This window comes from Dipodomys spectabilis, unplaced genomic scaffold (assembly GCF_019054845.1).
Source record: "Dipodomys spectabilis isolate Male_0828 unplaced genomic scaffold, ASM1905484v1 ptg000002l, whole genome shotgun sequence".
NCBI classification, from domain to species: domain Eukaryota; kingdom Metazoa; phylum Chordata; class Mammalia; order Rodentia; family Heteromyidae; genus Dipodomys; species Dipodomys spectabilis.
Genome location: NW_024870679.1, coordinates 43,354,582 through 43,425,381, shown reverse-complemented (window position 1 = coordinate 43,425,381; position 70,800 = coordinate 43,354,582). Strand labels below are relative to the sequence as shown.

Genomic DNA, 70,800 nt, shown 5'->3' with positions numbered 1-70,800 from the left:
CTAGTGGTGAGGATCTTCACTGCATCATTAAGAGATGGTGCCAGTTGATCCCATCCAGGAAGTTCTTCCTGGAAAGTGACGGAAGAGGGCAAGTTTGGAGAACTTAGATGTCCTTCCATTTCCATTTTTCTGTCTCAAGGCAAAATAATTTCAAGTCTGCTTGTGTGAATGAAGCTACAGAGATGAGCATCCTGAAAACAGCCTCAGCAAAGTTGGAAGGGAGAAGCGTACAGCCAAATTAACACATGCTGACTACACATGGGTGTACAGTTGAAGATGTAGATGTAGTCAAGCCCATTAATACTTATTAGGGAGCAGTGATGTGGTTCAACTATGCTATCCTCATGCCTTCCCCTTCTAGGCCTCATAAAAACTCTAACCAGAGGATAATTATAACTTTCATTTCTTGTAATTATAGCATTTGAATGTTAAGTTCAGTCACATTCAGAGTACTACAAGGTGAAGATTGTTCTACATGCCATTCAAGCATAATAACTGACCACACATTTGAACTACAGAGTTGTAGTTTAATTAATTGTTTCTTTCTGGGGACATCAATCAATGGTTCAGAAAAGAAAAGATTGATGGATTCACTCATTCATTCATTCAAGTACATACTGAGCATTGGGACCTTGGGATCTGGGACTTGGTGATTAAAAGAGAATGTATCTTGTCTTCATCATCGCAGAGTGCTGAGTATATAATTCAGCAAATTTCTACAATACTCATTACTGGGATAAGTGTTATAAGAATTTGAGTTCTGAATGAACTTGATCCTTAGTCCTGAAAGATGAATAAAATCTAAACAAAAACAAGTGACAGTGAGCACTGGTGGCTCACACTTGTTTTGATAATTTTTTTTGGTCGGTTGTGGGGGCTGGACTATGGGCCTGGGTGCTGTCCCTGAGCTCTTCAGCTCAAGGCTAGTACTCTACCACTTGAGCCACAGCACCACTTCCGCCTTTTTCTGCTTATGTGGTGCTGAGGAATCGAACCCAGGGCCTCATGCATGCAAGGCAAGCACTCTACCACTGAGCCACCTTCCCAGCCCTGGTGGCTCACACTTGTAATCCTAGTTACCCAGAAGGCTGAGATCAGAGGATCAAAGTTCAAAGCCATGTTGTGCAGGAAAGTCCTTGAAACTCTTATCTCCAGTGAACCACCAAAAAGGCTAGAAGTGGAGCTGTGGCTCAAGTGGTAGCGCATCAGCCTTGAGTAAAAAGCTGATGGAGGGCTGTGAATGTGGCTTAGTGGTAGAGTGCTTGCCTAGCAGGCATGAAGCCCTGGGCTCCATTTCTCAGTACCACATAAGCAGAAAAATCTGGAAGTGGCGCTGTGGCTCACGTGGAAGAATGCTAGACTTGAGCAAAAGAAGGGACAGTGCCCAGGTCCTGAGTTTGAGCCCCAGGACTAGCAAAAAAAAAGCTGAGGGATAGTGCTCAAACCTTGAATTGAACCTCAGTACTAGCCCCATGACTGACAAGAAGAAGGCAGGCAGGCAGGCAGGCAGGCAGGCAAGCAAGCAAGCAAGCAAGTAAGAAAGCAAGCAAGCAAGAAAGAAAGGAGGTGGCTAGGGAGTGGAGGATCATCTCAGTTTAGCAGGTTGTATTTTCTATTAAGGAAATGGAAATACAATGATTTTACCTTTTTAATTCTTCCCAAGAGGTAAACTTTAGGAATCTTATTTTTCTTCCTATGTTGCATAGGCTGGCCTTGAACTCCCAAACCCTAATGATCCTCTTGACTCAGCTTCTTGAGTAACTGGGATTACAGGCACAAGTTCAACCAATAAGGAGTTTTAAAAGGGGGATGGAAACATCAGATTCACTTTTTGCCATAATTTTTGGTTGCCTGGAAAACAAAAAGGTAAATAATTGTAATGACCAGTGAGGAAGCTTTTGTAGTAACTAGTTTAGATAAGAAATGCTACCCAAGTTAGCTTGAATTATAGCAGTGGCAGCCTTTTCATTTCTAAAATCTGCAAAAAAAATTAGATACTTCTATTAAAAAATTAGCCAGCCCATGAGGCTGGGAAAGAGGCTCAGTGGTAGAGTGCTTGCCTTGTATGCATGAGGTTCTGAGTTCGATTCCTCAGCACTACATAAGCAGAAAAAGCTGGAAGTGGCGCTGTGGCTCAAATGGTGAGCCCTAACCTTGAGCTGAAGAGCTGAGGGACAGTGTCAGGCCCAGAGTTCAGGCCCCATGACCGGCCAAAAAAAAAAAATTAGCCAGGCCAGTAGCTTACACCAGAATCCTAGCTACTCAAGAGGCTGAGATCTGAGAATCAAGATTTAAAGCCAGCCAGCCATGGCAGACAAATCCTCAAGACTCTTATTGCCTGTTAGCCAGCAAAAGAAAACCCAGAACTACACGATAGTTAAGGATATGGAAACAACCCAGATGTCCCACCACAGATGAATGGATCCAAAAATTGTGGTATCTATACACAATGGAATATTATGCAGCCATTAGAAATGACAAAATAATGGCATTTGCAGGGAAATGGATGGAGCTAGAAGGAATCATGTTGAGCGAGGTAAGCCAAGAGCAAAGAGATAAACGGTACATGGTCTCCCTGATAAGTGGATGCTAAATCCAAAATGTTAGGTGATACGACAAAACTAACAGGACTTAAGAAACAAAGAACTCCCACTCATCTGGTCGAACCACTACTAAATATCCCCATGCTGCTGATCACATGTACGGTGTATAACATGTGAACACCGTTATATGTTATAGACTCTGATAGACAATTTGCTCCAGGAAAGTTAGAATGAACTTGTGACTTTAAATGAGCATGATTATTCCACAATACTGTGAAATTCGGGAAATTATGTAATCACTTAATCACAATAAAAAAAAAAAAAAAAAGAACCTCGGGGAAGGTAGGGAGGGAAGGGATGGTAGGGGGAAAACAATGGAGGGGGTAACAATGTTCAAGAGGAAGTGTACTCATTACCTCACTCATGTAACTGTAACCCTCTGTATAGTATCTTTACAATAAAAAAAAAAAAAAGAAAACCCAGAACTAGAGGAGTGGTTCTAGTAGTAAAGAGCCAGTCATAAGTAGAAAAAAACTGAACAAGAACACAAAGCCCAGTGTTCAAGCCCTAAGAAGGACAGGAACTGGGAATGTGGTTTAGTTGTAGAGTGCTTGCCTAGCATGCATGAAGCCCTGGGTTCAATTCTTTAGTACCACATAAACAGAAAAGGCTGGAAGTGGCACTGTGGCTCAAGTGGTAGAGTGCTAGATGTGAGTGAAAGAAGTTCATGGACAGTGTCCAGGCCCTGAGTTCAAGCCCCAGGACTGGCAAAAAAAATTAGAAGGATAAACTTTTGTGTTATTTAGGTCTTTCTACTGCATACACTGGTACAATACAAATTTTTGTCAGATGCAAGTAGCCCAGTACCCAAACCTCATGCACAGAACCTTGGTGGCTGCAATGTGCTGCCTATATGTCCACTCTGGCTCTGATCATTAATGTATGATATTTGGAGCATGTTAAGGAGTGTAATAGCATCAGGATAGGAAGGTAGGAGAAACAGTTTGAGTGCCTGATGGAGAGGAAGCCAGCTGAAATTGTACAGGATAGGTCTGAACATGCATTGGTACAAACCCCAAACCCAAAGCATTGTTGTTGTTTCTTCGTGTCTTCCATTTTCTTTCTTTCCTTCCTCCTTTTTTTGGGGGGAGGGATGTAGGGGGAGGCTTGAACTCTGGGCCTGGGCACTGTCCCGCAGCTCTTCAGCTCAAGGCTAGCGCTCTACCACTTGAGTCACAGCCCCACTTCCGGCTTTTTTCTTTTTGCTTATGTGGTGCTGAGGAATCGAACCCAGGGCCTCATGCATGCAAGGCAAGCGCTCTACCACTGAGCCATCTTCCCAGCCCTCTCCTTTCATTTTTGATTCTTTCTCATACTACTGGGGTTTGAACTCAGGGACTTGTATTTGCTAGGCTATTGCTCTATTGCAGAGCCACACCTCCACCCCCTTTTATAACTGATTATTTTGCAAGTAGGGTCTCAACTACTGGGGCCTTTATCTGCCTATTTTAGGCTTTCTGTTGTAGCTAGAATGACAGGCATATGGCTGCTGCATCTAGATTTGTTTTGAGCAGAGGGCCTTGTGAACTTCTCTGGTCTGGCCTCCATCTACAATCCTTGAATTTGAGACTTTAGGTAGCTAGAATTACAGGTGTGAACCACTGATACCTAGTTTCAGTTATTATTATTTTTTTAATAAAATAAGAGGTCAGGCATTGATGGCTCACGCCTGTAATCCTAGCTCTCAGGAAGCTGAGATCTGAGGATCACGGTTCAAAGCCAGCCTGGGCAGAAAAGCCCGTGAGACTCTTACCTTCAATTAACCACTAGAAAACCCAAAGTGGCACTGTGGCTCAAGTAGTAGAGTGCTCGCCTTGAGCTGAAGAGCACAGGGATAGCACCCAAGCCCAGAGTTCAAGCCCCACGACCAACAAATAAATAAATAAATAAAAATAAAATAAGAACATTTCATGGAACTTCATGATAACCTTGAGTTTCACTGACTATGCATATCGATTATGATTACCTCATATCCATTATGTAGCTATCTGGCATGGTTAAGGATCCTATGCTGTGATGCTGTTCTGGGTTTTCTGGAATGCAAGGCTAGAAAAATCTCTACAATGATAGCTTCCCCATAAAACAGTTGCAATCATGCAAGGCATGGTGAATCAATGTAAATTTCACTTAACTAATTAATTAGCTAATTAATTAATTAACTAGTGGTAATATTGCATGACCTGAAATCGAATTTGCTCTCAAATTGGCATGTCTCACATTTTTCTGCAGCCTGGCACCAAGCATCACAAAGACTTGAAGGGCTAGCACAACCTAATTTTTATTTTTATTTTTTATATTATATTAGTTTCTATTAATTTATAATTGTTATTACAAAGGTGATGTACAAAGGGATTACAATTACATGATATATATATATTATTTTTTATTGTAAAGATACTGTACAGAGGGGTTACAGTTATATGAGTAAGGTAATGAGTACATTTCCTATTGAGCATTGTTACCCTCTCCTTTGTTTATCCCCTACCTTCTCTTCCCTCCTCACCTCCTCCCTCCTCAACCCCTCCACCCCGCATCTGAAGTTGTAAAGTTCATTTTCAACATAGTGTCTTGTACATCTCATTGTTACAATGGGTCAACCTGTATCCCTATTTAAGCATTTTGTTTTTTCCCTTCCCATCCTGAAATTAGAAAAATGTATATTATACACAAGATGCAGGGCACCAGAATCAAATACAGTGAAAACAGGGGTTATACCATGGGGTTTATTTTTATTTTTATTTATTATAATTTTATTTATTTATGTTTTTTTTTGTCAGTTGTGGGGCTTGAACTCTGGGCCTGGGCATTGTCCCTGGGCTCTTCAGCTCAAGGTCAATACTCTACCACTTGAGTCAGTCGCCACTTCTGGTTTTCTGGTAGTTAATCAGAGATAAGAGTCTCATAGAGGGGATGGGAAGATAGCTCATTGGTAGAGTGCTTGCCTTGCATGCATGAGGCCCTGGGTTCTATTCCTCAGCACCACATAAGCAGAAAAGGCTGGAAGTGGTCAAGTGGTACAGCGCTAGCCTTGAGCTGAAGAGCTGAGGGGCAATGCCCAGGCCCGGAGTTCAAGCCCCATGACTGAACAAAAAAAAAAAAAAAAGAGTATCACAGATTTTCTTTCCTGCCTGGGCTGGCTTTGAACAGCGATCCTCAGATCTCAGCCTCCTGAGTAGCTAGGATTACAGGTGTGAGCTGCTGACACCCGGCTGAACTTTTACTTTTTGACAAAGGGTCCCAAGTTGTAGCCCAAGATGGCCTCAAATGTTCTTGATCTTCCTGCCTCAGCCTCCCAAGTACTGGAATTGTAATTTTTTTTTCTTTTTTTTTTTTTTCCGGTCGTGGGGCCTGAACTCTGGGCCTGGGTGCTGTCCCTCAGCTCTTCAGCTCAAGGCTAGCGCTCTACCACTTGAGCCACAGCGCCACTTCCGGCTTTTTTCTTTTTGCTTATGTGGTGCTGAGGAATTGAACCCAGGGCCTCATGCATGCAAGGCAAGCACTCTACCACTGAGCCACCTTCCCAGCCCCTGGAATTATAATTCTAGTAGGCAGTGGTACCACCACACTCCACCAATATAAGTATTTTTGACTCAATACAATAATCTTTTTTGTTTATAGTGCTGAGTATTTAACCCAGTGTCTTATATATGCTAGGCAAGCATGCTGTACAACTAAGACACATCCCCAGCCCTTAGTTTTTTTAGACAAGTTCTTTCTATAGCTCAGACTGACCTTGAGTTCAATATATAGCTCAGGCTGACCTTGAATTCAGCATATAATCCAGACTGGCCTTGAATTCCAGATTCTCTTCCTTCCCCTGCTCTACTTTCTGAGTGCTGGGATTACAGGCAGGAGCCACCATACCCTAAAACAATAAAAATTTCTAAAAAAGAATTACCCTCTCATTCCAAATTTAAAATACATTAAAAACTCAATAGTGTTTCTGTGTGTGTGTGTGTGTGTGTGTGTGTGTGTGTGTCTAGTAGCACTGAAATTTGAATTCAAGGCCTCTAGCTTGCTAAGGAGGCATCCTATCTCTTGAGTCATGACCCTAGACCTTTTATCTTTACTTTTTGAATAGGTTCTTGACTTAGGCTCAGGACAGATTGGACTCAATCCTATTTATACTCACTGAGTAGCTACTAAGATGATAGACATGTACCACTGCACCCAAACTTATTTTTTTTTTGGTTGGTCATGGGGCCTGAACTCTGGGCCTGGGCACTGTCCCTCAGCTCTTCAGCACAAGGCTAGTGCTCTACTACTTGAGCCACAGCGCCACTTCCAGCTTTTTCTGCTTATGTGGTGCTGAGGAATTGAACCCAGGGTCTCATGCATGCAAGGCAAGCACTCTACCACTGAGCTACCTTCCCAGCCCCCCAGACATTTTTTTTATTAGTTGACAGCAAGATCTTGGGGGCCTGAGTCAAGCCCCAGTACTAGAATAAAAAAAGAAGAATGGGATTGAAGGCATGGCTCAATTGGTAGAGTGCTAGCCAATGAGTGAAAACATTAGGTACAGAATTCCAGTGCTGGTCTCAGACAAAAACAAAAAAAAGAAGAAGCTTGAGAGGGCATAATCCACAGCACAATATATGGTTTGCTCAGATAGGGACAGAGATGAATCTTTCACAAAATTCAGAAAGAAGTTTGAGAAAATAGAAAAATGTAAGAGTCTAACCCTGGAAATTTCTGTGTTTCTTCCCTCCCTCCCTCCCTACCTCCCTTCCTTCCTTCCTTCCTTCTCTCTTTCTCTCTCTCTCTCTCTTGTTGTTGTTGATCATGGGGCTTGAACTCTGGGCCTGGGCACTGCCCCTCACCTCTTCAGCTCAAAGATAGCTCTCTACACCTTGAACCACAGTGCCACTTCCAGTTTTCTGGTGATTTATTTGAGATAAGAGTCTCATGGACTTCCCTGCCTGGGCTGGCTTTGAACTGTGATCCTCAGATCTCAGCTTCCTGAGTAGCTAGGATTACAGGTGTGAGTCACAGGCCCAGCTACTCTTCTTTTGTGTTTTTGGGGATTGAATGTATAGTCTTGTATATACTGTGGTAAATACTCTTAACATTGAGATATCCCCCAACCCTAGAATTTCTATGTCCTTATGCACTTACGAGAAGAGTTCATTAGTTATAACAGGGTTTTGAAAAGGCATGAAGAAAAATCTTTTTTTTTAAGAAGTGCAAAAGTGAACTTCCTAGGGAAATTTATTAGGATTGACAGGCAAAATCCATATTCCTGTCAATCATCTAGGACAATTAAAGAGACATGGAGGGCAGAAAAAGGAGATTTATTATGTGTGAGATTATGAGCACTCAGCTCAGTCACCTTTGGTACAGACATGGGCTACAGGTTTAAATACACAAAGAATTAGGGGCAGGGGATGAAAGCAATGCATAGTTAAATAGTCACAATCATGGTATTTTCAGTGGTGGTTCCAGAGTGTACAAGGTGAGTAGCATCTGAGGTGGTCTGACAGTCTCTCTCCTCAAGATTGGTCAGGTGGGGTCCTGTTATAAGAATGTTCCTCCAGGAAGTGGCACTGTGGTTCCAAGTGGTAGAACACTAGCCTTGAGCTGAAGAGCTGAGGGACAGTGCTCAGGCCCAGAGTTCAAGCCCCATGACCAACAAAACAAAAAACAAAACAAAAAAAGCCCTTCATTCTTATGGGCTGAGAAGGTGGCTCAGCAGTAGAGTGCTTGCCTTGCATGCATGAGGCCCTGGGTTTGATTCCTTAGCACCACATAAGCAGAAAAAGGAAGTGGTGCTGTGGCTCATGTGGTAGAGCACTAGCCTTAAGCTGAAAAGCTCAGGGGCAGCGCCCAGGCGCAGAGTTCAGGCTCCACGACCAAACAAACAAAACAAAAAAGAGTGTTCCTCCACTTTCCACTCATTTGTTATCAGCATCATTGGCACTTGGCAGGTGGTCTGGTCTTCCTGGCTTCCAAGATGGCTATTTAGTGCTGGAGGAAAGGACGGCTGAGGCTAAAGGACATAAATACAAAATCAAGGAGGCTGTGAGGCCTGCATTTTATCCTGTTTTTAGTTAAATTACAGTTCCAAGTTAGGAGTCAGTGTTTCTCAATAAAAGCAACTATTAAGGCCCACCTACAGGGAATCTGAGGCAGGAGGATTCTGAGTTCAAGGCCAGCCTAGGCTACATAGTCAGGACCTACTTGTGAATGAATGAGTGAATGAATAAAAATTCAGAGGCTTCAGGCTCCATTAAAGATAGTGAATTGTTGGATTCAAGCAAAGCCAAGTTGGATCTAACTAGTTAGGAAGACTAAAAATAGGATACAAGGGCTAGGGAAATAAGAAATAGAAAAATTAATTTTTTGTGTGTTTGTAAGCAATTGTAACATAAAATGAATGAGACAAAGTATGAATATAAGAATGTGATAAATAAGCTGGATGTGGTGGCTCATACCTGCAATATTAGCACTAGCAGATCTGAGACAAGGCTCTTGAGTCTGAAGCTAGCCTGGGTTGTACAGTAAGATCTTCAAGTTAAAAAAAAAAATTGAGAAATAGTGAAAAAGAAATAACATTTAATGGCGTAGGCTTTTTCCCCTCCTGTTTTTTTTTTGTTGTTGTTGGCCGTGGGGCTTGAACTCTGGGCCTGGGTGCCGTCCCTCAGCTCTGCAGCTCAAGGCGAGCACTCTACCACTTGAGCTACAGTGCCACTTCCTGTTTTCTGGTGGTTTATTGGAGATAGGAGTCTCACTGTCTCTCCTGCTCGGGCTGGCTTTGAACCGCGATCCTCAGATCTCAGCCTCCTGAGTAGCTAGGATTACAGGCGTGAGCCACCAGCACCCGGCCTCCCCTCCTGTTTTTACTATTGCAAATTAATTGTACAAAAGGGTTTCCCTGTGATTTCCCATAAATACATATAATTTGATAATAATTGACCAATTAGTCTTTTCACTTCCCTCTTTTAAAACAAATTTTAACTAGCATGTAGGTTTTGGGTTTTTTAATTTTTTAAAAATTTTATTGTCAAGGTGATTACAGAGGGGTTACAGTTACATAAGCAAGGTAGTGAGTACATTTCTTGTTGAACTTGTTATCCTCTCCCTCATTTTTCTCCCACTTTCCCTCCTCCCTCCAAACCGCCCCCCCCCCCTCCCCAGCAGAACTGGGAATTAGACTCATGGCCTAGCCTAACTGGGCTTCACACTTCCTAAACAAAGGCCTCTACCATTTGAGACACAAACCCACTAACAGTGATTCTATTTTCATACACACAATATTCTTTGATCATACTCCTTCTGTTTTGGCTCTGATCCCCATCAGCTGTGCCCCCTGAGTCCCCACTTGCCTTCACACCCTTTTTCATGTCTAGATTCACCAGACTGAGACAGGATTTGGAGGAGTTTGTTTGTTTCAGAGATGAGGACTGAACTCAGGGCCTTGCATTTGCCAGGCAAAAGTTCTTCCACTGAGCTAAATCCCCAACCCCAATTTTAAGGTCTTTGTTTATACCAGTACTAGGAGTTGAACTAACAGCTTATTTTCTATCCTTCTCCCATGCCTGTTGTTCTACCACTCGAGCCATGTCTTTTTTTTGGGTCCGGTTGTGGGGCCTGAACTCTGGGCCTGGGCGCTGTCCCTCAGCTCTTCAGCTCAAGGCTAGCACTCTACCACTTGAGCCACAGCGCCACTTCTGGCTTTTTTTCTTTTTGCTTATGTGGTGCTGAGGAATCGAACCCAGGGCCTCATGCATGCAAGGCAAGCGCTCTACCACTGAGCCACCTTCCCAGCCCTGAGCCATGTCTATAGTTGAGCATTTTTGCTGATTAATTGGAGATAAGGCCTTGCAGACCTTTCTGCTTGGGTTAACTTTGAACTAATCTGGATCCTTCAGATCTCAACTCCTGAGTAGCTAGGATTGTAGTCATGAGCCACCAGCAATGGGCTGGTGTGGAGGTTTTGGTGAGCTGAAAATAGGTTACTATAAGACCAAAGGAAAAAAAGTGATGGTCACTGAGATGGAGGCCTGAACCAGAGTTTTCAGAGATATGTGGTTACCAGCAATAGGAAAGGCAGCAATTTGTCACATCGTAGAAAGGATGGGGGTGTGAAACACTAAAATGGGATATAGAAGGGCAGATCATTGGAGAATGAGGAGGTAAGCAATGACAACATACTACCATCCTGTGTTAGATGAACAGTAAAGGAGGAAACAAACAATGAATTAGTACTGAGACAGAAATCATGTATAAATGGCCTAAAAAGGAAAAAACAGGGGTTAGGAGTGGTTCAGTGGCAGGGTGCTTAATTAGCTCTGTGTGTGTGTGTGTGTGTGTGTGTGTGTCGCGCGTGCCAGTTCTAAGGCTTGAACTCAGAGCCTGGGTGCTGTTTCTGAGTTTTTTTGCTTGAAGCTAGCTAGCACTCTTAACTCCTGAGCCACAGGTCCATTTCTGTCTTTTTGGTGGTTAATCAGAGATGAGTCTCACTGACTTTCCTACTCCAGCTGGCTTAGAGCAGAGATGCTTAGATCTCCTGAGTAGGTACCATTACAGGCATGAGCACCACTAGCACTTTTAATTAGCTTTTGTGAGGCTTGGGGTTCCAAGACTCAAAGGCACACTGGAGAATAGAAAGAAGATGGATTTCACATGGATATTTTAATATTCTAACAAAAAATCCTTAGTTCATAAAGTGTTAAATGTGAGTGGAATTAACAAAAAAACCCTCTTGTGATTTGCGATTGTAAATTATTACTTTATAGACACATACAAGGAGTTTTGGTAGTTTATTAGAGATGAGAGTCTTGTGGACTTTCCTGCCTGACCTAGCTTTGAATGGCCATTCTCAGATCTCAGCTCCTGAGTAACTAGGATGATCATTGGTGCAGCACCAAGCTTTGGTTTAGGTTTTTTTGTTGCTGTTGTTTTGTTCTTTTTTGTTGTTGTTGTTGTCCGTCATGGGGCTTGAACTCTGAGCCTGGGCACTGTCCCTGTGCTCTTCAGCTCAAGGCGAGCACTCTACCATTTGAGCCACAGTGCCACTTCTGGTTTTCTAGTGGTTTATTGGAAATAAGAGTCTCTTGGGCTGGGAAGGTGGCTCAGTGGTAGAGTGTTTGCCTTGCATGCCTGAGGCCCTGGGTTCGATTCCTCAGCACCACATAAGCAAAAAGAAAAAAAACCGGAAGTGGCGCTGTGGCTCAAGTGGTAGAGCGCTAGCCTTGAGCTGAAAAGCTGAGGGACAGAGTCCAGTCCGAGTTCAGGTCCCACGACCGGACTCAAAAAAAAAAAAAAAAATGGAAATAAGAGTCTCACTGAGTTTCCTGCCCGGGCTGGCTTTGAACCGAGCTCCTCAGATCTCAGCCTCCTGAGTAGCTAGAATTACAGGCTTGAGCCACCGGCACCTGGCTTGGTTTAGGTTTTAATATATAAAAAAAGATTTTTCAGCCAGGCACAGATGACTCACACCTTTAATCCTAGCTAAAGGAGGCTGAGATCGAGGATAGCAGTTCGAAGCCAGCCCGGAGCAGAAAACTCCGTGAGACTCTTATTTCCAATTAGCCATTAGAAAACCTCCAGTGGCACTACGGCTCAAAGTGGAAGAGCTCTAGCCTTGAGCGAAAAGGCTCAGGGACAGTGCCCGAAGGTCTGAGCTCAGGCAAAAAAAAAGTTCTTTTGTTTTCAACAGAGTGTACTCATTCAAGCCTAATACTAAGTTTATACAACTAGTACAACAAATGTGCTCCTTTGGGCTTTCTAAATAAAATCGGTACCAGTGTATGGGAAAGCGGAGTAACTTTTCTCTAATTTCATTGACCTATCATGAAGTAGGGTAAAATGTCAGGCGTTAAATTTGTAACTTTGGCCGGTCTTCGGTGGCTCTCGACTGTAATCCTAGCTACTCAGGAAGCGGAGATCTAAGGACCGCCCAGGCAGGAAACTCCGTGAGACTCTAATCTCCAATAAACGACTCAGAAAGCCCCAAGTGGTGTTGTGGCTCAAGTGGTAAGAGTGCTGGCCTTGAGCTGAAGAGCTGAGGGACAGCGCCCAGGCCCAGAGTTCAAGCCCCACAACCGACCCAAAAAAAAAAAAAAAAGTAACTTTGAAATGGAGAACATCTGGGCAGAAATAGTATAATGCTCCCAAAGGCAATTAACAAAACAATAACTAAAAAAAAAAGTAAGAGAGCTCCTCTAGCCTCCCAGAGCTGATGGGGTTTTGGCTATTTGCTCCCACGGGAAAAATTGCCCTGGCGTGCCCATTCAAATTTCTCCCAGCAAATCACAGTGGCCTATACTCAATTCCTTCTCCGCTCATTGGTTAACGGGAAACTTCAGCTCCGCCTCACCGCCCACCTCTTACCAGGGAGCCAATAGGAAAGGCTTGCAGTTCGTGACTAAATGTCATCAAGTACGGTACTTGCAATTGGCTCATGGAGTTGTCCATCGAGTAGTAGGCGGGACCGTACCAAGCTGGCCTATATAAGGAGAGGACAAAGGCGGCGCGCCGCTTGTGTCATCCGCCATTTTGTGTGAGACAAGGTGGCCTCCACGTTCCCTGCACGTCTTCTCCGCTTCTGCCTCGACCGCCCCTTGACCACAGACATGTCTCGGGATCGGTTCCGGAGTCGCGGCGGTGGCGGTGGCGGCTTCCACCGGCGCGGAGGCGGCGGCGGTCGTGGAGGCCTTCACGACTTCCGCTCCCCGCCGCCAGGCATGGGCCTGAACAAGAACCGCGGCCCAATGGGCCCGGGCCCAGGAGGCCCCAAACCTCCGATCCCGCCGCCGCCTCCGCACCAGCAGCAACAGCAGCCGCCACCCCAGCAGCAGCCGCCGCCACAGCAGCCACCGCCGCACCAGCAGCCGCCGCCGCACCAGCCGCCCCATCAGCAGCCGCCGCCGCCGCCACCGGACGCCTCTAAACCGGTCGGTCCACAGGGGCCCGGCCCCGCGCCGGGAGTAAGCAGCGCCCCGCCGGCCGCGGGCTCGGCCCCGCCAGCCACCCCTCCGGCCACCGGCGCCCCGCCAGGGCCTGGCCCTACCCCGACCCCGCCGCCTGCGGTCACCTCGGCCCCTCCCGGGGCGCCTCCGCCCGCGCCGCCGAGCAGCGGGGTCCCGACCACTCCTCCTCAGGCCGGGGGCCCGCCGCCGCCTCCCGCAGGGGGTCCGGGCCCAGTGCCTAAACAGGGTCCAGGACCTGGCGGCCCCAAAGGCGGCAAAATGCCTGGTGGGCCGAAGCCCGGCGGTGGCCCGGGCCTGAGCACGCCTGGCGGCCACCCTAAGCCTCCGCACCGAGGCGGCGGGGAGCCCCGTGGCGGCCGCCAGCACCACCCCCCCTACCACCAGCAGCACCACCAGGGCCCCCCTCCCGGCGGGCCCGGCGGCCGCAGCGAAGAGAAGATCTCCGACTCGGAGGTGAGTGTCTCCCGGAGCGACGCGGTCGTCCGTTCCCCTAAGATGGCGGCGCCCCCATCCCCCCCGGGCGCCGCGCGGGCTTCCATTTTGTCGGCGGCCGGAAGGCGGCTGCGCGTGCTCGCGTGCTTGCGGGGGTGGGGCGGGGTGGCGGGGGCCTCCAGGCAGCCCGGGATTGGCCGCCGGCGCCCCGGGCTTTGGGGCTAGCGGCTAGCGGCTGGCGGGTCCGGAGCGCCGAACCTCGGGGAAGGCCTTGGAAACCGGAACTCTGGCTGGTGGAGAGATGATGTTTGGTACGAGAGGACCGGGCAATTCCGGCCTTCTTTTTTTGACTCCTGTTGGTGCTTGTGAAGAATTCGATCGTGCAAACAGTTCATAGCCGATGGCAATAAATTCTACCGAGTAGTCATTTGTGTGTATTTTCAAGAGCGTTTTGGACGATTAGGCTTCTTTTTTGGTGATTGGCTTAGCGATGATGGAAATTTCCCAAATTCAGCAAACCTGGTTTTTGACTTTAAATGGAACAAAAAAGCAGTCGATGTTCTAGAAAGGCAAAAATGAGTTTTGGGTTTTGAACTTGTCGTTGGTGTCTGAAAATTCTCTTCCTCCCTTTAGGGATTCAAAGCCAACTTGTCTCTCTTGAGGAGACCTGGAGAGAAAACGTACACACAGCGTTGTCGATTGTTTGTTGGGAATCTACCTGCTGATATCACAGAGGATGAGTTCAAAAGACTGTTTGCTAAATACGGAGAACCAGGAGAAGTTTTTATCAATAAAGGCAAAGGATTCGGGTTTATTAAACTTGTGAGTGCAATTGTTTGGTTTTATACACAACTAAAAAGCGAGAGTCTTTTGTCTTATGCAAAGGCTTGGCTTTAAACCAGGAAGGATAAAATGGTATTCAAACTTTTAGTCATTCTTACAGAAAATTATACCTGCTACATAGTTTGTAATTGTAAATAACCCAATAAGAGGGTGAGTGTAGAGGTAGGAGATTATACTGTGTGTGGATGGGGGAGGTAGTTGATAGTATAGGGGAGGAGGTGGTAATTTATGATACTATTAGGCAGTTTTGGAGTTGTTAATGTGAGTGTCCAATGTTTACAGGAATCGAGAGCCTTGGCTGAAATTGCCAAAGCTGAACTTGATGATACACCCATGAGAGGTAGACAGCTTCGGGTTCGCTTTGCTACTCATGCTGCTGCCCTTTCTGTTCGAAATCTTTCACCTTATGTTTCCAATGAACTGTTGGAAGAAGCCTTTAGCCAATTTGGTCCGATTGAAAGGGCTGTTGTAATTGTGGATGACCGCGGAAGATCTACAGGGAAAGGCATTGTTGAATTTGCTTCTAAGCCAGCAGCAAGAAAAGCATTTGAAAGATGCAGTGAAGGTGTTTTCCTACTGACAACGTAAGTTGTCTTTAATTGATTCTAATAATTTCTTATTAATTTGAAGATGTTGCAATAAAACTAGAACAAAGTTAAGGTTGGAACCATTTTTGTTATTAGAACTCCTCGTCCAGTCATTGTGGAACCACTTGAACAACTAGATGATGAAGATGGTCTTCCTGAAAAACTTGCACAGAAGAATCCAATGTATCAGAAGTAAGATTGATTAAACTTTCTGGTAGCTTTTAATGTGCATGCAAAGAACTCAGTGTAGTAGTTGTACAATTTTGCTTATATTACTGCAATTTTTTATATGAATATTCCTTAAAATTTATTTTTATACATGCTTAGTAAAAATCTTAAGCTTGTCTCTGGTGCTCATGGTGGTAGCCTAGCTGCTTAGAGGTTGAGATCTGAGGATCACAATTTGAAGCCAGCCTGGGCAGGAAAGTCGATTATCTCTAGTTAACTACCAAAAAAGCCGCAAGTATGTCAGGCACTGCTGGCACGGTCCTGCAATCCTAGCTACTCAGGAGGCTGAGATGTGAGGATCATGGTTCAAAGCCAGCCCAGGCAGGAAAGTCTTAAGAGAGACTCTTCCAATGAATTACTCAGCTGAAAGTGGTGCTGTACCTCTAATGGTAAAGTGTTAGCCTTGAGCAAAGAGCTCAGGGACAGTACCCAGGCTCTGAGTTCTTGCTCTTTGACCAACCGTGCTAATCTTGAGGTTCCTTCCCGCTCCCCCTAAATGAATTGGAAGTGGAGTTGTAGCCCAAGTGGTAGAATGCTAATCTTGAGGCCCCACCTCCCCCCCCCCCCCCCAAAAAATTAACCCACAAAATTCAATGACAGTATGTACCCGGGCCCTGAGGTCAAGCTTCAACTTTGCTACCAAAAGCAAAGAAAAAGCCTCAAGCTCAGAAAGTTAGAATTTATGAATATCATTCAAGGGACTTTCTGAAATTGTCCCGTTAAATGCTTTAACAGTTGCATGAGATGTGCTTTTTATGGATCGGAGATTTGCCTCGGTAGGGAGTTGGGTTAGAGAAAATAAAGAAGGTAGAATTTATTCTCCCTTAGTTTGTCACTGTGTCTTAATTTTGTTTCTCATTTTGGTGCTACTGGGCAAGCAAGTACCCCTTGAGCCCAACCCTCCAGCACTGTATCGTTTATTTGAAACTACATCTTGATTTCTTACGAAGATGTCATTCCTTCTTAGTGAATATTCCTTTTTAAGTTGGTGTGGTTTAGGTTACATACATTTTTTGGTTGTATGTATTTAGAAAGTAGGAAGAACAATATGGGAAAATAGGCACAATGGTGTAAGGCTTGTAAAGTGTGGACAGATGAGGTTGAAGAGGTCATAAGTGGGTTTTTGTTTTTTTTTTTTTTTTTTTTGGTCTGGTTGTGGGGCCTGAACTCTAGGCCTGGGCACTGTCCCTCAGCTCTTCAACTTAAGGCTAGCACTCTACCACTTGAGCCACAGCACCACTTCTGGCTTTTTTTTTTCTGCTTATGTGGTGCTGAGGAATCCAACCCAGGGCCTCATACATGCAAGGCAAGTGCTCTACCACTGAGCCAACTTCCCAGCCCTAATTGTGTTTAAATTGACAAGAATGGGTTGTTTACAAAGGTAATCTGGTAATCTGAGACTACGATCAAGGGGTGTGATATGTTCATAATTCATAAATCATTCTTGGAATACTGTTGTTACTATGGAGTTACTTCATGTGCGCCAAGGTGGTTATTTACCTTTTGTGCTCTTTATATGAACGAGGTATAGTCTAGAACCCAAGCATAGTAGTGCACATCTGTAATCCCAGGGTTTAGAGGCATAGGCAGGAGGACAGGAAGTTGAAGGCTTGTGTGAGCCACATAGTGAGACCCTAGGCCACCAGGAAAATGATTAGGATTTTGTTTTCTCTTTTCCCCCCAGTGGAATCAGGTAGTATTGCATCTATATAGTAGTTTACATTTAAATTTTGTATGTTGACAGGGAGAGAGAAACACCACCCCGATTTGCTCAGCATGGCACATTTGAATATGAATATTCTCAGCGATGGAAGTCTTTGGATGAGATGGAAAAGCAACAAAGGGAACAAGTTGAGAAAAACATGAAGGATGCGAAAGACAAATTGGAAAGTGAAATGGAAGATGCTTATCATGAACATCAGGCAAATCTTTTGCGCCAAGGTAAAAGAAACTGAATTTCATAATTATGATCAGTTGCTTTTGAATTCATCAGAACCTCTTAACAAAATCAACATGATTTCCAGATCTGATGAGACGCCAGGAAGAGTTAAGACGCATGGAAGAACTTCACAATCAGGAAATGCAGAAACGTAAAGAAATGCAATTAAGGTAAACAAAACACCTGTGTGCTAGTAGCCATGTAATGTAGGAGCTGAAGATGGTAGATTGCTGGCCTTCAGTGAAAAGACTTGAGTTAGAATGCAACGCCCTGGGTTCAAGCCCCAGTATAGGTACAGAAAAAATACACATGTAATTTTCAGTAGTAGATATTAATTTATTTGTCAGATGTACTCTACAGCACTGTGTTTCTAGACTTTTTAGGCCTTTTGTCGGGACCAAGAAGTTCTTAGACTTTCTAAGATTCTTTTTTCAAGACAAATTTTAAAAGATGTGAATGAAAGTTTGACTTAAATGCCTAATAAATACTCCTAGGCAAGAGGAGGAACGACGTAGAAGGGAAGAAGAGATGATGATTCGCCAACGCGAGATGGAAGAACAAATGAGACGACAAAGAGAGGAAAGTTATAGCCGAATGGGCTACATGGATCCAGTAAGTTAGGTTTATTGCAGTCTTACAAGTTATCTACAGAACTTGGAGGTATCTAGAATGAAATTTTACTGGTAGTTGTAAAGTCTTGCTAGACACTAGTGGCGGGAGGGGGTGTCACTCCTGTTATTAGCCAATCAGGCTAAGGTTTTAGAGGCTTGCGTAGTGTTGCAAGCCAATTTGGGCAGGAAAGTTCAGGACCAATGTATTGCTCAAGTGGTTGATACCAACTGAGCAAGGAAGCTCAAAATTCTTGAGTTCAAACCCCAGCACAGTCATTACTTTTCCCTTAGTGTATTGTATTTGACTGCCATAGGTTTTATTTTCCTATATGAGTTGATATTTAATTGGATCAAAAATTTAAGAGGTTGGGCTGGGAAGGTGGCTCAGGTAGGGTGCTTACCTCGCATTCACGAGGCCCTGGGTTTGATTCCTCAGCACCACACAAGCAGAAAAAGCAGGAGGTGGCACTGTAGCTCCAGTGGTATGTATAGCGGTAGCCTTGAGCTGAAGAGCTGTGGGACAGTGCCCAGGCCCAGGCCCCATGACTGGCCAAAAAAAAAATTTTTTTTAAAGGTTTATTTTGTGCTAGTCCTGTGGTTTGAACTCAGGTCCTGGGTACTGTTGCTGAGCATTTGTGCTCAAGGCTAGTAGTGCTCTACTACTTGAGCCACAGCTCTACTTGCAGCTTCTTTTGGTGTACTCTATTGGAAATCGATGGCTCTTGACTTCTTGGGCTGGTTTGGAACCATGATCCTCAGGCCTCAACCTCCTGAGGAGCTAGGATTACAGGTGTAAGACATCAGTGCCCAGCTTAATTAAGTTTATTTTAAGCCTTATAAAAAACTTTTCTTTTAAGGTCTTAAAAAATAATACGGCTTGTACAAGGTAACGAAAGAAATTTCTTGTTTTTCCCAGAGAGAAAGAGACATGAGAATGGGTGGTGGAGGAGCAATGAACATGGGAGGTGAGTGTGAAAATTAAATTTACAGTATCATCATAGAGAACAGTATTCAATTGGAATTTTAACCACCACTTTTGTTTTCTAGATCCCTATGGTTCAGGAGGCCAGAAATTTCCACCTCTAGGTGGTGGTGGTGGCATAGGTTATGAAGCTAACCCTGGCGTTCCACCAGCAACCATGAGTGGTTCCATGATGGGAAGCGACATGGTAATGTATCCTGTGGGACGTAGTCAAAAGGAAATTCTCAATTTCATGACTCACACGTCTTATTTTTTGTTTGTTTGTTTTTTCTTTTTTTTAAGTAGGTGACTGGACCTCTTGGTTCCCCCTATCATGTAAACATAATGACTGAGGTATACTTTGGCAATGTAGAACTGTGTGGTAACCTAAACAGACGTGGTTACCAGTGAGGAGTCAATGCTGTTAGTATGTGGAGTTATCTTGGGCAATAAGAAGATTGAGGTTTTTTTTCATTTTATTGCTTGTGCACTATTGAATCTCTAGTGCATGGCAAATCCAAATTTGAGGTGTTAGATATTGTATGAGTTTTCTACACCCAAATGAAAGTAATGAAATGGCAAACTGTCTTTTTTTTTTTTTTAAAGCTGGTATTTGCCATAGTAGGAATCAGATCTGTAGCTTTAGGCATGTTTTAGTGCTGTAAAGGACTTTGACCTATATTTGGTGTGGCTTCTATCCAATGAAAAGGGAACTGGCTAGTGTTTTGACTCCGTCGTTTTCCACCTGTTGGGCCTGTCTGTAGGTACACTTTCTAAAATAAATGGACATCTGTATTATGCTACAGTATAGCAAAAGACAATAAAGCATACTAATTGTGTGCATTTGATCTGAACTTTCTTGATGCTATAGTGTTTTAGCTGTACAGATAGCCTGTCAGGTGCTTTAGGAACAATTGAGTGAATTTTGTTATGAGTGGCTGTATTAGAGCTTTAAAATTTTTTAGGACTGAATTTTGGTGGGTTGAGTGCATTTTTACAGCTGAATTGAATATTAGTTCAACTAAAGGCTTTGGCTCAAAGGAGCAGCAATAGAAACATGAGGGTTTACTATGAGACTAAAATGGACCTAAAGCCTTATGAGTATTAAAACTTAGTGTTGTAAATAGCTGGTTGGGTTAAATGTACTATTGATTAGCCTTCATCAAATTGAATTTTTAATGTGGGTAACATGGTTTATGTGCTTCCTGCAGATTAGAGATTGTTAGGTATATATCAGATTTCTAAACTAACATGTTCCTACACAGTTAGGTTCTATATCTGTCTAGACAGGTTTGTAGTCTTAACAGCTCCTTTCTCAGCTGTTAATCCTGAAGGCTTCGAATTTTCTATTTTTAGCTCTTTGAGATGTAAATAATAATATCAAAAACATAGGATTTTTAAGATAGAAGTTTAATCTCCCAGTAATTCTATAGTATTTTGTTCAAAAAAGTGCTGAAATAATGTATAGGAACAGTTAAATCTTGATGCCATTCTAGATTTTTCTTTGGAATCATACTCAAGTAGCTGGATTATTTTAAATGGAAATTGAAATGATAGTGTAGATTGCTCTGCTTTTGTATATCTATAGGGTTCTGTTTAGGTAAATGTATTTCTAGTTTACATGTAGAAATAACTGAAACTAGCTGGAATAATGAAGTGCACAGCTTATTTGCAGTCACTTTAGCTTGGTGTTAGGCTGTTGGGGGAGAAACCTAAAAAATAGAATCATAATGAACTGTTAGTGCACTTTTTTAAAATCAGAAAAAGTTGGACTGTTAAAGATGGGCTGTATATTCAGTCAGTTTGCAAGAATAGTACTGTGAACATAAATTGTCTCTGGCTTTATAGTGATGGCTCTGAAGGTGTGATACACTTGTGAGATACTTTGGCAGTACAAGTTTTATGATCAAAAGTTACTGTGCCGAAATCTATTAGATTTTTATACCTTTTCTTTTTTGTAGTCAATAGCATTTTACTAAAAAGTTTGAACCTTTTAAGATTGCTGCAACTTTGCAGATGTGTCTTAAGTTCTTGAACAAGCACAAGGTTTCTTATGCAGCACATGCCACTAACTGGTGAGTAGGTCTTCTGTCACTTCAGTGAATTGACTGGTCTGGTTGGGCTTGTTAGGCTTATCTGGAGATTAAAATTTTTGGTTGAGATCTTGAAAGTGAGTTTGCAAGTGATTCAGTGGATTAATCTGATGTGAAATTTCTTAGAACTCATTTTGGAATGGATTTTCACATCTGCACTAATTCTTAAATTTTTTAGCACTACAGGGAAGATCTATTCTTTGAAACAGGTGTATGAGAATGGCTCAAGTGGGAACATACCACAAGGCATGTATTATCGTAAACTAATTTTCAAATTACCCTTTTTTCCTTTCTATGTTCCCGGTACCTGTGGATCGACTCATTGGTGATTGTATCGACGAACGTTGACTACGGAACCTTCTAAAATATTTACTTAACACACATGGACATCAACTACATATAATGAACTGTTCATTACTGTTCCAATAGCGTACTGAGCGCTTTGGGCAGGGAGGTGCGGGGCCTGTGGGTGGACAGGGTCCTAGAGGAATGGGTCCTGGAACTCCAGCAGGATATGGTAGAGGGAGAGAAGAGTATGAAGGTCCAAACAAAAAGCCCCGATTTTAGATGTGATATCTAGGCTTTCATTCCAGTTTGTTTTTGTCTTTTCTTGTTTAGATACCACTTTTAAATTCTTGCATTTTAGTAAGAAAGCTACCTTTTTATGGATGTTAGCAGTTTATTGACCTGAAATTTGTAAATGGTCTGTTTGGGCAGGTAAAATTATGTAATGCAGTGTTCAAAACAGGAGAAAAATTTTTCCTTTTATTTCTTTTTTTAAACTGTATAATGTTCCTCAAGTTAATGGCAGTGTACCTTGTGCCACTGAATTTCCAAAGTGTACCAATTTTTTTTTTACTGTGCTTCAAATAAATAGAAAACATAGTTAATACTGATCTTCAACTTTGCCATTCATGCTTCTATGCACATTAGGCTAGGTATTCCACTTTGAAAGCATGAGAGTGTCTAGGCCTTTGAATGGCATATGCCGTTTCTGGGAAATGTATCTGGAAGCTTAAGTAAGCATTGCTTTCTACAAAGAACTGCCCTCTTGTTTTAAAAAGAAATGCATCTCAAAGTAGTTCACGATTTGTTTGGCATTATAGGAAGCAAGCTGGTGCTAAGTAATTTTTTAATGGTTATGTAAGCAAAGCTGAACTGTAAATCTTCATTCAGGAATGTGTATGGAATGGGTGTAAGCTATTGGTAGGGGGAGAAAGTGGGTTTGGTTAAATGGATCTTTCATGGCCCTGTGATCTACCCTTTCTTTGAAAGTTTTTGAAAAGTAGAAATATCATTTTGTTGCATTTCCCCTATTCTTGTTTTTAAAAGAACAAATTCCCAAGCCCTACAAAATGGCTTGTACTGAACTTTTGCATTTGAATTAAAGATTGTTAAACATGGAAGCCTTTTCATGTATTCAAGTGATTTATAAAAAGACGGTGAAAAACATCAACTTGAAAGTAAGGTTTAGATACCTATAAAGTAGGTTTAGTTCTTCACATTTGTACTCTAACTTATACTCAGGCTACTTTTGTTGGGCAAAAATCTGTGGAACTATGAAAATGATTCTTAAGAGGCAGTGGTGATTTAATAGTGCAGGTAATCATCCTTAAAATTTTTTGTTCCCTTGTTTAAATCATTTCTTTTAGAAGTAGTGCTGAATCTGGGGAGATTTGTTAATGGTATGTAGTACAAATACCCTTTCTTCCCACCATAAAGCTTTGGAATGTTTCGATGGTGTTGTCAGTTAATTGTCAACCTCATTGAATATCCTTGCATTAGAACAAAGACTTTTTGACTCAACATTAGATTGCTTACTGTTGGTCTGTTAGTGCAATGGGAGCTTGATTTCCTTCCCAGTTAGAGAAACAACTTCCCTCAGTAGGCAAAGTAATTGAATGCTTTGGCTTTGTTTTTAGTTACGTTTCCATTCAAGTCTGTACATTATAGAATGTTGACTATGGAATGACTTCATCCTTTTCACCTGTTTGTGGTGCGAATTGGCAAAAGGAAAAATTCTAAAATCTTTGCTAACATGCTGAAGTTTAGTATTGTGCCTAACTACAAAAGGAAATAATTGAGTACTTTTCTGAATGGGAAAAGGATTATTTAAGTAAAACACTAGTGGAATATAAAGCATATATCCAAATTCTAGTTGTATGACTGGCAGGTACATGGTGTGCTAAGTAAGGGAGAGAATCTCCTTATCAGGTACACTCATTTCTACTCACCAACACACTTAAAAGTCAATTTTACCCTAAATATTTCAATAAGAAAAGTTTGGCCCCAAGTTATCGACTGGTGATACATTTTCTATATGGAAACGAGGGTCATGATTTGAAAGGAGTCCATTACAATTTGGTTGAATTGTATGATAGGGACTCTAATGATAAGATCATGGGTGTTCATGGGACACCCACAGGGTGAACTTGGAATGTATGTGGGTGGGGGGCTGGAGGGGAGATGGGAAAATCTGCCTATAAAATTAATGTTTCAGTTTATTTTTCAGATTACATGCCTTTCTTTATAAGGGATGCTGGCACAGACCCCTAAAATAAGCTCTTTTGGTAGTACTGTACCTTTGAAGAGAGGTGAAGGAAGCTAATGGATAATCTACTGAAAAGTTGTGGCTTTTGATAGCCTCACTGTGGGCTGTAGAAATGCTAAACTTTGTTTAGCAAATAATGCTTAGTTTTAACACAACATTTACCTTCATCACTGAAAACAGTATTCCAAGGGTTGTAAGCTATTCAGATAAGCTTTGAACAAGTCTCGCAATGTATATATGACAGTTTTGCATATGATAGTGTTTAGTGTAATATGAATTTTAATCATAGTTTCCTAAAAGTTGATAATGAAACTTAGGGTGGGAAAGGGAAGGGAATAATTGGAAGTGTTTTAGTTACTTTTCTCATTTGAAGAAACCAACTGCCCCTATTTCCTCTTCTTTACTTTCTCTCATAATTTTGATTTAAGAGGAACACTTTTAAAACATTTCTCCTAATCTTTACATATTGCATTCTCTAAGAAACTATTGTATTAAATAGGTATCTTACAAGCTTAATCTATTGGCTCACATTAGTAAAACCATAGTCTTATTCTGCCTAGAAAATTAAAAGCCTAAGTGCTATAAAATCCACCACAATAAGATGTGTTATAGCACTAATATAAAGATAATTTTGGGAAATTGTAATGTTACGCCTGTGAAATTTTTTTAAGTGGCATATTATGGCTTATAAAAATGTAGATACTTGGCTTGGGTAAGCCATAAAGTTGTGGCGGAATGTTTTGTGGTGTTCTTGGACTGCAATAATGCACTATTAAAAGTAGTGGCCTGCTACATAACTGCATTTAGCCAGCATTTCTGCAGTGCGTAACTGTGAGGAACGTAGTACCGCAAATGGCAATGGACATTAGGACCCGGATGTAGTATTCCTGCTTGCTCCAAGATTCTCATTGCCGACTGCATACAGGTAGGTAACAAGCAATATAATCTAACTTGGTGACTTGCTATGTACTTTTATTCCGTGGGCATTCTGACATCACACTTCTGACCATGAAATTACAGTGCAGCACCTAACACTTGTATGATAAAGCTTAGCTTATCAAAAACTGTGTGGGTCTGGGGTAGAGCTGTAATTGATTAGGCAGAATGTGGTGCTGTTGCAGTTCTGAGACAAAGTACAAACTTGATTCTTTGGTATATCTTGAGTTGTGTGGTTTTCTTTCAGTTGCATTGTATGTGAAAATAACATGGTATACACCAGTGGTGTATGGGGGCAAGGGAACCAAACCATACTTGGAACTAGGGTGCTCATAACACCTTGATAATGGGATGTATAATGTGATAATTAGTCCCTAGTGTAGCAAACTGACCTCATGTAGGTCAGCAATGTCTAATTTTATTATACAAACTTGGTTTATTGTCAGGTTGAGTGAATTGACAGGGTTTTTTTGTAATAGGAAATTTTTTTTTTTTTTCAAACATGGTCTTCATGGGAATATCTTGGTTACTTACTAACTTGGGATTAGATGGGAAGACTTGTCTAAATATGTTTATACACTAAACTTGGGGAAGTCGTGTGAAACATGGACTTGGCCAACAGTTGGGAATGATTCCCAAACAACACTTCGTCGTACTGTGTAGTGACTGCATTTGTTGAGAGTAGCCTTTTGAAACTGCTTCCCTTACGTTTAGGGATGTGATACTACAGTCCCAAAATGAATGTTTAATGACAGGAAAACAAGTCTTGAAAAGCATCTTTTGTTGCTTAGAACTTTTAAGCTTTGCATCAATTGTTGTTGCAGACCTCAATTCAACTTTGGTCTTCGAACTGTTTTTTAGCTAGCATGCATGAGAAATGACATTCACTTACAATGCTTCCTGCTCTCTATATAGCTGGAAAGTTTGCTTTTACTTTGCATAAATGCTGGTGAAAACTTCCTGACTATATGATTTTTCTTTCACTGTGCAAGAAAAGTAGCTTGCTCTTTGGCAACCAAGTCACAGGGTGGGGGCAGATTTGTACTTGATTATGTAGTCCATTCAAGGAAACAACTTTTGTCTTTTCATAGATGAAAGAAGCAAATGGTGACTAGTCTAGCTTCTCCATAAATATAATGTAGATCAAACAATGCTCAGTATTAGTGACATGATATTCACTAACCTGCATAGGACCCTGATGGGTGGGGATTTCCTGTGTATAATCCATTAAATCGGTGCTAGTGCTTGCTTCCGTGGTTTAGTTTGTGTTCAGAAATAAAAGTTCAGGTTTATTTCTTACTAGTCAGGTTCATTTCTTTTTAGAGAATGTACTTGGCACAATACAAGGACAAAAGGAACATAATTGGGGTGTGGGAGTGATTTTGCTTTTGTTCTGCTTTAAGCTTATAAGCTTGCACATGAAGATGAAAACCATTGACTTTTTTGTGTGTAGCTATATAAATTGTAAATCTTAGCGTAACAATGGTTTTTTTTAAAAACCACTCAATCAAAAAGCTGGGAATTAAGTGGGTTTCAGTAATGATGCTATATGCTGAGGTGCTTGCATTGTATTTCATAATTTTTCTTGTTAAATAAACAATTATTTTCATTGAGAATTAGTCTTTTAAGTTCAGAGGTGTGATGCCAGAATGTATTCTCGTACTGTTAGGCCCTTGGAACATAAACCAGTGCTTTATGAAAGATTTAAAAAATGCGATGGGTATTCATGCAAGGTTGCAAACCTACAAAGTATGCACAAGAGTCTCACTTCCCTAATAAAGAGATGCGTGTGACTAGTTTTGGACTTTTAACCTTAATGGGGGTGCATGTCTCATTGTTAATCATTGTCAGCTGCAGTGACATGATCCACAGTCCTGCATTCACTGCCTTCTTAATGATTTTGGACAGGTTTTTAGATAGCTGGGGTGTTTGTTCTGGACCTTCACTTGGTTTTGGCTTTATCTGATCATGATTCAGGGCTGTCAGCTTAGTGCAGTTTTTAAATGGCTGCCTATAAGGAAAGAATTCCGAGGATTTGATTGCTCTTAATCATCTGTCATTGCTGCTAGATAATGATTGGCAATTTTTTAGATTCAACTGTGAGAATTTCACAGTTGCTGATAAAGCATCAACCATAAAAATGTCGTTTTGAACACCAGTGCTGAAAAGGAGGGTTTGGGGGGTGGTTCTCTTTTTTCTTATTTTTTTCCTTTGAGGATGAAAAGGGCTGGACATAGAATAGGTTTAATCTGAAGAATGGGGGAAAATGCAAAACGATATAGTATCCCTTATGGATGGTACATGTGCAACAGGAAGTTGTATTTCACTTTTACTGGTGGCAGTAATGATATAGGGAGGAAGAGAAACCTGGAACTGTTAAGGCTGATCTTTCTGTTTCTTTTGCACTGTGCCAGGTGTGTATAGTGAAAGTAAATGTCTTCTCCCTCATATGCACGTAAACACGTGGGTTCCTTGCTGTTCCAGTAAGGTATAGCTTCCCTACTCTAGGCTTAAAACTCAGGACTTGGAGGGTAAGGTGCAAATGCATAGGATTGCAGGGAAAGAACTGCAGTGCTGTGTGCTATGGGAAGGGGGTGAAACTCTTGGAAGACTCCTGCTGAAGGTGGTTAGCCCACCTGAGAATGGAAGACATGCTTGAATAAGGGAGTAGGGAATATGTGCTTTCACATGAAAAGAGCTGATAAAACTCACTTAGAGAGGTAAACGTTGTCACACACCTTCACATAAGGGATAGTATATTTTGAGTTGCAGGCAAACTTCCTCGTCCTCAGATTGGTGAAAATAGGAGTTAGGCTTTTACATTTTAAAGAAGACAGTTTTCATTCTCATTTTAGTGTCTTTAATACTTACATGAAGAATAATTTTAGATTTTTTTTCCCCGTGAAGTTTCTTTCTATTTTTTTATGCTGTAACTTATCCCAGTCTTTGTCTCTGGAATTTTACTCTTTAAATTTTGAAGTAGCATTTTCAGGCCTTTATTCTCTACCTTTGTCTTTTCATTTTAACTTTTCCTTATTATTCTCTAGGTGAGAATGATTGATGTTGGCTGATACAGGAGTGCTCATTCACTTCAAGTAAGTGTCTTTAGAAATCCTAAAGGAGGGGGGAGGCTGGGAAGGGATGTGAAGGGTAAACAAAGGAGGAGGCTGCAATACTTGGTAAGAAATGTACGCATTATCCTGCCCATGTAATTGTAACCCCTCTGTACAGTATGTTCACAAATAAAATATTAAAAAAAAAATCCTAAAGGATAGCACATTTTAGACTTGATTTGTCTTCTATTCAGTAAAAATAATTTGACTTAACAAAAGTGAAATGTGTGTTGTTGATATGTACTTTTCTTAAGAAAATAACCCATTTATTTACCTTTTGTGCTAGTGCTGGGGCTTGAACTCAAGGCCTTGGGCAATGTCTCAGCAGTTTTTGCTCTGGGCTGGTACTCTACCACTGGAGATCACACCTTCACTCTTGGCTTTTTAATGGTTAATTGGAGATAAGGATTGCAGGTGTGGGGCACCACTGCCCTGCCCAACCCTATTTTTTGTTTTTGAAAGTTGTGCAAGGATTGGGCATGTAGGGTAGCTCAGTGAAGAGAGTGACTAGCTAGCAGTCAATAGAGCAAGTAGAGCATATTTATTATTTGAAAAAATGAGAACTATAATTGGTGCTAGAACTAACTGGGGCTTGAACTCAGGGGCTAGAGACAGTCCCTGAGCTTTTGTGCTCAAGGATAGCACTCTTAGTGCTTGAGTAAGCAACAGCTCTACTTCTGACTTTTTGGTGCTTAATTGGAAATAAGAGTCTGACAGACTTTCCTGCCCAAGCTGCTTGGTCTGGCTCCAAACCACAATCCAGCGCCTGGCAACAATAAGTTTTTTAAAACTGCTTTGTCAGGGACCAAGGATATATTCCTTGTGTGTATATAGTGTATTCCTAACAAACAACCCATCATCACTCTCCTTCACCCAGACATCCCCTTCAAGCAACTTGAACAGGTTATATATATATATATATATATAATGAAACTTAGCAGGAAAGAAAGCTTGAGTTAAATGATAAGAAAACCTATATTTTCAGTATTTTATTCCTGATGTAAGTCCATAAAATTGTAGTTTGTTGCTGGGTGCTGGTGGCTCATGCCTGTAATCCTAGCTACTCAGGAGGCTGAGATCTAAGGATCGAGGTTCAAAGCCAGCCTGGGCCGGAAAGACTGAGACTCCTATCTCCAATAAACCACCAGAAAACCGGAAGTGGCCCTGTAGCTCAAGTGGTAGAGGGCTCGCCTTGAACTGAGGACAGCGCTCAGGCCCAGAGTTCAAGCCTCATGACCGACAAAAAAAAAAATTGTAGTTTGTTTTATGCAGAAAATATAACAGTAACTAGGAGTTAGGAGGAGGACCAGTTCCATAGGTAAAATGGAAAAGACTAAAAAGATCCTCCTTGGCAGTTCACCTCACTCCCACTGGTGCTGCATCAACCATATTTGGAACAATGTTCTAGGTCTTTACTATAGCTATATAGAAAATGTTTCTATAGGGATGTGTGTATATATGTGGACATCAAATTACCTGTTGGAATAAAATAGTATACAGTTCTACATAAAACTAAGGTAATTTTTAATACCGATTACAGATGGATAAAGGTAATCTTCAAGAAGCCACTCAGCATGGGCCACCCGTGAAAGAAAGTCAAAAGTTGCTAGACTGAGTATAAGAGTCTAGGTAAGGTGATTTTTTTTTTTTTCCTGTCTTTGGGTCGGTGTGGGGTTTGGGTGCTGTCCCTGAACTGCGCAAGGCTAGTGCTTTACCACTTTGAGCCACAGTGCCGCCACTTTCCAGTTTTCTGCCAATTATGTGGAAATTAAGAGTCCCATAAACTTTCCTGCCTGGGCTGGCTTTGCGCCCCCATCCTCAGATCTCAGTCTCCTGAGTAGCTAGGATTATAGACGTGAGCCAAGCAGTCAATGGCTGTGGACTTTTTTTTTCTCTCTTTTTTTTTAATGCTAGTCCTGGGGCCTGTGTGCTTATACAACCGTTCCACTTAATTTGGGGGGAATTAATTGGAGATAGTCTGCCTAGGCTGGCTTTGAATCTTCATCTTAATGAATACTTTGAAACTGTCTTTAGAAATTGCTTTTGGTGGTTACAAAAATAGTGGTTAATATATTACATAATGTTGATTTCCTTTTAATTGGCAGGATCAGGTGAGCTGTCCAGAAAACCAGTGAAGATGACTATAAAGAAGGAATAAATAATACTTCAATTAATAAATATTTTAAAATTTGATTGAACTTTTGTTTTTGCTTATAACCAAGTCTTTATTTTCCTTATTACTCTAGGTTAAAGTATTGTTTTACACAGGTACTGTGTGAGAGAGACTCAAGATTCTGTTCTTTTTTGTGTGTATACCAGTTCCAGGGCTTCAGTTTGAGTATTTGCTCAGCTTGGTTGATGGAAGCTTCACTCTACCAATGCTTTGCTGGTTATTGAATCTCCAGTATTTTTCTGCCTAAGATTGAGCTCCCCAAGAGCTTGCAAGGTGGTAGGGTGGGAAACAAGGGAACCTTATATAGCAGTCTGGCTTGAACTAGTCAACTTAAGCTTCCCTATTCTTTTTTTTTTTTTTTTTTTTGGTCGGTCGTGGGGCTTGAACTCCGCCTAGGCACTGCCCCTGCGCTCTTTCAGCTTAAGGTGAGCGCTCTACCACTTGAGCCACTGCGCCACTTGAGGTTTTCTGAGAGATTTATTGGAGATAAGAGTCTCAAAAAATGGGGCTGGGAAGTTGGCTCAGTGGTAGAGTGCTTACTGAGGCCCTGGGTTTGATTCCCTAGCAAGCACCACATAAGCAAAAAGAAAAAAAGCCAGAAGTGGTGCTGTGGCCCAAGTTGTAGAGCGCTAGCCTTGAGCTGAAGAGCTGAGGGACAGAGTTCAGGCCCCACGACCGGACCCAAAAAAAAAAGTCTCAAAGACTTTCCTTCCCGGGCTGGCTTTGAACCTCAATCCTCAGATCTCAGCCTCCTGAGTAGCTAGGATTACAGGTGTGAGCCACAGACACCTGGCCCCAAACAACTTTTTTAAAGGATAAATGGAACCCATTTCTTTTCTTTTTCTTTTTTTTTTTTGTCGGTCATGGGGCTTGAACTCTGGGCCTGGGTGCTGTCCCTCAGCTCTTCAGCTCAAGGCGAGCGCTCTACCACTTGAGCTACAGTGCCACTTCCGGTTTTCTGGTGGTTTATTGGAGATAGGAGTCTCACGGTCTCTCCTGCCCGGGCTGGCTTTGAACCGCGATCCTCAGATCTCAGCCTCCTGAGTAGCTAGGATTACAGGCGTGAGCCACCAGCGCCCAGCTTGGAACCCATTTCTTGATTGGAAGTTTTTACTCAAAAGGAGTTTGAAGTGTTTTCCATGAGGTGAGCATTGTGTGTATGTAGTACTGGGGCTTGAACTCAGAGCCGCTTTCTATTAGCTTTTTCACAAAAGACTGGCCTACCACTAGGAGCCACACCTCTACTGGTTTATTGCTGGTGGGAGAAGAATCAAATATTGTGTACCTGGGATGGTATTGAACCAGGATCTTCAGATCTCAGCCTCCTGATTATTGTAGGAGTGAGCCATTGGTAATCTCAATGTGAATGTCTCTTTAAGACTTTGAGGCAATGCTAGGATTTGAATTTAGGACCTCAGGGTAGCTAATCCCTTTTGTTCTGTTTTTCCTTTTTTTAATATGGTGTCACTCATAAGCTGACATGTTGAATAACCCCTTTGTACAACTACTTTAAAGAGTCAACGTCAAAAAAAGAAAAAGTCTAAAATGTGTGTAAGTGCATTCCTTGACCCGGAATACTTTATTGGTTGTGGGTTGCTCACTTAGGGGGGTGGTGTGTGTTTGTGTGCGCACGCACACCTGTGCCAGTACTGGATCTTGAACTTGGCCTGGCACCCTCCCTTAGAAGATACTATTTGAGCCACTGCTCCACTTGAGGTGTTCTGCCTAATTGGGAGATAAATATTTTACAGACTTACTGCCTGGGCTGGCTTTTTTTCTTTTTCTTTTTTTTTTTTTGCCAGTCATGGGGCCTGGGCTCTGGGCTTGGGTACTGTTCCTCAGCTCTTCATCTCAAGGCATGTGCTCTACCACTTGAGCCACAGCATACTTCCACATACTTCATTTTAATAGAAGATATATGAATAAATTAGTGATACATGTTTTTTATGTTATTTAGACTTTATTTTTGTCAGTTGTGGGGCCTGAACTCGGTCTGGGCGCTGTCCCTCAGCTCTTCAGCTCAAGGCTAGCGTTCTACCACTTGAGCCACAGCGCCACTTCTGGCTTTTTCGCATATGTGATGCTGAGGAATCGAACCCAGGGCCTCATGCATGCAAGGCAAGCACTCTTTACCACTGAGCCACCTTCTCAGCCCGCTTGGGCTGGCTTTGAATCAAGATTTCCTCATATTCCACTTTTATCATTCTGTAGATTAATGCCTTTCCAGTCAGTATAGTTTATGTATTCTCACTCTTGGTACAGATTCACTGAGGTGTAGGGGTCATAGAATGTATTACAATGTTTTTATTAATAACTTGCTTGTAGATTTTATATTTGCAAGCCAATTTGAATATGAAACCAGGAGCAAGTTTTTACTTTATACAGTAAGTTTGAAAACAATGGGTAAATTATGCTTTTGAGTGAATGAGTCTAATAAAGACTTTTATTAAGATGATCCTAGATATTGAGCATCACAATTAAAAGGCAGCCTAACAGAAAAGTCTCAATGAAACTAGTCTCCAACTAACCACTCAAAAACTGGAAGTGGGGCTGTGGCTCAAAGAATTAAGAGCCTAGCACCAGTGCCTGATGCCTATAATCCTAGCTACTCAGGTGGCTGATAGCAGAGGGTTGCAGTTTAAAACCAACCTGGGCAGGAAAGTCCATCAGGCTCTATTAAACACCTGAAAACGAAGTTGCACTGAGGCTCAAGTGTTAAGAGCTCTCGTCTTAAGCTGAAGATCTCAACGCTGAAGCCCAGAGTTTAAGCCCCATAACTGGAAAAAAGAACTAGTCATCAGTATCAGCTGAGCCATTTGCTTTTTTGAAAGACCTTGGAGCTCCATAGCATTCTCCCACACTTAGGAATTTCAAAAATTTCAGCTTACTCTGTGTCCTTGAATATCATTAAATGTGACAGTAATCACCTGCCTTTTTTTTTTTTTTTTTTGCTGGTCCTGAGGCTTGAACTCAGAGCCTGGGTACTGTCCTCAATCCTCTATGCTCAAGGATAGTTATACCATTTGAACCACAGCACCACTTCTTGCTTTTTCTGTTTGTAGTACTTAGGAATTGAACCCAGGGCTTCATGCATGCTAGGCAAGCACTCTACCACCAAGCCACTTTCCCAACCCCTTATCTGCCTTTTTAAGGGACTTTTTCTTGGCGTGGAGTCCCAAAGGTGTGTTATTTTTAATAAAGGCTAGTGGCTTATGTCCATAGTTCAACTTAGCCTGTGAAAAAATGTTTGCAAGGATCTCGTTAAAAAGCTGGATGGGCCGGGCGCTGGTGGCTCACACCTGTAATCCTAGCTACTCAGGAGGCTGAGATCTGAGGATCGAGGTTCAAAGCTAGCAGGGGAAGGAGAGACCTTGAGACTCCTATCTCCAATAAACCACCAGAAAACCGGAAGTGGCACTGTAGCTCAAGTGGTAGAGCGCTCGCCTTGAGCTGAAGAGCTGAGGGACAGCGCCCAGGCCCAGAGTTCAAGCCCCACGGCCGACAAAAAAAAAAAGCTGGATGGGCTGCCTTGCCTTGCAAGCATGAGGCCCTGGGTTCAATTCCCCGTCACCACATAAGCAGAAAAAGCCAGAAGTACTGCTGTGGCTCAAATGGTAGAGCGCTAGTCAAGCTGAAGAGCTGAGGGACGGTGCCCAGGCTGAGTTCAGGCCCCATGACCAGCAAAAAGAAAAGAACCTGGAAGTAGAGGCATGGCTCAGGTGATGAGCACGTTAGCATTGTGAGAATCCTCTTTCTACCCACTATTTTGAGGCCAAGAGATAGGCATAATTTTTTTTTTTCTTTTTTGGTTGTGGGGCTTTAACTCTGGGCACTGTCCCTCAGCTCTCCAGCTCAAGGCAAGTGCTCCACCACTTGAGCCACAGCACAACTTCTGCTTTTCTGGTAGTTTATTGGAGATAAGTCTTAAGGACGGGCTGGGAAGTTGGCTCAGTGGTAGAGCACTTGCCTTGCATGCCTGAGGCCCTAGGTTGATTCCTCAGCACCACATAAGCAAAAAGAAAAAAGCCATAAGTGGCACTGTGGCTCAAGTGGTAGAGTGCTAGCCTTGAGCTGAAGAGCTGAGGGACAGCGCTCAGGCCCCGAGTTCAGGCCCCACGACTGGACCCAAGAAAAAGTCTCAAGGACTTTTCCTGCCTGGGCTGGCTTTGAACCAAGATCCACATATCTAGCCTCCTGAGTAGCTAGGATTACAGGCCACCAGCGCCCAGCGGGTACTTGGTCTTTGGACAGAAGGCCTTGCACTGGACAAATAAGTACATGTACTGCCTGTGAACCACACATGAAGTCTTGATAATTCCAAGGAAATTATTTTGAAATATAGTTCACCAGGTAGTGATTAGTTACAAGAGCCTATTACTGGAATTGAGAAAATGCAAATTAGGTGTCTCTGACTATATTGAGGACAAATGCAAAACTGAACAAAAGGACAAGTGAATTGTAATCTAGGTCTTTTTTGTTGTTGGTCGTGGGGCTTGAACTCTGCCCTGGGAGCTGATCCTGAGCTCTTCAGCTCAAGGCAAGCACCACTTCCTGTTTTCTGGTGGTTAACTGAAGTCTCACACTTCCCTGCCTGAACTGAGATCCTCAGATCTCAGCATCTTGAGAAGGATTACAGGCGTGAGCCACCAGTACCCGGCTAGAGGGTGTTACAGAGCTAAAATAGAAGACCTTTGAAAGACTCTGCTCTAAAGCTGGGTGTTAGTGGAGCATGCCTGTTATCCTATTCCTAGGGCTGATATCTGAGTATGGTAGTTTGAAGCCATTTTGGGTAGTTAAGTCTGTGAGACTCATCCTTGAGTCTGTGAGAGCTATCCTTGAGCAGAACCCAGGTCTTGTTACAATCACAAACAGATGCCGATCTACAGGCTTGGCTTAAGATCCAGAATACTTGAAAACGTGTGGATGATGTGGTGCTGTTGTTTCTGAAGAAAGCATGATGCAGTGCTACAAAAGTGCATTGTGGATTCAACCGCTGCTAAGGAAGAAAGTACTGCTGCCAGGGCAAAGCAAAAAAGAAAAAAATGATGCTTCCAAGAATCGAATCAGGAGTGAGGCAAACAGGAAAGGCTCTACAAAGATCCAGCAAGAGTAGAAATGTGATTTAGAGTTCAAATTCACACAGGTTGGGGAGGACAACAAAAGACAAAGCTGATTTCAGATAATTACAAAAAAAATAAATTCAAAATAACCATTCTAGGTCCTGCCTTCTACTTGAAAAAAATCAGGGGAAAAGCAATTAACCTTAATCTGGAATAAGTTAATATGTGGGAATTGTTGGCTGTTTAAATGGCCATGGTTCAAATATTTACATTTTATCCTAGTAGTAATAACTGACCTCATCTTACAATACTCTCCACAACTCTTAGGAAATTACCAGGCCCCAGGGGCTCATGCCTATAATCCTACTCAGGAGGCTGAGATCTGAGGATCACAGTTCAAAGCCAACCTGGGCAGGAAAGTCCGTGAGAGTCTTATCTCCAATAAACCACTGGAAAACAGAAGTGGTGCTGTGGCTCAAGTGGTAGAGTGCTCTTGAGCTGAAGAGTGCAGGGACAACAACCAAGCCCAGAATTCAAGCCCACGAACAACAACAACAAAAAATACAGAACTGCCAGGCATTGATGATGCCTATAATCCTAGGTACCTGGGAGAGATCAGAATGCTGGTGTGGGGAGTGGTGCTGTGGCTCAAGTGACAAGAGTGCTTGTCTTGAGCTCAGGGACAGCACCTAGGTCCAGAGTTCAAGCCCCACAGCCAACAACAACAAAAAAACCCAGAATGCTGGTGTGAGGCCAGCCTATGGCAAGGCCAATATCCCATCACAAAATGCTAGGTATTATGGTACATTCCCATTATTCTAGGTATAGTATGAGGATCTACACTACAGCTGGGCACAAACTGGATATCCTACTTGAAAAAGGGCTAGGGATTTGTTGTTCAAGCTCTAACCAGTATAGAGATATAGTTCAAACCCCGGTATTACAAGTCTCAATGAAATTCTGTAATCCTAGCTACTAAGGTTGAGATGAGGGTCAAAGTTCAAAGGCAATCCAGGCAGTAGGCTGAGACTCGTCTCCAACTAAGCAGAGCTATGTATTTCAGTGGCAAAGCACTACTTTTGGGGAAAAAAGCTTAGGGACAGTGCTCGTTCAAGAATGGCCCCAAAACAATGGTGGAGCCAGGTGCTGTTGGCTCACGCCTGTAATCCTAGCTACTCAGGAGGCTGAGATCTGAGGAGCTGAGGTTCATAGCCAGCTTAGGCAGGAAAGTCTGTGAGACTCTTCAATAAACCAAGAGAAAACCAGAAGTGGCAATGTAGCTCAAGCGGTAGAGCGCTCACCTTGAGCTGAAGAGCTGAGGGAGGGATAGTGCCCAAGCCAAAAGAAGAAAAACAATGGAGATGGATTTTTGCTCCCCTCCCCCATTTGCACATTTATGTGTTGGGGGGGCAAAGGAGAGCTGTGCTACCACAAATGCAGCAGTGGTACTCAGTAGACATATTGAAGAGAATTATACCATTTATGGGTAGGGCCTAAAAAAATGGAGAAAGCAAAGGGGTGGGGTGCAATGAACTTATTACCTGACTTATGAAATGGTAATCCCTGTGTATCACCTTAAAGGTAGAGAAACAGAAAGGATAAGGTTACCAGAGAAATGTTTTTTGTTTTTTTTAAAAAGGCCCAGACGTCCTTAGAAAGCTAAAGATTGACCTCCCTTACGACCCAGTCATACCACTTCTAGGCATCTACCCTGAACAACAGGAACAATATACAAGGACACGTGCACCTCCATGTTTATTGCAGCACTGTTCGCAATAGCCAGGATATGGAAACAACCTAGATGCCCCACCACAGATGAATGGATCCAAAAATTGTGGTATCTATACACAATGGAATATTATGCAGCCATTAGAAATGACAAAATAATGGCATTTGCAGGGAAATGGATGGAGCTAGAAGGAATCATGTTGAGCGAGGTAAGCCAAGAGTAAAGAGACAAACGGTACATGGTCTCCCTGATAAGTGGATGCTAAATCCAAAAGGTTAGGTGATACGATAAAACAGGACTTAAGAAACAAAGAACTCCCGCTCATCTGGTTGAACCACTACTAAATATCCCCATGCTGCTGATCACAAATATGGTATATAACATGTGAACACTTATATATTACAGACTGTGGTAGACAATTTGCTCCAGGGAAGTTAGAATGAACTTGTGACTTTGAAATTATGTAATCATTTAATCACAATCAAAAAAAAAAAAAAAAAAAAGAACCTCGGGGAAGGGAGGGAGGGAGGGGATGGTAGGGGGAAAACAATGGAGGGGGTAACAATGTTCAAGAGGAAGTGTACTCATAACCTCACTCATGTAACTGTAACCCTCTGTATAGTAGCTTTACAATAAAAAAAAAAAAAAAATATAAAAAGGCCCAGACGAATCTCTAAAGAACAGATTTCCTTTATTTAAACTTTTTTACAAAATTTCACAAGAGGCCCATCTGTTGTAGTTATTTGAAAAGTAGTCAGGTTTTCATAACATGAACATTATCCAGTTGAAAAGTATAAACACCCAAAATATAATTTTAATGAGAAATTTAACAGTTCAAATAAATACAAATGACCCAAATGGACAGTTATCCAATCCAAATTCTACTGAGACTGAAGACGAGGAAACACCAATTCTTGCATTTTTGTTGGGAATATAAATTGGCCAATTCTTAAAGAAAGCAATCTGTCAGTGTCAGAAAGATAAGTGTACATGTTGATAATTAGGAAGATCAGGGATAATGATTCTGAGTTTGAGGCCAGTCTGGGCTACATGAGACCCTGTTACCAAAGTTATAAAAAACAACAACCAAAAAACCCCTACCCACAATGAATGTACAAAAGCTGGGTATGGTAGTACATGCCTATAGTTGCAGCACCCAAGAGATTAAGGTAGGACTGCTTGAGCCCATTAGTTTAAGGCCAGTGTAGACAACAGAAGACCCTGTTTCACACACACAAATAACAGAAAAATCACACACTAAGTGGGCATGGCCATAATACATGCCTGTGTTATTAAACCGTGAGTTTGAGAGCAGCCTGGACAACATAACAAGGCCCTGTCATACACAAAAAGAAAAAGAAAAAAAACACCCACAATCTGGGCATAGTAGTGCTGTATTCTCAGCACTTGAGCTTGAGGCTGGACTGTTTGAGCCCAGGAATTTAAAGGTGGCCTGAGCTGCAAAACAAGACCTTGTCATAAAAATAACACCTCTTACTGCCACCCCCCAACACACACACACACACACACCATTTGGGAATAGTAATAGTATGTGCATATAGTCTCAACACATACGAGGCCTCTAGAACTGCTTGAGCCCCCAAGTTGGGCATCCCAATAGTACACGTCTGTTTAAGCCTATGAATTTAAGGGCAGCCTAGACACAAAACAAAGGCCTTGTCATAGAAAGAAAAAGAAAAAACCCCACCACCTGGGCACGATAGTGCTGCAGTCTCAGCACTCAAGCTTAAGGAAGGACTGCTTAAGAGTTTAAGGCTAGCTTGGGCTGGAAATTAGACCCTGTCATAAAAATGAAAAACAAAAGCCCCACAACTTGTATATTGTAATAGTGAGTTGTGGGTCAGCCTGGGCAATACTGAAAGTCCCTGTCACACACATAAACACACACACAAAAAAAGAACCCACAATCTGGGCATGATAGTGCTGTAGTCTTGGCACTCGAGCTTAAGGTCTGCCTGAGCCCATAAGTTTAAGATTAGAGGTACAAAATGAAACTTTGGTCTCACACATGAAGAAAAAAAGATACCCACTCCTAATTTGGGTGTAGTAGCACTAGTTTCAGCACTCCAGGTTAGGGCAGGACTGCTTAAGTCCATGACTGGTTTACATAGTAATGAAGCCATGTCTCACACTCACACTCACACACACACAAAGCACAATCTGGGCACAGTAGTGCATCATGCCTAGTCTTAGCACTCAAGGGGCTGAAGCAAGACTGATTGAGTCTGAGTTTAAGGTCAGCCTCAGCAACACATGAGACCTAATATCAAGAAAAAAAAATCTTCAAGTTTAGTAACACCCATTATACATTACAGAGAAAAAAACCCTGTATAATCTACCTTATTACTTATTGCAAGTACCTCTAAATATATTTAAGAAACGTACAAATTCAAGGTGTGGAACTGAGTACTAAAGAAGGAATGGGGAATTCACTGTCATTCTGTAACTTTTGAATTTTTTAATTAAATTTGTGCTATATTGTCTAGGGAAGATACTTTCTTAAAAAAAGATATAAAAATATAAAAGGTAAAACTATAATAAAAACAGGAAATAAAAAGGAGACGTAATTTTGAAATAAAAACTAGGATCTCAAGACCAGAGTATTGATGAGACTCTACAGTTCAACTACATAGGAGGCTGAGGTGGGATAATTATTTAAGCTCACAAAATGCACACCAGTCTAGGCAACAAACTTACAAACCTCACTAGGACAACACAAATTCAGTTTCAGGTGTTATGTACCTTTCTTCTGACTGATAAACTTTTCTACAATTCCACTGAGTCCTTCAGACTCTACCAATTTACTTACTAATTCCTGCTCAACAGCCATCAGGGCTAGGCCACTATGCTTCTCTTGTCCGATGGTATGAAATAAGTATCTTTTAAGACGAGGAAGTGTAGAAAATAAATTTTCAGCACTCAGTGAGGTAATAGGCCAAGATAAAGCAGTATGTAACAGCTTGGAGATTGAAGGAATATTGTTGTAAAGACCATGTTGAATAAATAGATAACCCAAGTTGATGAAGTTGATGGAATCAGAATGTGAGACGAAGTTAAGCTTTGCATACTGCTGATAAAATCTAAGTTCAGGGATAATGTCTGTATCAAGGTTACAAAATTCTTGAACATATTTGGCTGTTGTTTCATTTAATGGCTCATTCCACTTCAGTAATAGCTGTGAAATTTGCTTCATTTTGCAATAATCAAACTCTGAAAAATATAACTTTAAATTGTGTAGTACAGTATCCAATCCTTGGTAATAAATACTAATTTTATACTGTTCGTCTGTTGAAGTAGAAAAAAGCATACTATCTGAATTGCCAGGATCTACAGTTTTTTGAATTTTTCTTCTTTTTTGAAGTGAAGGTTTTTCGACTTCAAAACCTTTACTGGTTACTTTTTTACGTATTTCCTCTGCTCCATCCCAGATTATTTTAAAAAATGCATCACTTCTTTCAGAGGTTAAACATTCCAAAACTGTTTCTATTTTTGAAGACAAAGAAAAAATGTCCATGGTTTCACTTTGCAGCTCTCTGGAAAGAATTCTTGTAACACTGAGGACTCGATAAAGAAATTTCAAACAAAAGATAAATTCAAATTTGGAAATCAATGTCAGCAAGTCGCTCAATTCACCAGCCAGACTTCTGTTAGAATGGCATGATATAAAGGCCAGTGTTTCAATAATCTCTGGAAGACCATCAATCACAGATAGTAACACATCATCATGAACTATGTAACATGTTTGTGACATATGTTTCTTGCATGTTTTATCTTGACCAAGTTTGCAAATGTTTTGAAACTTTGCGAACATTTCTCCAGATACATGAATAATGTTAAACAAAGAACTGAGAGTATTTAGAGCACCTCTAAGTTCTTTTATTTCCTTACAAAACCCAGTTACTGCAAACTCAAAAAAATGTGCATAACAATGCATGTATAAAGCTCTTGGCTCTTCCTTCTTGAATTCTGTAGCCATTTTATTAAATTTTAGCCTCAAATTAGTAGTACTTTCATAGGCCTGGCCAGATATTTTACTCAAGTCAACTCCAAGGTGCTGTAGGTATGTTTTGATATTCTTATGTAAGTGGGTCTCAGTCAGCTCTTCAATATCAACAAAACCCAGAAACCGTTCCTTAATTAAGACAGCCGTTGATGTTTTCTGTGCGTATCTTACACAAACTGAAAATTGTCCTTTAATGGAACTGCCAGTTGTCTCATCACATATTATTGAAAAAGCAGGAGAGACATTGATCTCATTCACAATATCCTGCAACATTTCAGTCTTTATTATTTCAATGATATCAATTTGTGTCTGTGTACTATTATAGAAGTCAACTTCTGAATTCCCAAGTTGAAACATTTCTTTTTTATCTTTCGTTCTCATTTCTAACAATTCTAAAAAATTGCCTTTATTTACAGGTGAAATAGACTGGCTATTTCCTCTTAGTGGTAAACACTGCTTTCCAAGAAATAAAATATTTTCAATTATAAGCTTTAGGTACTTTTTACGGCTATCTTCAATTTGTTTTGAATTATCATGGATAGCTTCATCACAAAGCTGGTATTGTCTCCAAAGTTGAACTGCTTTCAAATGTATTTCACTTTCTTCATGCTTCCTGAAATTTTCCAGAGGTCTTTTCAAATTACAAGCTCTTTGCGTTGCAAATGATTCTTCTCTACAGGTAAAATTTTTCTGGTAGAATAAATGGCAAAAATAACAAAATGGCACATCTTTTTTAATACTGTTCTCCAAATGCTGGAAATCCAAACGCCGGGATTTTTTAATACCTTGTGGTTTATCTTCAACTTTTTGTACTTTGGGTGTAAATTTTGGGTGACAGAGACCATCACTTCCTTTCACAGATTTCCCAGTGTATGTAGGACCCTGGCTGGAAACTTTGTCTATCTGCACTTCAGTACTGGAATCAACTGTATGCTGATTGAGTACTGATGAAGACGGTAAAAGGCTTGGCTGTTCCAAACTATTACCAACACCATCACTTGATTCATTGGGCGAGTTCTTACAGATCTTTGGAAAAAGGGATAAAACTTGCTTTTAAAATAAGCTTTCAAATTATCGAAACACTGAAAATCTGTATTCTAACACAGTAAAGTATATGAGAGCTTTCTTTAAGGCGAAACATTAACAATTAATTATCACTGACTTGTAATCTAGATCTAGATTCAGCATTAAATGTTTAAATGAGTACATGTCATAGTACATTATAGAAAAATAGTACTTACTCAGATGATTAGAACAGGTAGTTAAAACATAAGTACACTAAGAAGGATAGAAATATGACTATGTCTTTTCTGTGCATAATGTGCATAATGGTCCCGGGGCTTGAACTCAGGGCCTAGGCATTCACTGTCTCGGAGCTTATTTGCTCGAGGCTAGCACTCTACCACTTGAGTCATAGCTCTACTTCTGACTTTTTGGTAGTTAACTGGAGATAAGAGTCTCATGGATTTTCCTGCCCAGGCTGGCTGAACCTGGATTCATTCTATGACCTTGACCTCCTGAGAAGCTAGTATTTTTATATATGTACACATGTAATTTACTCATGAAAGTGAACAAAGCCAAAAATTTTAAGACTTACATCTGTGATCTCATTTGTCCCAACTGAAGAATCTGTACCTTCAAAACAAATTAAAGCATATATTAAAGATCTCATACTACAATCTATAAACTGCTGCATTTTTTGCCAGTCCTGGGGCTTGAAATCTGGGCCTGGGCGCTGTCCCTCAGCTCTTCAGCTCAAGGCTAGCACTTTACCACCTAAGCCACAGCACCACTTCCAGCCTTTTCTGCTTATGTGGTGCTGAGGAATCGAACCCAGGGCCTTATGCATACCAGGCACGCACTCTATCAATGAGCCACCTTCCCAGCCCTACAATTCATTCCTTATCAAAAAAGAACAGGAAAATTTATTATAGACACCTTCATAAAGTATGACAAAACAGTGTTTATGACAAATGTTTTCATTTCAACTTTACCTTCTAAGAGATCACTGTTCATGATGGGCTGGGAAACCTGAGTATCTGCTAATGACACTATGTTGCTTATAACTGGAATAGATTCTTTCTTTGGAGAAAGAGGATCTGTTGCAGCATCTTGCACCATGGCAACATCTTTTGTGATTAAAAACAAAAATATTTGTTAAAAACTAGGTAGAATCAATTGGAAAACACGTTAAAAATTAGACTGGGCTAGGGTATACCTCAGTGATTGGGCCCTTACTGTTTTTTTTTGTTTGGTTCGTCATAGGGCTTGAACTCTGGGCCTGGGCGCTGTCCCTGAGCTCTTCAGCTCAAGGCTAGTGTTCTACCACTTGATCCACAGCGACACTTATAAGTCTCACAGGGGCTTGGAAGATGACTCAGTGGTAGAGTGCTCGCTTTGAATGCATGAGGCCCTGGGTTCAATTCCTCAGCACCATATAAGCAGAAAAGGCCAAAAGTGATGCTATGGCTCAAGTGATCTAGTGCTAAGCCTTGAGCTGAAGAGCTCAGGGACAGCACCCAACCTAGAGTTCAAGGCCCACAATGGACAAAAAAAAAAAAAAAAAAGTCCCAAGTATTTTCCTGCCCGGGCTGGCTTTGAACCACAATCCTCAGATGTCAGCCTCCTGAATAGCTAGGACTACAAGCGTGAGCCACCAGCACCTGGCTCCCTTGCTTCTTATGAAACCTGTTATACGATCCCCAACACTGATTATTTTGTTTCAAAATAAACAATCTTAAGGTATTTAAAGGGTAAAATTTTTATTTGGGCTTAGAAACAGCAAGATTCCTTAATAAGTCAATAACATTAAATTGGTTAACTTTTGTCTTTGCACATAGTTTCTCAGTAGTTTTACACTATTTGGTAACATTTTCATAAACATCAACATTAAGGGAACTATTAATCACTAGGTTGTCTATATAGTAAGCACTGCTGACCCTTTATCAGGCTCTTTGACAGAACACCTACTTGGGACTAGAATTTGGTTCCTTTAGCTGCTATCATTGAATCTTGTACAGTAGTAAGAACTATAGTCATACTGGCTAAATTCTCAGTCCTTCATCATTGTTATTAAAATATTTCAAACTATACTACACTTTATATGAAAATCTAAATTAAAGTCTTGTTTTCACAAAGCAGAATAAGTATATACCTTTTTACCAAAACCATTCTTACTACAATGTATTGAAGAAGCTAAATGTTGACCAAGTGACTCCTAAAAACTAAGCCCTAAAATAGGTTGTTAATATATACTAGTGAAAACAAAACTGTACTAATGTATTTAGCTAAATATTTACGTAGGCTCGAGTTATGACTTCAAGTGTCTACTTATCGTATGAAGTACTAAGTTCAAACCCTAGTCCTTTTTTTGTTTTTTGTTTTTGTCAGTCATGGGGCCTGAACTCTGGGCCTGGGTGCTGTCCCTGAGCTCTTCAGCTCAAGGCTAGCACTCTACCACTTGAGCCACAATGCCAATTCCGGCTTTTTCTGCTTATGTGGTACTGAGGAATCAAACCCAGGGCCTCATGCATGCAAGGCAAGCACTCCACCACTGAGCCACCTTCCCAGCCCCAAACTCTAGCATTTCTAATGATAGAATAAAATGCATAAAAAAAAAAAATCTAAGCCAGGTGCTGGTGGCTCAGGCCTGTAATCCCAGCTACTCAAGAGGCTGAGGTCTGAGCAATGTCCATGAGACTCATATCTCCAATAAACTATTAAAACTTTTTAAGCTGGAAGTGGAGCTGTGGCTCAAAGTGATAATAATGCTAGCCTTAAGTACAAAAGCTCAGGGACACCACCCAGACCCTGAGTTCAAACCCCACAACTGGCACACACAAAAAAATTAAGACTATAGGCTGGAAAGGTGGCTTAGTGGTAGAGTACTTGCCTTGCATGCATGAGGCCCTGGGTTCAATTCCTTAGCACCACATATGCAGAAAAAGCCGGAAGTGGCACTGTGGTTCAAATGGTAGAGCACTAGCCTTGAGCTGAAGAGTTGAGGGACAGAGCCCAGGCCCAGAGTTCAGGCCCCATGACCGGACCCCCCCCCCAAAAAATAGAAGATATATGAATAAATTAGTGATACGTGTTTTTATGTTATTATTTAGACTATTTTTTGTCAGTCGTGGGGCCTGAACTCTGGGCCTGGGCACTATCCCTCAGCTCTTCAGCTTAAGGCTAGCGCTCTATGGGCTGGGAAGTTGGCTCAGTGGTAGAGCGCTTGCCTTGCATGCTCAAGGCCCTGGGTTCGATTCCTCAGCACCACATAAACAAAAAGAAAAAAGCCGGAAGTGGCGCTGTGGCTCAAGTGGTAGAGTGCTAGCCTTGAGCTGAAGAGCTGAGGGACAGCGCCCAGGCCCAGAGTTCAGGCCCCACGACCGGAAGAAAAAAAAAAGGCTAGCGCTCTACCACTTGAGCCACAGCACCACTTCCGGCTTTTTTCTTTTTGCTTATGTGGTGCTGAGTAATCGAATCCAGGGCCTCATGCATGCAAGGCAAGTGCTCTACCACTGAGCCACCTTCCCAGCCCCTCATATATCTTCTATTAAAATGAAATATGCGGAAGTGCGCTGTGGCTCAAGTGGTAGAGCACATGCCTTGAGATGAACAGCTGAGGGACAGCAACAAGACCCAGATTTCAAGCCCATGACCAAAAAAAAAAAAAAAGTAGATCTGATTGTGTTAATCTAATACAATTCTTAAATATAAGTATTTAATCTCTAGTGGCTTAATAACGTTTCTTTGACATAAAAGTCATTAGCACCAAATTTTACAGTTTCTAACTTTTTTGTACGGTACTGAGATTTTGAGCTAAACAGGTGTTCACTGCTTAAACACACCTCCAGTTCTTTTTTTTTTTTTTTTGGTCGATTGTGGGGCTTGAACTCTGGGTACTGTCCATCAGCTCTTCAGCTCAAGGCTAGCGCTCTACCACTTGAGCCACAGCACCATTTCCGACTTTTTCTGCTTATATGGTGCTGAGGAATCGAACCCAGGGCTTCATGCATGCAAGGCAAGCGCAAGCGCTCTACCACTGAGCCACCTTCCCAGCCCATCTCCAGTTCTTATTGTTCTGGTTTTGAGGGAATCTTACATTTTTTTTTTTTTGCTTAAACTACATAATTATTCTGTACCTTCTCAGCCATAGTCAAGATGACTGTGGGCTTGAACTGCATGCATTATGAATAGTTAAGTAAAACTGAAGTTAATAAATAAAACAATACCTGTAGAAGATTCCACCACAGTTTTGTGTGCAGATAAACAATTAAGAGAGCAGAATATCTCTGTCTCCCCGGAGTGATTAGTAATTTCAATTACTTCATAAGATGGTTTTGATGACACACAAAATGTTTTGGCTGGTTTCTGCTTAAGAGATTAAAAATGATACTCTTAAGTCCTGGCATGTAACAAACTCAAGTATAACTGAGGCCAAACAACACAATTAATAATTAACTAAATTTTACCCTTTTTGTGGAAGGTAAAGGAAATCTCCGTGGAGTTCAAACTCAGAGGCTTATTACATTTATGGGACAAGCTTTCTGCTTAGGCTTTTTTTTTTTTTGGTCAGTTGTGGGGGTTGAACTCTAGGCCTGGCCGCTGTCCCCCAGCTCTTTAGCTCAAGGATAGTGCTCTACCACTTGAGCCACAGTGCCACTTCCGGCTTTTTCTGCTTATGTGGTGCTGAGGAATCGAACCTAGGACCTCATGCATGCAAGGCAAGCACTCTACCACTGAGCCAACTTCCCAGCCTAGACTTTTTTTTTCTAAGTTTTTAAAACTATTTTTTTGGTGTAGGTCTTAGGATTTGAACTCAGGGCCAGCTGCTCTCATGTCTTTTTTCACTTAAGTCTAGCACTCTACCACTTGAGCCAGTATCATTTCTGCTTTTTTTGCTAGTTAATTGGAAAAAGTCCCATAGATTTTCCTGCTTGGGCTGGCTTGGAACTATGATTCTCACATCTCAGCCTCCCGAGTAGCTAGAATTATAGGCATGAGCCACCCAACATAGCTTTACTATGTACTATTTATGTCAAGATGGACCTGGGCCATCAAGCCTATTTATCCTTCCTAGGCAGATGTGATGACAGGCATACTCAACTCTTTGAGATGGAGATTTTCATTATTTTCTTGCCTATCCTGTCTAGCTTTTCCACTTTCAGATTTTTCATTGGGTCATTTTCTTTCTATAACCACTACAAGGAAAGCATGTCATCCTCTAGATGATCTTCAAAATAGGTCAAAGGAGTGAATTTACTGAATTCAAAATAGCATTTTTCTGTTTGGGGCTTACTAATAAACAGTGTATTATAATTATTCTTGCTGTCTATATTTTTTTGGCCAGTCCTAGGGTTTGAACTCTGGGCATTGTTCCTGAGCTTCTTTGTGCTCAAGGCTAGTGCTCTACCACATGAGCCACAGTGCCATTTCCAGCTTTCTCTGAGTAGTTTATTGGAGATGAAAGAGTCTCATAAAGTTTCCTGGCCCAGTTAGCTTCAAACTATGATTCTCAGCCTACTGAATAACAAGGATTAAAAGATTACAGGTATGAGCCACCAGCATCTGGCTTATACTTGCTTTTTTTTTTTTGGGGGGGGGGGGGGGTTGGTAGTGGGGCTTTAACTCTGGGCTTCGGAGCTGTCCCTGCACTCTTCAGCTAAAGGCGAGCACTATACCGCTTGAGCCACAGTGTCACTTTGGGTTTTCTAGTGGTTTATTGGAGATAAGAGTCTCATGGACTTTCCTGTCCGGGCTGGCTTTGAACCTCGATCCTCAGATCTCAGCCTCCTGAGTAGCTAGGATTACAGGAGTGAGCCACCAGCACTCGGCATACTTGCTTTTAACTGTAGTTTGTAATGGCTTCTTCCTTTAGGAAAACCAACTTACAGCATTTATCATCAATTCCTAGCTACAACTGTTGAGAAGAAAGTCTTCCAATTCAATCAGGTTACCAACTGAAAAATTTCCCCAATGGCACTAAAAACTGTACTCTCACATTTCCAAGTGAAGAAGCATTCACAGACTAATGAAAGAAAACTGGATCTTTCAACATACCTGCTGCTTATATGCTGAAATATTCTTCAAATTACTCAAGTTATGAGGCTGTCCTTCCATTTGAAACAGACGCAACAGACTAGAACTGGTATAACAATAAGCTCCACAGTTCTTACAACAGTTCATGATGAAATTGTTGACAGAGTGAAACTTTGAAAAGCAGGTGTTACTGCAAAGACTGTGTTTCATGCTCTGGTATTTTAGTTCATATTTAATCTAAGATTAAAGAAACATGATTAAAATTTTTTGGCAATTAATAATCAGAATCCTTGTAAATGTTAAAAATTATAACTTACAATAGCTGTCTTTTGACATATGCTGCACTTGGCCAAAATTCTATTAGTACACATGGTAACACATGGCTTTCTTTTTTCTTCATATGACGAAAAACAAGATTGGCTGCAGTAATTTTTGGCAGTAGTATTGTCTTCTATCTGGACAGTGATCACATCTTCTGGGTTTAAAATTTCTCTAAAAATAAAAGGATACCATTAAGCATTTTCACCATAGTTAACCCCCTGAAACTCTGCCTTGCTGTTTCACTGAGATAACAGTTAAAATCATCAGCCCTGAAAGAGAAAATTAAATTTAATATACAGTACTATCACTTCTATCAAGTAACTTTGGATAAAATACTCCTTAAAAAAATTTCCATACCTATCTGTAATAGGAATTATAAACATATTGGAATGTGCAGTTTCTTTTTTTTTTTTGGGTCCGGTCATGGGGTCTGAACTCTAGGCCTGGGCGCTGTCCCTCAGCTCTTCAGCTCAAGGCTAGTGCTCTACCACTTGAGCCACAGTGCCACTTCCGGCTTTTTGCTTATGTGGTGCTGAGGAATCAAACCCAGAACCTCTGGCATGCAAGGCAAGTGCTCTACCACTGAGCCACCTTCCCAGACCCTGGAATGTGCAGTTTCAAGGATAATGTAACTTTCTTTTTTTGGTCTTGGGGCCTGAACTCTGGGCCTGGGCGCTGTCTCTCTGCTCTTCAGTTCAAGACTAGTGCTCTACCACTTGAGCCACAGCACCACTTCCGGCTTTTTCTGCTTATGTGGTGCTGAGGAATCGAACCCAGGACCTCATGCAAGGCAAGCACCCTACCACTAAGCCACCTTCCCAGGCCCATAATCTAACTTTTACGAATTGTTGACGGTGATAACAAAAAAATAACGTACGTGTGTGTGTGCGTGTGCGTGTGTGTGTGTAGACGGGTACCAGGGTCTCATGCCTGTAAATCTGTAAATCCTAGTTATTCAGGAGGCTGAGATCTGAGGATCATGGTTCAAAGCCACTCCAGGCAAGAAAGTCCATGAAACTCTTATCTCCAATTAACCACCAGAAAACTGGAAGTGGCGCTGTGGCTCAAGCAGTACAGTGCTCGCCTTTAGCTGAAGAGCGCAGGGACAGGGCCCAAGCCCAGAGATCAAGCCCCATGACCGACCAAAAAAAAAAAAAAAAAAAAATATATATATATATATATAAAAGCCGGGTGCTGGTGGCTCACACCTGTAATCCTAGCTACTCAGGAGGCTGAGATCTGAGGATCATGGTTCAAAGCCAGCCCAGGCAGGAAAGTCCATAAGACTCTTATCTACAATCAACCACCGGAAGTAGCACATGGTTCAAGTGATGGAACACTTGCCTTGAGATGAAGAGTTCAGGGACAGGGCCCAGGTCCAGAGTTCAAGCCCCATGACCCAACAACAAAAAATACACTCCCCCCACCCCGCCCCCATCATCTGGAATCTATTTTTTTAAAAAGAACATTTCCAAGTATGGTTTGTAAATTCTAGGGAAGAAGTTATTTCACAAATACTCTGAGGACTCTAAGATCAAAATTACCAAAAATACTATTTAAGATGTTGCCTTACAGAAAATATTGACCTGTTAACTGATATACAAAGGCCAGAGGGGCCAGCCTTGTCAGGACATAGTCCAGAACAAAGAAAGGATAGACAATTGACCAAGAGGTTAAAAGATAATAACTTGCATCAAAATAGGTATCAGGGGCTAGGAATGTGGCCTAGTGGTAAACTGCTTGCCTAGCATGCATGAAGCCCTGAGTTTGATTCCTCAGTACCACATAAACAGAAAAAGTCAGAAGTGGCACTGTGGCTCAAGTGGTAGAGTGATAGCCTTGAGCAAATGAAGTTCAAGGACAGGGCGTGGGCCCTGAGTTCAAGCCCTAGGCTTGGCAAAACAAACAAAAAAAAGATGCAGGCCTGAGACATAGAAAGATGGGGGAGGAAGCATAATTGAGACAAAGTTCTGAGCTCCGTTCCCAGAGACTGCCTAAGTCTCAGCTTGTACAAGGAAATTCAGCCTCTGGCAATTCCATCATTTCAGAGATTGAGCTTGGGTGAACCTTGAACAAAGGACAAAAACCTCGGGCTCCAACACAAAGATTTCACCAGCCTAGGCTCACACTCAAGCCTGAAGCCTTACCTCTTGCTGGCCTGGGAGGAAGAGTTCAGCTGAGCCCTACAGGGAGCACCAGGAATCCAGAGTGGGACCAAAGAATGGGCAGTGCTCCAAACTAGAGTCCAGCCCTTGAGCTCAGCCCTCAGGGCTGAAACACCTACATACCAAAGGAGCATTCAAGAGTTGGCAGATTCTGCCAAAAAGATCAAATTACTCCTTATTGGGACAGATGAGGGAGAAGATTTCAAAACCAACCATTGAAAACAAAATTACAGAATTTACAGTATTTAACAAAATTACAGAAAACTTCCCCAATCTCAAATAAGAAGCTTACCTACTGACAGGAGGTATACAGACTCTTAGTATGACAGGACATGAGAATACCTCTAGACACATTACAGTGGAAAGCTTGGACTTAAAAAGAACAAGGAATTTGCCAGGCATTGGTGGCTCATGCCTGTAATCCTAGCTAGTCAGAAGGCTAAGATCTGAGGATCAAGGTTCAAAAGCCAGCCCCAGCAGGAAAGTCCATGAAACTTATCGCCAATAAACCTCCAGAAAAGAGGAAGCGGTGTTGCGGCTCAAGTGGTACAGCGCTAGCCTTGAGCTGAAGAGCTGAGGGACAGCGCCCTGGCCCAGAGTTCAAGCCCCACAACTGGCCCAAAGGGGAAAAAAAAAAAACCCCATCCAAAGCTAATAAACCAATCACTCTCAAATGGACAATGGGGCTAAGGAGAGACTTCTCAGAAGGAAAAGAATGAAAAGAAACATATGAGGAAATGCTCATCATCCCAGGCCATAAAGAAAGTACAAATTAGGACTGGTGCCCAAGGCTCACTCGTAATCCTAGTTACTCAGGAGGCTGAGACCTGAGGATCCTGGTTCAAAGCCAGCCCAAACAGAAAAGGTCATGAGACTCTTATCTCCAATTAACCACTGAGAAAACCAGAAGTGGTGATGGGAAGGTGGCTCAGTAGTAGAGTGCTTGTCTTGCATGCATGAAGCCTTAGGTTCAATTTCTCAGCACTACATATGCAGAAAAAGCCGGAAGTGGCTCAAGTGGTAGACCGCTAGCCTTGAGCTGAAGATCTGAGGGACAGTGCCCAGGCCTACAGTTCAGTCCCCACAACCAACCAAAAAAAAGTGTTGGGAAGTTGGCCCAGTGGTAGAGTACTTGCCTTGCATGCATGAAGCCCTGGGTTCCATTCCTCACCACCACATAAACAAAAAAAAAAAGCCAGAAATGGCACTGTGGCTCAAGTGGTAGGGCTCAAGCCTTGAGCTGAAGAGCTGAGGGATAGCCCCAGGCCAAAAAAGAAAAAGAAAACCAAAAGTAGCAGTTGCTCAAGTGATAGAATGCCAGCCTGGAGTTGAAGAGCTGAGGGACAGCACCCAGGCTCAGAGTTCAAGTCCTATGACTGACCAAAAAAAAAAAAAAAAAGAAGCAAATCAAAACAATTCTTGAGTTTTGTTTTTTTGTTTTTTTTTTGGGGGGGGGGGGGGGGTCCAGTTGTGGGGCCTAAACTCTGTCCCTTAACTCTTCAGCTCAAGGCTAGCACTCTACCACTTGAGCCACAGCACCACTTCCGGCTTTTTTCTTTTTTTTGCTTATGTGGTGCTAAGGAATCGAACCCAGGGCCTCATACATGCAAGGCAAGTGCTCTACCACTGAGCCACCTTCCCAGTCCCAAGATTTTTTTTTTCTGCTCAAGGCTAGCACTTTACCACTTGAGCTACAGAGCCACTTTACCACTTCCGATTTTCTGGTGGTTAATTGAAGAGTCTCATGCACTTTACTGCCTGGACTGGCTTTGAACCGCAATCCTCAGATCTCAGCCTCCTAAGTAGCTAAGATTACAGGCATGAGCCACCGACTCTAATCCCCCAACGGGTAAATTCCAACAACAAATGTTGGCAAGATGTGGGGAAAAAGGAACCCTATTGGAAGTGGTGCTGTAGCTCAAGTGTTAGTGCGCTAGCCTTGAGCTGAAGAGCTCAGGGACAGCGCCCAGGCCCAGAGTTCAGGCTCTACAACTGACCAAAAAAAGAGAGAAACATAAATTGTAAGAAATGTAATCTTGAAAGACATATTAACATAATACAGGCTTATTTTTGTGGCAGATGTGACAGTGCAAACAGAACAATCATACCAATAATCTCATTTATAGGGAATTTTGATTAGAGTAGGAACATAAACTTTGGAAATCACATTAAAAAACAAACAGGATTCCTTCTGTGTTGTCTACAAGCCTCTTAATAATAAGCCAAAGGTGCTTCTAAGTAACACAACTTCAGAAAAAATGGAAATACAGAATATTGTAACCAAGACTTTAAGCAAAGGTATGTAATGAAATAAAAACAATTTAAAATTACATACTTTGAGCAGTTTGAGCAAGTTCTCTTGGTAGGAAGTGAAGAATTGGCAGATGTAATGTATTCAGTGATGCATAATGTAGAACAGAAAAGCTGAGTAGAACCTTTCCTCTGATAGGCAGTTTGCCCCATCTGGAGGATTTTTTTACAACCAGAGCAGGAAGCTTGAATAGCTGTGGTTGAAAAAGCAAAATTTTAATTATGCTAGAGAAACCTTATAGCTTAGTTAACTGTGAAGGTATTAAAAGTGCAAGAAGGGCTGGGAAGGTGGCTCAGTGGTAGAGTGCTTGCCTCGCATGCATGAGGCCCTAGGTTTGGTTCCTCAGCACCACATAAGAAAAAAGCCGGAAGTGGCGCTGTGGCTCAAGTGATAGAGAGCTAGCCTTGAGCTGAAGAGCTGAGGGACAGCGCCCAGGCCCAGAGTTCAGGCCCCATAACCGGACCCAAATAAATAAATAAATAAATGTGCAAGAAATTTGTATTTTCATCTTATAGCTAAGCATTGCTTCATTTTCTTGTTTTTTTTTGGGGAGACCACTACTAGGGCTTGAACTCAGGGCATGGGTACTGTCCATTAGCATTTCTGCTCAAAGCTGATGCTCTATCATTGATCCATACCTCCACTTGTAATTTTTTTGCTGGGATTGGATGGACAAAATAATCTCATAGATTTCCTAAGCCAGCTGATTCTAAAACAGGATTCAGCTTTCTGAGTAACTAGGATTACAGGTATAAACCATAGAATCTGGCTAACAGATGCTTTTAAAATGCAGAACATGTTGGGTGCTGTTAGCTCAGGCCTTTAATCCTAGCTACGCATGAAGCAGAGACCTGAGGATGATAGTCAAAGTCAGCCCATGACACACCGATCTCCAATTAACTACCCTAAAAGCCAGAAGTCCAAATATGGCTCAAATGGTAGAGCCTTAGCCTGGAGCAAAAAATCTCAAGGACAGCACCCAGGCCCTGAGTTCAAGCTGCAAAACTAGTATATACACATGCAAAATGTAACAAAACAAAACAAAAAGCCGGGAGCTGGTGGCTCCTAGCTACTCAGGAGGCTGAGATCTGAGGATCGAGGTTCAAAGCCAGTCCGTGAGACTCTTATCTGCAATATTAACCACTAGAAAACGGGAAGTGGCGCTGTAGCTCAAGTGGTAGAGCGCTCCTCCCCTTGAGCTGAAGAGCACAGGGATAGAGCTCAGGCCCTGAGTTCAAGCGCCACAACCAACAAAAAAAAAAAAAAAAAAGCCTATCCTATTGATAAGCCTATAACAATGTTATTACCATTGTCCGAAAATGTAGTGTTTTTCAGTTCACTCTCCTGAGTTTTGGGGTGGTGGGCTTGACAAGATTCCTAAAAGAAATTAAAAAGTGATTAATGTAGTGTATGAGTCATTCCATTGAAAGTGATAAATGCAATTATTCCATAAACTGTACAACTGAATGAACTAAGCCATGTTACCATTTCCTTATGTCCTGTGTCTGATTACACCAATTTTGCACATTTACCAAAATGTGACTTTAGATCTTTATCAAGTTACTTTATGTCAGAAAGGACAAATCTAGTCATTTAATTGGCTTCATTTTATGCCAGTTCCAGGGTTTGAACTCAGGTCTTTGGGTGGTGTCCCTTAGCTTTTCTGCCGAAGGCTTGCAATCTACTACTTGAGCCACAGCTCCACTTCAGCTTTTTCTGGTAGTTAATTAGAGTCTCCTGGAATTTTCTGCTTAGCCTAGCTTTAAACCACAATCCTCATGTCTCAGCCTCCTATGTAACTAGGATTATAGGTTTAAACCCCAGACACCTAGCAAATTAGCTTTATATTTCTGAGGGAAAAAAGAAGCAAGACAGCCAGGCCAAACCCACCATCTTGTGGTCACTGCCCAAGAGTGGGTCTTGCCTGTAACAAATACACCAGTCATGATCAGACAAACTTCCTGAAGGGAGCTGAGGAAGGGTATAATGAGTAACCTAAATCAGTTTTCTGGTCCTGAGACCACTCATTTTTCTGATGGGTCTTTACATGATGTTTGTTAAATAAACTATGTTAGCTTACTATATAAGCTCTGCTCCACTGCTGGTTTTATTTTTTATTTATTTTTCCACTGCTGGTTTTATTCCTATACTGCTAGACACAAAAACATTCCACACTCATACACTGTTTAATTCTAGAATTGGGTACATTTTATTCCATGAAAGTATTTCAATGAGTAAAAAAGAGGTTGGGTTTATAGACAGAGAAGGGTTAAAGAATGAACAAGCTGGGCACTGGTAGCTCAAGCCTGTAATCCTAGCTACTCAGGAGGCTTAGATCTGAGGATTATGGTTCAAAGCTAGCCCCGGTAGGAAAGTCTGTGATACTCTCAATCTCCAATAAACCACTCAGAAAACCAGAAATGGTGCTCTTGCTCAAGAGGTAGAGTGCTCCTCTTCAGCTGAAGAGCTGAAGGATTGGGCTCAGGCCTACTTCAAGCCCCACCACCAACCAAAAAAATGAACAAGGAGGAGTAGCTCAAGTGGTAGATTACCAGTCTTAAGTGGAAAAAGCCACTTAAGAGCTGAAGCAAAGCCGGGCGCTGGTGGCTCACGCCTGTAATCCTAGCTACTCAGGAGGCTGAGATCTGAGGATCGCGGTTCAAAACCAGCCCGGGCAGGAGAGACCGTGAGACTCCTATCTCCAATAAACCACCAGAAAACCGGAAGTGGCGCTGTAGCTCAAGTGGTAGAGCGCTCGCCTTGAGCTGAAGGACAGCGCCCAAGCCCAGAGTTCAAGCCCCACGACCGACCAAAAAAAAAAAAAAAAGAGCTGAAGCAAAGTTCAAGCCCTAGTACTGGCACAAAAATCAAGCAATCCAAAACAAAAACAAACAAATGAATAATCATCAATATTACTTTCCTTGTAAAGTGCACACCAAACAAAAATAACTGATGAGTTAACATCAAGTTATATTTATTTGAGCATAGAAGCTTGCTACATAGCTAATACTGGCCTCATCCTCCTACATTACCCTTAATAGGTGGGATTACAAATGTGCTAATCATATCTCCCCATTTCAAGTTACCTTTTGCTGTATAGATTAAGTAAAGAGAAATTTGCTATCATGCTAATTGGACCTGGCCTATTTGGGTGAAATTTGACCTGTTTTCCATCTAATCCAATTTCTGAGGTGGTCAGATAAAGTTTTTTTTTTGTGACTATTTTTAATTTTAGTCTGGTTTGTTGGGGCCAAGTGTTGTAAATTAGGAATAAAAAAAAAAAAACAGTCTCTTGACTTAACAAATGCCAGTATTGATAGAAGAAATACTTATTTTTACTACTTGTTCTAATCAAAAACAACTAATTGCTATTTAGTTGGGTGTGATGATTCCAGAACTGGGCAAGAGTATCAGTTCAAAAACACCTGGGGGGGGCTGGGAAGGTGGCTCGGTGGTAGAGTGCCTGCCTTGCATGCATGAGGCCCTGGGTTCGATTCCTCAGCACCACATATGCAAAAAAGAAAAAAGCCGCAAGTGGCGCTGTGGCTCAAGTGGTAGAGCGCTGGCCTTGAGCTGAAGAGCTGAAGGACAGTGCCCAGGCCCAGAGTTTAGGCCCCAGGACTGGACCCAAAAAACAAAAAAAACACCTGGGGCTACACAAAGGAAAAAAGGCAAGGGGGGGAAAAAAAGCCTTGCCAGGCGCCGGTGGCTCATGCCTATAATCCTAGCTACTCAGGAGGCTGAGATCTGAGGATCAGTTCAAAGCCAGCCTGTGCAGGAAGCTCCATAAGACACTTATCTCCAATAAACCACCAGAAAACCGGAAGTGGCGCTGTGGCTCAAGCGGTAGAGCGCTCGCCTTGAGCTGAAGAGCACAGGGACAGCACCCAAGCCCAGAGTTCAAGCCCCACGACCAACAACAAAAAAAAAAAGGCCTTAGTTCAGAATTGCTGGATTGTGCTACATGATTCAGTAGGTAATTTCATGGCAACTAAGTCTAAATTTGATGTATATTTGAATGTAAGTTAATTGCTAGATACACAGTATTCACCAGTGTTTTCAAATCAATGGGAATCACGCTACTTTATATTGATCTACTGTGAATCACACACACAAAATAAGAGATGGGGATCTATGTTGTTTAGTCTGGTACAGAACTTCTGGGCTCAAGCCTGTTTCTCATCCTCCCCAATAGTTAATTGCCAGTACATGCCACTGCTTCTGGTTTAACCTCAGTAGAAATAGCTCAGTTTACTTTTAACAAGTTCTTTTTTTTTTTCTTTTTTTTGTCAGTCGTGGGGCTTGAACTCTGGGCCTGGGCGCTGTCCCTCAGCTCTTCAGCTCAAGGCGAGCGCTCTACCACTTGAGCTACAGCGCCACTTCCGGTTTTCTGGTGGTTTATTGGAGATAGGAGTCTCACGGTCTCTCCTGCCCCGGCTGGCTTTGAACCGCGATCCTCAGATCTCAGCCTCCTGAGTAGCTAGGTTTTACAGGAGTGAGCCACCAGCGCCCGGCAGAAGTATTTTTTTTTTTTTTGTCGGTTGTGGGGCTTGAACTCTGGGCCTGGGCGCTGTCCCTCAGCTCTTCAGCTCAAGGCAAGCGCTCTACCACTTGAGCTACAGCGCCACTTCCTAACAAGTTCTTTAGTTTGTGCTATATCTAAAGAATCAAAACTTAATTAACATGTTGAATTAAAATCCCTTTGTAAAACTACTTCAAGATAATAAAAAGGGGAGGGGGGCTGGGAAGGTGGCTCAGTGATAGAGTGCTTGCCTTGCATGCATGAGGCCCTGGGTTCGATTCCTCATCATATAAGCAGAAAAAGCCGAAGTGGCCCTGTGGTAGAAGGCTAGCCTTAAGCTGAAGAACTGAGGGCCAGTACCCAGGTCCAGAGTTCAGGCCCCAGGACCAACAATAAATAAATAAATAAATAATCAAAACTTGTAAAGGCCAAATTCACAGGGAACTGTTGGCCCATACCTGTAACCCTAGCTACTCAGGAGGCTGAGATCTGATGATCTTGGTTCAAAGCCAGCCCCCTGGGATTATCCAAGAGGCTCATCTTCAATTAATCACCAGAGAAGGAAGTAGAGCTGTGACTCAAAGTGGTAGAGGATTAACATTGAGCCAAAAAGCTCAGGGACACCGTCCAGGACTAGTTCAAGTCCCATGACCAACCTCCTCCCCTCCAAATAAAACACCCTAAAGCTGGGTGCCAGTGGTTCACGCCTGTAATCCTAGCTACTCTGGAGGCTGAAATCTGAGGCAGCCCAGGCAGGAAAGTCCTTGAGACTCTTATCTCCAATAGACCATTAGAAAACTGGAAGTGGTACAGTAGCTCAAGCGGTAGAGCTCACCTTGAGCTGAAGAGCCGAGGGATAGCGCCCAAGCCAAGTTCAGACCCCACAACCGACAAAACAAAAACAGAACACTCTAAAATCTATACCCAATTCTAGAGGGGACCTAACTTGGATAAAAAGAATCAAGAAAAAGAATATTAAGAGTTTAAACAGTAACTAGGCAGTCTGGGAAGGTGGCTCAGTGGTGGAGTACTTGCCTTGCATGCATGAGGCCCTGGGTTCCATCCTTCAGCCTCACATAAGCAGAAAAAGCCACCAGTGGTGCTATGGCTTGAGTGGTAGAGCACTAGCCTTGAGCTGAAGAGGTGAGGGACAGTGCCCAGGCCCAGAGTTCAGGCCCCTTGACCAGCCAAAATAAAAACAACAGTAACTAGGCCACACCTGTAATCCTAGTTATACTCAGGAGAATGAAATCTGAGGACAGTTGTTTGAAGACAGCCCAAGGAGGAAATTCTTATCTCCAATCAACCACCAAAAGCTGGAAGTAGAGGTGTGGCTCAAGTGGCAGAGTGGTAACCTAGAGCCCAAAAAGCTCAGGGACAGTGCCTAGGCACCGAGTTCAAGCCCCAAAATTGGTAAAAAAAAAAAAAAAAAAAAGTAGGGCTGGGAAGATGGCTCAGTGGTAGAGCAGCTGCCTTGCATGCCTGAGGCCCTGGGTTCAATTCCTCAGCACCACATAAGCAAAAAGAAAAAAGCCGGAAGTGGCGCTGTGACTCAAGTGGTAGAGCACTAGCCTTGAGCTGAAGAGCTGAGGGACAGCGCCCAGGCCCAGAGTTCAGGCCCCACGACCGGACCGTCCCCCCCCCCCAAAAGTAAATACTCATCTACTTAATAGAGGCAGTAACAAAAATTATAGTATACAAGATTCAAAAGGAACACACAATTTAAAGACTATTGTAATTCTGTGCATCAACTGAGTAGCCTAAGGAGTGCAAAATTTTAAAATTTTTATATACCACGCCTGGTCAAAACCATATGTATTAAATTCATAAACAAGGTGCACTTGCTGTAGTTAGCTGTATTTCAAGTTATAAATAATTGTCAACTCTATAATATCTATTAACATTAACCAATCATTTCATTTACCAAACATTCTCTTCCATCCAATAACTTCCTTACAGACACTGGGCACTTAAAAATATACCTGGAAGGCACCATAGTGTATACCTAAAATCCAAGGCATTAGCATCAGGAAGAAAAGTGTGAAGCCAGGGTCTCACTACCCTGTGTCAAAAAACAAACTAAACCAACATATACCTTGTAGTGGGATGGGATGTGTCTGTGGAGATAAGGATTTATGTTTTTTAACCAATAAATTATTTTGTAACTAAATGGGTAATGAAGTGTTATAAGGTTAAGTATTTACCTGAGCATTGCTGCTTTCTGTCTCAATTTTATCTAGCTGCTCCAGCTGTAGTGCCATTGCTTTGTCACACTCATCTTCCAGTGGAGGTTCTTTCATTTTAGTATCTGATGCAAAGTAATACTCCAGTTGCAAATTAATGATCTTCTTTCTGCAAAGTTCCCGAGTTCCTAGAACACTGGTGAACAAATTTACTTTTTTTTGTGCTGGTCCTGGGGCTTAAACTGAAGGCCTGGACACTTCTCCCTGAGGTTCTGTGCTCAAGGATACACTTTCTTTTTTTTTAAAACAGTTCTGGGCTTGAACTCAGCCTGGGCACTGTACCTGAGCTGATTTTGCTCAAGGCTGCACTATACCACTTGAGCCACAGCACCACTTCTGGCTTTTCTCCTGATGTGGTACTGAGGAATAGAATCCAGGGCTTCATGCATGTTGGGTAAGCACTCTACTACTAAGCCACATTCCCAGCCCTCAAGGGTACACTATTTTGATAGGCAATGGGAGAGTCTGACCAGACTGGCTTCAAACCTCAATCCTCAGATCTAAGCATTCTGAGTAGGATTACAGGCACGCATGAGCCACAGGCGCAGTTTCAACTTAAGGACAGTGCTCTACCATTTGAACTACACCTCTTCTCAACTTTTTACTGGTTCATTAGAGAAAACCCTCAGACTTTTCTGCCTGACTTGCTACCTTGATCTTTAGATCTCTGCCTCTTGAGCAGCCACTGGCGCCCTCATTATGCTTTTTTTTGGTCGGTTGTAGGGCTTGAACTGTGGGCTTGGGCACTGTCCCTGCACTCTTCAGCTCAAGGCAAGCACTCTACCCCTTGAGCCACAGCACCACTTCCGGTTTTCTGGTGGTTTATTGGAGGTCAGAGTCTCACAGACTTTTCTGCCTGGGCTGGCTTTTAACTGTGATCCTCTGATCTCAGTCTCCGGAGTAGCTAGGATTACAGGCGTGAGACAGCCACCAGTGCCCAGCTCTTGCTCACACACACCCACTGTATTTTATATGTGTGTATACATATAATAGTGTATATGTGTACGTATATGTGCCTGGTACTGGGATTACCCGTGTGAACTACCATGCAAATTCATTCTCACCTCCATGTTTGAAGAAAACAAAAAACAAAACAAAAAATACCACTGCTTCCTGACTCTGGTGTTACCAAGTAAATGCTTTACAAACACACCCCCTTCCCAATCAAAGGCAGCCCAGTTACGACGCAGGAATAACTTGAGTCCACACCAGCTGGAGGGAGTGGGGAAGCTGTGACAAATCCAAGACCCCTCCCCCACCCCGCTTCACTTTTGAAACTCCAAACTGCTTTGGAGTCTGAGACCCAGAGGATGGCGTTATGTTGTGAGACCAGGTAGAAAAGCCCGCGAGGCTCCATTTCCAATTAACCAACAAAATGCTGGACTGGAAGTATTGCTCAAGAGAAGAGCCCCAGCGGTAGGCCAGCGAGTCCGATTTCAAACTCCAGAAACGACGAGGAAATAACTTCCCCCTCCCCCAGGCTGACTGGAGGCGCCAAGCAACCGAGGCCGGACCTCCCGCGGCGCTAGCGCGGCCAAAGAACCAGAACCGGTACTCAGGACTCGGTTTCTAGAAGCTCCACCCCACCCGGCACTTGAGCCTCTCTTCTAGAGAAGATACCCGGTCTCTGCCCCTCCCGGTAACGCGCCCAAGAGAAAAAAAAAAAGAAAAGAAAAAAAAAAGGGGGGGGTGTGGGGAGCTGCGTAAACCTTACTGACTCTTCTCCGGGACGCTCGCCAAAAGGGAAAGGCTCCAAACTTCTTCGGCTTGGAACCGCCCTAGAGGCCCGCCCCTTTCCCACCGTCCTTTGCGACGGAGCATGCGCACAAAGCAGCAGACCTGGAGCGACGCCGCCTCCCTAAGTTGTGATAGGCTAGGAGGTGCAAGAGGGGGCGGAAAAGAGGCGTGATTGACGTGGTCTGGAATTGCCCGCCAACTTTGAGTCCGGCAAGGAAAGTGCCGAGTCACCGTGACTCAGCATTTCTGGCTGGCTGAAGTGGGAGGGGGGCAGGATTGAGGCTTTCAGCGGGGAAGGCCCACAAGATTGACATGAGTCTGGAGTTGCCCACCGAGGTTAACTCCAGCAAGGAAAAAAAAAAAAAAAAAATGCCGAGCCATCGTGACTCAGCACTTTTGCTGGTCAACCCGATTTCACGGATTTAAGAGGTGTGTCCAGTACTGACTAGATAGTCCCAGGACGCGGCAGACTAGGACCTTCTTCCGTTTGGGCGCCTTTTTTTTTTCTTTTGCCAGTTCTGGAACTTGAAGTCAGGGCCTTGCATTGCCTTTGAGCCTCTCAGTGCTCCAGGCGAGCGCTCTACCACTCCAGCCACAGCGCCACTTCTGGCTTTTTTCTTTTTGCTTATGTGGTACTGAGGAATCGAACCCAGGGCTTCATGCATGGTAGGCAAGCACTCTACCACTGAACCACATTCCCAGCCCCATTGGGCACCTTTTGAATACAGTAAAAGAGTCCTAAAAGTATGTGGCCAAAAAAAATTACAGTATATTTAAAATGCTCATGTTTAATACATTGAGACTTTTCGCATCCACAGAAAAGGAGCAAAGAAAGAGCATATAAAGACGTGATATTTTTCAAATCACAATAGGATTACAAAAATAGGGGGTAAAAGCATCTTACTTCAGTCTTGCTTTTCACCGTATCTTTTTTCCTTTGTTTCTTTTTCCACTTCTTTGGATGGAAAGACTTAATTTCAGAAGCTAAATTTCAGGACAGAAGATATACGTTTGTTCTACCATGAGTGATGCAAAGCACTCCCCACTCTCTAATCTAAAATAATAAATTTGAGGCCCTTTGTGAAGATGAAGTCCAGACCAAAAGGTGTTTCAGAAACATTATTTTTATTATTTTGTCAGTCAAGAGGTCTGAGTGCTGTCCCTCAGCTCTTCAGCTCGAGACTCACATTCTACCCCCTGAACCACAGCGCCACTTCTGGTTTTCTGGTGGTTTATTGGAGATAAGAGTCTCATGGACTTTCCTGCGGTGGCTGGCTTTAAACCACAATCCTCAGATCTCAGCCTCCTGTGTAGTTAGGATTATAGGGGTGAACCTGGCTTTTTCTTTTGAATTTTAATTACACCTTTTTGTACTTCATTCTATAGAGGACAGTCCAGTTTATCTGTCATTTTGCATTAAGAAATGGGACAACAGGGGGCTATGAATGTGGTTTAGTGGTAGAGTGCTTGCTTAGCATGCATGAAGCCCTGGAATGGCACTGTGGTAGCTGAAGTGGTATAATGCTAACCCTTTTTTTTTTTTTTTTTGCCAGTTCTGGGGCTTGAACTCAGGTCCTGGGTACTGTCCCTAAGCTGCTTTTGCTCAAGACTAGCACTCTACCAGTTGAGCCACAGCACCACTTCCAGCTTTGTCTCTTTATGTGGTGCTTAGGAATAGAAACAAGCACTATACCACTAATCCACAGTCTTAGCCTCATGACTTTCTAATATTTATAATGATCTATTTGAACTATTAGAAATAGAAGGTTATTCACTGAAGTAATCTCTCCTCTTGCAACCGCTTTATTATCAGGGAAGTTTAAGAGAACAAAAGGTAATTTACTCAGATCCACAAAGTGATTTGGTGATTGGGATTAAACTAGAGCCCAGTAATGAGTGCTGGATCAATGGACTTCCAAAGGCAAGTTATGTCTTTATCACTAACTTCCTAGGGAGTTGATAAAGGAGGATTTATGATCTTCTAAGAATTGTAAATATCTGTAATACTTTTGAGATGTGTTGATATTTCCACTTTACTAAGAGCTAAAATTCAGCCAAAAGTTTCATCCAGTAGACAGAGGTTACAAGTTGCCTGTGTCTTTCTTGCTCAGAAGATTCAATGACTTCAACTCACACAGAAAAGGTTTACTTTCTTGTTCAGAAGCTGAGAGACTAAGTCCTAAATTAAGGAACATAAGGTGGATTATTGAAGGTAGTTGATTTACTTCAATTCTATTTTCCATATGTCAGCTTGAGAAAAATGAGCTGGATGGCTTAGGAAATAACCTTGGAAAGCTAATAAGATGGACCCTTGGAGGCATTTCCAGAAAGATGTATTTGGGATTTGCAGTATCTGCCATGCATCGGACTTTTTGCTACACTAGTAGGTTAGATTTTTTAAAAAGGACAGAAGAGTTTGAGATTGTTGTTTGTTAGGCGATCACATGCTTGGTCTAAAGGGGTAGTTGTTACATAACTCTCATCATTGCCATTCATAAATGAACAGTCTAGGGCTGGGAACGTGGCTCAGTAGTAGAGCGCTTGCCTGGCATGCTTGAGGCCCTGGGTGTGATTCCTCAGCACCACATAAGCAGAAGGAAAAAAAAGCCGGAAGTGGCACTGTGGCTCAAGTGGTAGAGTGCTAGCCTTAAGCTTCAGCTGAGGGACAGCACCCAGGCCCAGAGTTCAGGCCCCACAACCGGACGAAAAAAAAACACTCAACAAAAAACGAATGAACTGTCTAGTGATACCTAAACTGCTAATTCTCAAGATAAACTAGGAATCCATATTTTCATGTGAATTTGACTATTTAAAAACAAAACAAAAGCCGGGCGCTGGTGGCTCACGCCTGTAATCCTAGCTACTCAGGAGGCTGAGATCTGAGGATCTCGGTTCAAAGCCAGCCCGGGCAGGAGAGACCCTGAGACTCCTATCTCCAATAAACCACCAGAAAACCGGAAGTGGCGCTGTAGCTCAAGTGGTAGAGCGCTCGCCTTGAGCTGAAGAGCTGAGGGACAGCGCCCAGGCCCAGAGTTCAAGCCCCACGACCGACAAAAAAAAAAAAAAAAACAAAACAAAAGCTGGATGCCAGTGGCTCACGTGTGTAATCTTAGCTACTCAGGGGGCTGAGATCTGAGAATTGTGGTTCAAAGCCAGCCCAAGCAGAAAAAGCTATGAGACTCTTATCTCCAATTAACCACCAGAAAACTGAAGTGGCACTATGGCTCAAAGTGTAGAGCATGGGCTGGGAAGGTGGCTCAGTGGTAGAGTGCTTACCTTGCATGCATGAGGCCCTGGGTTCAATTCCTCAGCACCACATAAGCAGAAAAAGACAGAAGTAGCTGCTGTGGCTCAAGTGGTAGAGTGCTAACCTTGAGCCGAAGAGCTGAGAGACAGCACCCAAGCCCAGAGTTCAGGCCCCACAACTGAAGGAAAAAAAAAGTGGTAGAGTGCTAGCCTTGAGGGAAAGAGCTCAGGGACAGTGCTCAGTCCCTGAGTTTAAGCCCATGAGCAACAAAAGGAAACTGGCTTGAATTCAGGGCCTCTTGCTTTCATTAGGCCTTTTTTGCTCACAGATGTTACTATACCATTTGAGCCATACCTCCAGTCTAGTCTCTCTCTCTCTTGCTAAACGTTTTTTCTACCCAGGCTTCTCTTGAATTGTGATCCTCAGCTCTCAACTTCCTGAGTAGTTAAGGACTACAGGTGTTAGCAATTCACAGCTAGCTTTTTTTTTTTTTTTTCTTGTCCTGGGGGTTGAACTCAGGGCCTATGCTGTGTCCCTTAGCTTCTTTTTGTTCATGTAGTGCTCCACCACTTGAGCCATAGTGCTACTTCTGGCTTTTTATGAGTTTTTTTTATTTTTTGAGATAAGAGTTTCACAGACTTTCCTTTCCTGGCTTCAAACTGTGATCCTCAGACCTCAGCCTCCTGACTAGCTAGAATTAAGGTATGAGCCATCAGTGCCAGGCAGCACCTGGCTTTTTGAAAAGTTGGGAACAGATAAGCTAGGGGTATAGTTCAATGGCATAGAGGTTGCCTAGCATGTTCAAGGCCTTGACTTTCATCCTATTGTAAGGTAACTTATCAGAGAAGCCATACTTTGGTAGATAGATTTTTGTAGTCTTTATTATACAGCAGGCTGTGGTGGGAAAATGGAGGAGAACAGAAAAGGAATAGCCTGGACTCAATCAGTAGGCAAGAACTGTTTATTGAAGTGAGAGCCACAGACCCTCTCACTAGATTGGAGGTTGTATAAAGGACTGGATTTTAGGGTGGGCTTATATAAGGCTTAACAAGAAAGCAGAGAATAAAAAATGGGCTATGATCTCCTTGAGACCAAGAACAATGTCCCTGGCTAAGCCCACAATAGAATTCTGGGGTATGGGGGCTATTGGCTTCTGGGGTCAAGGTGGGAATGACCTGCCTTTGGACAAGCATGTGAGCAAGCAACTGGTGCTTTGCTTGACCCTGGAGAATAAGGTAGGACTCAATCCTTCAGGCTGCATGCAGCCAGTTATTACAAAGGCCTGCAGCCCCCACATACACATAACACAGCTTGGAAACAGGCCAGAGAGGAAAGAAAGAACAAAAACAATACCAACAAACCAATTAAGCACCGATGGAGAGCGGAATTGGAATGCCATGATTACCAGAGAAGACACAGGAGACAGGATACAACCCAGAGACACACCTTGCATGGCATCCTTGCTGTTCCAGGCCTAAATAGGGTCGGGCCAGGGGGGCATGGTCACAGGACACTTCCAGTCACAGGCACTGAACTGACAATTTCAGCAACCTACTAGCCAAGTGCTGCCCCATTCTGCCCAGATCCAGGTATGCCTATCACCTGAGGGGGCTGGAGGGCTTACCCTCCCCTACCAAGAAAACAAGATAACATCTGCATTTCTCTGAACCTGAGCCCTCATAGCTCACCTTGAGGGAGGCATCTGCATTTCAAAGAATGGGTTGTCTCACCTCTAGGCCTTGGAGCTCGGTAGACAGGTCCCCATCTCTGGCCTAGGCACCAGGATGTCTGCAAGAAATTATTTAGGCTCAGCCACCATACTTCAATCCCAAGTACTACATTTACAAATAGTTTGGAAACAACTGGAAATTTAAGAAGTATAATTAGACTAAAAAAAATAACTGTGGGCAAAATCTGGTCCATAGCACAAAGGTGTGTGTGTGTATGTGTGTGTGTGTGTGCACATGTAACATACAAATAGTTTGGAAACAACTGGAAATTTAAGGAGTATAAATTAGACTGAAAAAAGTAACTCTGTGGGCAAAATCTGGTCCATAACACAAGTGTGTGTGTGTGTGTGTGTGTGTGTGTGAAATTCGGTACATGTACTGGGGCTTGAACTCAAGGCCTAAGCAGTTTCCCTTAGCTTTTTCCACTCAAGGTTGGAGCTCTATCATTTTAACCACACCTCCACATGTGGCTTTTTAGTGGCTAGTTGGAGATAAGAGCATCTTGAACTTTCCTACCAGGGGCTGTCTTTGAGCTGAAATCCTTAGTTCTTAAACTCCCAAAATAAGTTAGGATTATTGGTATGAGCCAGAGCACCAAGCTCCAATTTTTTTATTATAGTAGTTATATAGTAAGTCTTAATTTAAAATAAACTTTAATCTTTTCCAAATGGTTTTGATTTGTTCTCTCTCTCTCTCTCTCTTCTTTTTTTTAGCTAGTTGTGGGGCCTGAAATCTGGGCCTGGATGCTGTTCCTCAGCTTTTCAGCTCAAGGCTAGCGCTCTACCACTTGAGCCACAGTGCCACTTCTGGCTTTTTCTGGTTATGTGGTACTGAGGAATTGAACCCAGGGTTGCATGCATGCAAGACAAGGACTCTACCACCTGAGCCACAGTGCCACTTCCATCCTTTATTTCTCTATAAACAAAGCTCAAGTCTAGGCAAGTACTCTACAACTTAAGTCACAGCTCCACTTCCACCTTTTGTAGCTACTTGGATATAAGAATTTCATGGATTTGGACTTTCTTGCCTGAGGTGACATCAAATTGTAATCTTTAGATCACTAGGTGTTAGAGTTTATTAGACTTTGCCAGAAAACCACAGAGACATCCAGGTACAAAGAACAAAGAAAGGTTTATTGCTGGTAAAGGGACCTGCAAGACCCCTTCTCACAAGAAAAGAGTGAGAAGTGCAGGCTAATCTGAGGTGACCTAACCTCCTACTGAAGCTAGAAGGGGCTACAAGTGGGTAGGAGGCAAAGACCCTTGTGTGGACGTGAGGGTCAAGGTGCTTCATCATGGCAGATTAGGATTAATGGCTACTGCCCAAGTAGTAAATAAGGGGCCCATCAGCTGCCCAGACCTGAATGTCTCTAAGGGGCTCTTGCTGCCTCATATGGTGGCAGCTGCCTCAGAGGAGTGCCATCTTAACGGGTGGTTGGAGGCTGATTATTTACTGCCTTTGCTAAATGGGCCTAGTGTTGCCTAGGAAAGGAACATGCTAAGCTATGGAAAGGGGAAGGAGCATGCTAAGCCGTTGGAAGGGAGCTTATTGGGTTTATACTAGGATTACAGGTAACTGTTATCTGTAACAATGTGCATAAATAAAATTTATAAAAAAAGAAATGATAGGGTATCTAGGCTGTTGAAGTACTGGCATTATGGGGAAAAGAGTTCACCATTCAGAGACAGCCTCATGTAAAAAGATTGGGGAAATGGATAGCTGACTGGCCAGGGATGCAGCACAGATTCAGGAACTAAAACTGCGACCCTGAATGACCCGCAAGCTAAGGTTTTTAAAGACAAAATTCATGTGGTCAAGCCTAGCCACACACAGGTGGCCAACAGGATTGTAACACACACATAAAGATTGCATATTTATGTCAGTGGCCCAATGGGGTTACAGTCTGTCTCATAGTAACTGTTTGAACTAACCTATCATTTTGGTTTGAATTAGTGTGTGAATTTGGGGTCCCCACACAAAGCAGGTGATATTCTTACTTATGGGGGCTGTACATTCCAGAAACATAATATCATATGCCCCTGCATCCTTGAAGCTGTTTTTTTTTCTTTTCTTTTTCTTTTTTTTACAAAGACAGCTACAGGAAATGTATTACAAAGATAGCTACAGGAGGATACACAACATGGCACAGCAGGTGCTATTCTAATTAGGCAGGGTATGAGATAGCACCAAAATCCATGTGAAATATGTTTTAAGGTCTCCCTTTATGGCCTCTTTGTTTTTAGTAAAGGGTCAATTTCTCGGCTTAGTTCTTCTCACATGTTCTGGTACCTTAACACTCTAGGAGATCCTTCCCCCCTACACTGAGGTAACCAGAGAGAGAGAGAGAGAGAAAGAAAGAAAAAGGAATAGCAATAAATAGCATACAGAAAAGAACAATAAGACAAATATTAGATTAAAAAAAGGAACACTGAACGTATTATAAAGAAAAGTAACAATTTTTTTTTGTGCTGTGATTTTATCCTGATCTAGAAATAGGTTTGGCTAATCTACATGCAGGAAATTAATACTGTGTGGTAGTTGAGCAACCTACAATGAATTTCTGTATGTGAAAAATCTCAGCTTGGGCTGGGAAGGTGGCTTGGGCTGGGAATGTTTGCCTTGCATGCATGAGGCTCTGGGTTCGATTCCTTAGCACCACATAAGCAGAAAAAGCTGGAAGTGGTGCTGCGGCTCAAGTGATAGAATGCTAGCTTTGAGCTGAAGAGCTCAACACTTTTAGCTACAATGGCTAAATGCAGACAAAGATAAAAGGATTACAGTCCAAAGCCAGTCTTGGCAAAAAGTCAGCGAGACCTTAGTGTTGGGAGCCAAGAAAGTGTATGGAAAGATAATATTCCTCCAGCCCTAAACAAACTACATTTGGCTAACCATAAATATTCCTCCAGCCCTAAGCAGGCAACATTTGACTAACCATAAACATTTCTCTTATCTCCAGCCCTAAGCAAGAGGCGCCTGGCTAACCATAAATGTCTCCTAGAGAAACTACAGGAGGTACCTTTAAGATTAGCACAACAGCCAAAGGATAAGCACGACCCATCCCTGACCCCGGGACTTCTCACCCTTGCTTCTGCAAAGTTTTTTCATTCTCTCCCTTCCCCTGTCCTTTTGGGTATATAAACCCTGCCTCACCTTAATAAAGCAGACCTTGACGCAACTCAGACTGACTGTCTTTCTTTATGCGCTTGGTCTCGTTTCTCTCTCACCCCCCATTGGTTTTTAGGAGGTGCCTCCTCGAGCCTAACAAAATAACTGGACCTGCTGGACAGGACACCTTAGCTCAAAAAACAGGGTATAGGGGCTGGGAAGGTGGCTGACTGGCAGAGTGCTTGCCTTGCATGCATGAGGCCCTGGGTTCAATTCCTCAGCACCACATAAGCAGAAAATGCCGGAAGTGGCGCTGTGGCTCTAGTGGTAGAGCACTACTTACTAGCCTTAGTACTAGGAACAGTGCCTAGACCTAGAGTTCAGGCCCCATGACCACCAAAAAGAACAAAACAAAACTAACAGGGTGTGTACCCTGTTACCACCTCACCTATAATCTCAGTTACGGGGGTTTATGCTCTGAGGTTGGTACAAGCTAAAGATTGAGACCCCATGATAGCAAATTAAGATTAATTAGACTTTGCCAGAGAACCACACAGACATCCAGGTACAGAGACCAAAGAAAGGTTTCTTGCCGGGGAAAGGGGGCTGGAAAGACTTCTCACAAGAGAGGAATGAGAAGAAGCACCTGCTATTGTCTGGGGTGACCTATATAGCCTAAGGGGTTTAGGAGGGGCTAGAAGGTGCTAGGAGGTGGAGACCCTGGTGTGAACTTGCTGGCTAGGGGCTTCATCATGTCAGACTAGGATTTATGGCTGCTAACCAAATGGTAGATAACTGCCCAGACCTGAAGGTCCCTCTAAGGGGCTCTTGTTGCCTTATATGGTGGTAGCTGCCCCAAAGAAGTGCCATCCCAAGGTAAAAGGGGTTGGAAGTTGATTATTTGCTGCCTTTAATACATAGGCCTAGTGTTGCCTAGGAAGGGAGCATGCTAAGCTGTGAAGAAGGGAAGGAGTAGGGCTGAGAAGGTGGCTCAGTGGTAGAGTGCTTGCCTTGCATGCATGAGCCCCTGGGTTTGATTCCTCAGTACCACATAAGCAGAAAAAGCCAGAAATGGTGCTGTGGCTCAAGCAATAGGGCACTAGCCTTGAGCTGAAGAGCTGAAGGACAGAGCCCAGGCCCAGGCCCAGAGTTCAGTCCCCATGACTGGCAAAAAAAAAAAAAGAAAAAGAAAAAGAAGGGAAGGAGTGGACTAAGCTATGGAAAGGGACTCATTTCACTAACTTCCCACCTGAAAAACACAGTAAAGCACAAAAGGGCTGGGGGCAGGGCTCAAGTAATAGAGCTCTCTTGCCTAACCTGTACAAAGGCGCGCATGCGTGTGTGTGGGGGGGCACTAAAACATAGGTTTTAGCTGTATCATAAAAAACAAAACAAAACGAATTTCATGGACTTAGAATTTCTTGCCTGAGCTGGCATCAAATTGTGATCCTTAGATATCGACTTTCTAAGTAGATAGGATTACATACAAAAGCCACTGGTGCTTGCCTAAACAGTTACTTGTTTATTTATTGTTCCAATACTAGGGCTTAAACTTGGGATCTTGAGCTCA

General features: G+C 42.5%; 2 protein-coding genes across 6 annotated transcripts; one reads left to right on the top strand and one right to left on the bottom strand.

Annotated features, from left to right (window-relative positions):
* The first annotated feature begins 13,060 nt into the window (after nt 1-13,060).
* Sfpq (splicing factor proline and glutamine rich) lies at nt 13,061-30,021 on the top strand. 2 transcript variants are annotated; one of them, XM_042677952.1, is made up of 13 exons: nt 13,076-13,987; nt 14,600-14,788; nt 15,092-15,393; nt 15,493-15,588; nt 17,369-17,565; nt 17,649-17,733; nt 18,058-18,175; nt 19,091-19,139; nt 19,222-19,343; nt 21,658-24,704; nt 27,763-27,810; nt 29,369-29,457; nt 29,934-30,021. In XM_042677952.1, exons 1-10 carry the CDS (start codon nt 13,178-13,180, stop codon nt 21,793-21,795), a joined length of 2,106 nt encoding a protein of 701 aa, XP_042533886.1. In that variant the 5' UTR covers nt 13,076-13,177; the 3' UTR covers nt 21,796-24,704; nt 27,763-27,810; nt 29,369-29,457; nt 29,934-30,021. The 2 variants fall into 2 exon arrangements, with proteins under 2 accessions (XP_042533897.1, XP_042533886.1); XM_042677963.1 differs by lacking the exon at nt 21,658-24,704 and having other exon boundaries at nt 13,061-13,987.
* Nucleotides 30,022-37,460: 7,439 nt separating this feature from the next.
* On the bottom strand, nt 37,461-61,186 carry Zmym1 (zinc finger MYM-type containing 1). 4 transcript variants are annotated; one of them, XM_042682174.1, is made up of 10 exons: nt 61,130-61,186; nt 59,373-59,547; nt 53,954-54,023; nt 52,671-52,839; nt 48,167-48,341; nt 47,871-48,086; nt 46,043-46,184; nt 42,809-42,943; nt 42,412-42,449; nt 37,461-41,840 (listed from the first exon to the last, which is right to left on the bottom strand). In XM_042682174.1, exons 2-10 carry the CDS (start codon nt 59,466-59,468, stop codon nt 39,546-39,548), a joined length of 3,336 nt encoding a protein of 1,111 aa, XP_042538108.1. In that variant the 5' UTR covers nt 59,469-59,547; nt 61,130-61,186; the 3' UTR covers nt 37,461-39,545. The 4 variants fall into 4 exon arrangements, with proteins under 4 accessions (XP_042538108.1, XP_042538100.1, XP_042538091.1 ...); XM_042682166.1 differs by having other exon boundaries at nt 61,126-61,163; XM_042682157.1 differs by having other exon boundaries at nt 61,121-61,136.
* Nucleotides 61,187-70,800: the final 9,614 nt, after the last annotated feature.

Excerpts from the sequence above, each read along its gene's own strand:
- Zmym1 (XM_042682174.1), bottom strand. The coding sequence starts at position 59,468 with ATGAAAGAACCTCCACTGGAAGATGAGTGTGACAAAGCAATGGCACTA. Across the intron at positions 48,342-52,670 it reads ACTTGCTCAAACTGCTCAAA|AGAAATTTTAAACCCAGAAG; the intron begins GTATGTAATTTT and ends TTTTATTTTTAG. Across the intron at positions 48,087-48,166 it reads TATGTCAAAAGACAGCTATT|ATTAAATATGAACTAAAATA; the intron begins GTAAGTTATAAT and ends CTTTAATCTTAG.
- Sfpq (XM_042677952.1), top strand. The coding sequence starts at position 13,178 with ATGTCTCGGGATCGGTTCCGGAGTCGCGGCGGTGGCGGTGGCGGCTTC. Across the intron at positions 17,734-18,057 it reads CGTAAAGAAATGCAATTAAG|GCAAGAGGAGGAACGACGTA; the intron begins GTAAACAAAACA and ends AAATACTCCTAG. Across the intron at positions 19,140-19,221 it reads AGGAGCAATGAACATGGGAG|ATCCCTATGGTTCAGGAGGC; the intron begins GTGAGTGTGAAA and ends TTTGTTTTCTAG.